This window comes from Rhinoderma darwinii, chromosome 10 (assembly GCF_050947455.1).
Source record: "Rhinoderma darwinii isolate aRhiDar2 chromosome 10, aRhiDar2.hap1, whole genome shotgun sequence".
In the NCBI taxonomy this organism is placed as follows: Eukaryota; Metazoa; Chordata; class Amphibia; order Anura; family Rhinodermatidae; genus Rhinoderma; species Rhinoderma darwinii.
The window spans coordinates 102,260,199-102,332,287 of record NC_134696.1 but is presented as its reverse complement, the minus strand read 5'-3'; the positions used below and the strand labels follow the sequence as shown (position 1 = coordinate 102,332,287).

The 72,089-nt window shown below is 41.0% G+C and overlaps 1 protein-coding gene across 1 annotated transcript; it reads right to left on the bottom strand.

Moving 5' to 3' along the window:
- Nucleotides 1–43,034: 43,034 nt before the first annotated feature.
- On the bottom strand, nucleotides 43,035–70,887 carry LOC142662300 (sodium/potassium-transporting ATPase subunit gamma-like). The gene is made up of 6 exons (XM_075840447.1): nucleotides 70,590–70,887; nucleotides 55,533–55,568; nucleotides 54,509–54,583; nucleotides 46,124–46,157; nucleotides 45,143–45,183; nucleotides 43,035–43,846 (listed from the first exon to the last, which is right to left on the bottom strand). The coding sequence occupies exons 1-6, from the start codon at nucleotides 70,618–70,620 to the stop codon at nucleotides 43,827–43,829; spliced, it is 237 nt and encodes a 78-aa protein (XP_075696562.1). The 5' UTR covers nucleotides 70,621–70,887; the 3' UTR covers nucleotides 43,035–43,826.
- Nucleotides 70,888–72,089: the final 1,202 nt, after the last annotated feature.

The following is a 72,089-nucleotide window of genomic DNA, read 5'->3' as shown; positions in this document are numbered from 1 at the left end:
GCAGTATTATAGTAGTTATATTCTTGTATATAGGAGCTGTATTATAGTAGTTATATTCTTGTATATAGGAGCAGTATTATAGTAGTTATATTCTTGTATATAGGGGGCAGTATTATAGTAGTTATATTCTTGTATATAGGGAGCAGTATTATAGTAGTTATATTCTTGTATATAGGGGGCAGTATTATAGTAGTTATATTCTTATATATAGGAACAGTATTATAGTAGTTATATTCTTGTATATAGGAGCAGTATTATAGTAGTTATATTCTTGTATATAGGGGCAGTATTATAGTAGTTATATTCTTGTATATAGGGGGGCAGTATTATAGTAGTTATATTCTTGTATATAGGGGCAGTATTATAGTAGTTATATTCTTGTATATAGGGTGCAGTATTATAGTAGTTCTATTCTTGTATATAGGGGGCAGTATTATAGTGGTTATATTCTTGTATATAGGGGCAGTATTATAGTAGTTATATTCTTGTATATAGGGGCAGTATTATAGTAGTTATATTCTTGTATATAGGAGCAGTATTATAGTAGTTATATTCTTGTATATAGGAGCAGTATTATAGTAGTTATATTCTTGTATATAGGAGCAGTATTATAGTAGTTATATTCTTGTATATAGGGGCAGTATTATAGTAGTTATATTCTTGTATATAGGGGGGCAGTATTATAGTAGTTATATTCTTGTATATAGGGGCAGTATTATAGTAGTTATATTCTTGTATATAGGGGGCAGTATTATAGTAGTTATATTCTTATATATAGTGGACAGTATTATAGTAGTTATATTCTTGTATATAGGAGCAGTATTATAGTAGTTATATTCTTGTATATAGGGGCAGTATTATAGTCGTTATATTCTTGTATATAGGGGGGCAGTATTATAGTAGTTTTATTCTTGTATATAGGGGCAGTATTATAGTAGTTGTATTCTTGTATATAGGGGCAGTATTATAGTAGTTATATTCTTGTATATAGGGGGCAGTATTATAGTAGTTATATTCTTGTATATAGGGGCAGTATTATAGTAGTTATATTCTTGTATATAGAAGCAGTATAATAGTAGTTATATTCTTGTATATAGGGGGCAGTATTATAGTAGTTATATTCTTGTATATAGGGGCAGTAATATAGTAGTTATATTCTTGTATATAGGAGCAGTATTATAGTAGTTATATTCTTTTATATAGGAGCAGTATTATAGTAGTTATATTCTTGTATATAGGGGCAGTATTACAGTAGTTATATTCTTGTATATAGGGGGGCAGTATTATAGTAGTTATATTCTTGTATATAGGGGCAGTATTATAGTAGTTATATTCTTGTATATAGGGTGCAGTGTTATAGTAGTTATATTCTTGCATATAGGGGGCAGTATTATAGTGGTTATATTCTTGTATATAGGGGCAGTATTATAGTAGTTATATTCTTGTATATAGGGGCAGTATTATAGTAGTTATATTCTTGTATATAGGAGCAGTATTATAGTAGTTATATTCTTGTATATAGGAGCAGTATTATAGTAGTTATATTCTTGTATATAGGAGCAGTATTATAGTAGTTCTATTCTTGTATATAGGGGCAGTATTATAGTAGTTATATTCTTGTATATAGGGGGGCAGTATTATAGTAGTTATATTCTTGTATATAGGGGCAGTATTATAGTAGTTATATTCTTGTATATAGGGGGCAGTATTATAGTAGTTATATTCTTCTATATATGAGCAGTATAATAGTAGTTATATTCTTGTATATAGGGGGCAGTATTATAGTAGTTATATTCTTGTATATAGGGGCAGTATTATAGTAGTTATATTCTTGTATATAGGAGCAGTATTATAGTAGTTATATTCTTGTGTATGGGGAGCAGTATTATAGTAGTTATATTCTTGTATATAGGGAGCAGTATTATAGTAGTTATATTCTTGTATATAGGGGTAGTATTATAGTAGTTATATTCTTGTATATAGGAGGCAGTATTATAGTAGTTATATTCTTGTATATAGGGGCAGTATTATAGTAGTTATATTCTTATATATAGGAGCAGTATTATAGTAGTTATATTCTTGTATATAGGGGGCAGTATTATAGTAGTTATATTCCTGTATATAGGAGCAGTATTATAGTAGTTATATTCTTGTATATAGGGGGCAGTATTATAGTAGTTATATTCTTGTATATAGGGGCAGTATTATAGTAGTTATATTCTTGTATATAGGGCAGTATTATAGTAGTTATAGTCTTGTATATAGGGGCAGTATTATAGTAGTTATATTCTTGTATATAGGGGGCAGTATTATAGTAGTTATATTCCTGTATATAGGAGCAGTATTATAGTAGTTATATTCTTGTATATAGGGGGCAGTATTATAGTAGTTATATTCTTGTATATAGGGGCAGTATTATAGTAGTTATATTCTTGTATATAGGGCAGTATTATAGTAGTTATATTCTTGTATATAGGAGCAGTATTATAGTAGTTATATTCTTGTATATAGGGGCAGTATTATAGTAGTTATAGTCTTGTATATAGGGGCAGTATTATAGTAGTTATATTCTTGTATATAGGAGCAGTATTATAGTAGTTATATTCTTGTATATAGGGGCAGTATTATAGTAGTAATATTCTTGTATATAGGAGCAGTATTATAGTAGTTATATTCTTGTATATAGGGGGCAGTATTATAGTAGTTATATTCTTGTATATCGGGGGCAGTATTATAGTAATTATATTCTTGTATATAGGAGCAGTATTATAGTCGTTATATTCTTGTATATAGCAGCAATATTATAGTAGTTATATACTTGTATATAGGGAGCAGTATTATAGTAGTTATATTCTTGTATATAGGAGCAGTATTATAGTAGTTATAGTCTTGTATATAGGGAGCAGTATTATAGTAGTTATATTCTTGTATATAGGGGGCAGTATTATAGTAATTATATTCTTGTATATAGGGGCAGTATTATAGTAATTATATTCTTGTATATAGGGGTAGTATTATAGTAGTTATATTCTTGTATATAGGGGCAGTATTATAGTAGTTATATTCTTGTATATAGAGGGCAGTATTATAGTAGTTATATTCTTGTATATAGAAGCAGTATTATAGTAGTTATATTCTTGTATATAGGAGCAGTATTATAGTAGTTATAGTCTTGTATATAGGGGCAGTATTATAGTAGTTATATTCTTGTATATAGAGGCAGCATTATAGTAGTTATATTCTTGTATATAGGGGGCAGTATTATAGTAGTTATATTCTTGTATATAGGGGCAGTATTATAGTAGTTATATTCTTGAATATAGGAGCAGTATTATAGTAGTTATAGTCTTGTATATAGGAGCAGTATTATAGTAGTTATATTCTTGTATATAGGGGGCAGTATTATAGTAGTTATATTCTTGTATATAGGGGCAGTATTATAGTAGTTATATTCTTGTATATAGGGGGCAGTATTATAGTAGTTATATTCGTGTATATAGGGGGCAGTATTATAGTAGTTATATTCTTGAATATAGGAGCAGTATTATAGTAGTCATATTCTTGTATATAGGGGCAGTATTATAGTAGTTATATTCTTGTATATAGGGGCAGTATTATAATAGTTATATTCTTGTATATAGGGTGCAGTATTATAGTAGTTATATTCTTGCATATAGGGGGCAGTATTATAGTGGTTATATTCTTGTATATAGGGGCAGTATTATAGTAGTTATATTCTTGTATATAGGGGCAGTATTATAGTAGTTATATTCTTGTATATAGGAGCAGTATTATAGTAGTTATATTCTTGTATATAGGAGCAGTATTATAGTAGTTATATTCTTGTATATAGGAGCAGTATTATAGTAGTTCTATTCTTGTATATAGGGGCAGTATTATAGTAGTTATATTCTTGTATATAGGGGGGCAGTATTATAGTAGTTATATTCTTGTATATAGGGGCAGTATTATAGTAGTTATATTCTTGTATATAGGGGGCAGTATTATAGTAGTTATATTCTTCTATATATGAGCAGTATAATAGTAGTTATATTCTTGTATATAGGGGGCAGTATTATAGTAGTTATATTCTTGTATATAGGGGCAGTATTATAGTAGTTATATTCTTGTATATAGGAGCAGTATTATAGTAGTTATATTCTTGTGTATGGGGAGCAGTATTATAGTAGTTATATTCTTGTATATAGGGAGCAGTATTATAGTAGTTATATTCTTGTATATAGGGGTAGTATTATAGTAGTTATATTCTTGTATATAGGAGGCAGTATTATAGTAGTTATATTCTTGTATATAGGGGCAGTATTATAGTAGTTATATTCTTATATATAGGAGCAGTATTATAGTAGTTATATTCTTGTATATAGGGGGCAGTATTATAGTAGTTATATTCTTGTATATAGGAGCAGTATTGTAGTAGTTATATTCTTATATATAGGAGCAGTATTATAGTAGTTATATTCTTGTATATAGGGGGCAGTATTATAGTAGTTATAGTCTTGTATATAGGAGCAGTATTATAGTAGTTATATTCTTGTATATAGGGGGCAGTATTATAGTAGTTATATTCTTGTATATAGGGGCAGTATTATAGTAGTTATATTCTTGTATATAGGGGGCAGTATTATAGTAGTTATATTCGTGTATATAGGGGGCAGTATTATAGTAGTTATATTCTTGAATATAGGAGCAGTATTATAGTAGTCATATTCTTGTATATAGGGGCAGTATTATAGTAGTTATATTCTTGTATATAGGGGCAGTATTATAATAGTTATATTCTTGTATATAGGGTGCAGTATTATAGTAGTTATATTCTTGCATATAGGGGGCAGTATTATAGTGGTTATATTCTTGTATATAGGGGCAGTATTATAGTAGTTATATTCTTGTATATAGGGGCAGTATTATAGTAGTTATATTCTTGTATATAGGAGCAGTATTATAGTAGTTATATTCTTGTATATAGGAGCAGTATTATAGTAGTTATATTCTTGTATATAGGAGCAGTATTATAGTAGTTCTATTCTTGTATATAGGGGCAGTATTATAGTAGTTATATTCTTGTATATAGGGGGGCAGTATTATAGTAGTTATATTCTTGTATATAGGGGCAGTATTATAGTAGTTATATTCTTGTATATAGGGGGCAGTATTATAGTAGTTATATTCTTCTATATATGAGCAGTATAATAGTAGTTATATTCTTGTATATAGGGGGCAGTATTATAGTAGTTATATTCTTGTATATAGGGGCAGTATTATAGTAGTTATATTCTTGTATATAGGAGCAGTATTATAGTAGTTATATTCTTGTGTATGGGGAGCAGTATTATAGTAGTTATATTCTTGTATATAGGGAGCAGTATTATAGTAGTTATATTCTTGTATATAGGGGTAGTATTATAGTAGTTATATTCTTGTATATAGGAGGCAGTATTATAGTAGTTATATTCTTGTATATAGGGGCAGTATTATAGTAGTTATATTCTTATATATAGGAGCAGTATTATAGTAGTTATATTCTTGTATATAGGGGGCAGTATTATAGTAGTTATATTCTTGTATATAGGAGCAGTATTGTAGTAGTTATATTCTTATATATAGGAGCAGTATTATAGTAGTTATATTCTTGTATATAGGGGGCAGTATTATAGTAGTTATATTCCTGTATATAGGAGCAGTATTATAGTAGTTATATTCTTGTATATAGGGGGCAGTATTATAGTAGTTATATTCTTGTATATAGGGGCAGTATTATAGTAGTTATATTCTTGTATATAGGGCAGTATTATAGTAGTTATAGTCTTGTATATAGGGGCAGTATTATAGTAGTTATATTCTTGTATATAGGGGGCAGTATTATAGTAGTTATATTCCTGTATATAGGAGCAGTATTATAGTAGTTATATTCTTGTATATAGGGGGCAGTATTATAGTAGTTATATTCTTGTATATAGGGGCAGTATTATAGTAGTTATATTCTTGTATATAGGGCAGTATTATAGTAGTTATATTCTTGTATATAGGAGCAGTATTATAGTAGTTATATTCTTGTATATAGGGGCAGTATTATAGTAGTTATAGTCTTGTATATAGGGGCAGTATTATAGTAGTTATATTCTTGTATATAGGAGCAGTATTATAGTAGTTATATTCTTGTATATAGGGGCAGTATTATAGTAGTTATATTCTTGTATATAGGGGGCAGTATTATAGTAGTTATATTCTTGTATATCGGGGGCAGTATTATAGTAATTATATTCTTGTATATAGGAGCAGTATTATAGTCGTTATATTCTTGTATATAGCAGCAATATTATAGTAGTTATATACTTGTATATAGGGAGCAGTATTATAGTAGTTATATTCTTGTATATAGGAGCAGTATTATAGTAGTTATAGTCTTGTATATAGGGAGCAGTATTATAGTAGTTATATTCTTGTATATAGGGGGCAGTATTATAGTAATTATATTCTTGTATATAGGGGCAGTATTATAGTAATTATATTCTTGTATATAGGGGTAGTATTATAGTAGTTATATTCTTGTATATAGGGGCAGTATTATAGTAGTTATATTCTTGTATATAGAGGGCAGTATTATAGTAGTTATATTCTTGTATATAGAAGCAGTATTATAGTAGTTATATTCTTGTATATAGGAGCAGTATTATAGTAGTTATAGTCTTGTATATAGGGGCAGTATTATAGTAGTTATATTCTTGTATATAGAGGCAGCATTATAGTAGTTATATTCTTGTATATAGGGGGCAGTATTATAGTAGTTATATTCTTGTATATAGGGGCAGTATTATAGTAGTTATATTCTTGAATATAGGAGCAGTATTATAGTAGTTATAGTCTTGTATATAGGAGCAGTATTATAGTAGTTATATTCTTGTATATAGGGGGCAGTATTATAGTAGTTATATTCTTGTATATAGGGGCAGTATTATAGTAGTTATATTCTTGTATATAGGGGGCAGTATTATAGTAGTTATATTCGTGTATATAGGGGGCAGTATTATAGTAGTTATATTCTTGAATATAGGAGCAGTATTATAGTAGTCATATTCTTGTATATAGGGGCAGTATTATAGTAGTTATATTCTTGTATATAGGGGCAGTATTATAATAGTTATATTCTTGTATATATTGGGCAGTATTATAGTAGTTATATTCTTGTATATAGGGGGCAGTATTATAATAGTTATATTCTTGTATATAGGGGGCAGTATTATAGTAGTTATATTATTGTATATAGGGGGCAGTATTATAGTAGTTATATTCTTGTATATAGGGGGCAGTATTATAGTAGTTATATACTTGTATATAGGGGGCAGTATTATAGTAGTTATATTCTTGTATATAGGGGGCAGTATTATAGTAGTTATATTATTGTATATAGGGGCAGTATTATAGTAGTTATTTTCTTGTATATAGGGCCAGTATTATAGTAGTTATATTCTTGTATATAGGGGGCAGTATTATAATAGTTATATTCTTGTATATATTGGGCAGTATTATAGTAGTTATATACTTGTATATAGGGGGCAGTATTATAGTAGTTATATTCTTGTATATAGGGGGCAGTATTATAGTAGTTATATTATTGTATATAGGGGCAGTGTTATAGTAGTTATTTTCTTGTATATAGGGCCAGTATTATAGTAGTTATATTCTTGTATATAGGGGGCAGTATTATAATAGTTATATTCTTGTATATATTGGGCAGTATTATAGTAGTTATATTATTGTATATAGGGGGCAGTATTATAGTAGTTATATTCTTGTACATAGGGGGTAGTATTATAGTAGTTATATTCCTGTATATAGGGGCAGTAATATAGTAGTTATATTCTTGTATATAGGGGGCAGTATTATAGTAGTTATATTCCTGTATATAGGAGCAGTATTATAGTAGTTATATTCTTGTATATAGGAGGCAGTATTATAGTAATTATATTCTTGTATATAGGGGGCAGTATTATAGTAGTTATATTCTTGTACATAGGGGGCAGTATTATAGTAGTTATATTCTTGTATATAGGGGCAGTAATATAGTAGTTATATTCTTGTATATAGGAGCAGTATTATAGTAGTTATATTCTTGTATATAGGGGGCAGTATTATAGTAGTTATATTCTTGCACATAGGGGGCAGTATTATAGTAGTTATATTCTTGTATATAGGAGCAGTATTATAGTAGTTATATTCTTGTTTATAGGGGCAGTATTATAGTAGTTATATTCTTGTATATAGGAGGCAGTATTATAGTAGTTATATTCTTGTATATAGAGGCAGTATTATAGTAATTATATTCTTGTATATAGGGGCAGTATTATAGTAGTTATATTCTTGTATATAGGGAGCCGTATTATAGTAGTTATATTCTTGTATATAGGGGGCAGTATTATAGTAATTATATTCTTGTATATAGGGGCAGTATTATAGTAGTTATATTCTTGTATATAGGGGCAGTATTATAGTAGTTATATTCTTGTATATAGGGGCAGTATTATAGTAGTTATATTCTTGTATATAGGGGCAGTATTATAGTAGTTATATTCTTGTATATAGGAGCAGTATTATAGTAGTTATATTCTTGTATATAGGAGCAGTATTATAGTAGTTATATTCCTGTATATAGGAGCAGTATTATAGTAGTTATATTCTTGTATATAGGGGCAGTATTATAGTAGTTATATTCTTGTATATAGGGGCAGTATTATAGTAGTTATATTCTTGTATATAGGGGCAGTATTATAGTAGTTATATTCTTGTATATAGGAGACAGTATTATAGTAGTTATATTCTTGTATATAGGAGCAGTATTATAGTAGTTATATTCTTGTATATAGGAAGCAGTATTATAGTAGTTATATTCTTGTATATAGGGGCAGTATTATAGTAGTTATATTCTTGTATATAGGGAGCCGTATTATAGTAGTTATATTCTTGTATATAGGGGGCAGTATTATAGTAATTATATTCTTGTATATAGGGGGCAGTATTATAGTAGTTATAATCTTGTATATAGGGGCAGTATTATAGTAGTTATATTCTTGTATATAGGGGCAGTATTATAGTAGTTATATTCTTGTATATAGGGGGCAGTATTATAGTAGTTATATTCTTGTATATGGGGGGAGTATTATAGTAGTTATATTCTTGTATATAGGGGCAGTATTATAGTAGTTATATTCTTGTATATAGGGGCAGTATTATAGTAGTTATATTCTTGTATATAGGAGCAGTATTATAGTAGTTATATTCTTGTATATAGGGGCAGTATTATAGTAGTTATATTCTTGTATATAGGGGGCAGTATTATAGTAGTTATATTCTTGTATATAGGAGCAGTATTATAGTAGTTATATTCTTGTATATTGGGGGCAGTATTATAGTAGTTATATTCTTGTATATACGGGGTAGTATTATAGTAGTTATATTCTTGTATATAGGGGCAGTATTATAGTAGTTATATTCTTGTATATAGGGGCAGTATTATAGTAGTTATATTCTTGTATATTGGGGGCAGTATTATAGTAGTTATATTCTTGTATATACGGGGTAGTATTATAGTAGTTATATTCTTGTATATAGGGGCAGTATTATAGTAGTTATAGTCTTGTATATAGGGGGCAATATTATAGTAGTCTACGTGTAATTTTTTTGTGCTGTACAATGCAGTGATAATTTGAGCTTCCTCTCTCTTTGCAAATAAGTAGGTCACTATTTAGCGAGACACACAATTTACTGAAGACGAGACATTAGCAGTTTGATCCTTTTAACTGTGTCATATTAGTGTCCTCATTATAAATGTAAAATATTCCAGTTTCTATGTCATGTTTTAGGTCTTGCTTCTTGTACTGAACACAACTTTCTATATAAATCTTATACGCACGTGAGGGCATTTGGAAAATTCTAAGGTTTCTATTGCTATTAATGGAGAGTGATTCTTCCCATGGGGTCTTTACGTCGTCTATCTTCATTAGTGATATGGATATTACCGAGGGCCAGTGCACCCTAAAACATGTTAGCAGTACACAGTAAAGTGTGACACGGGTGCTGCACCCTATTTTATTGCTTTGTTTGAGGCCATAAGATTTTGCTTTAAAAAAATAACACAAAAAACTTCACGTTTCTGACTGTAATGATTTCTTCCAGCAGCCTGGAAAGTAGCGATGATTGGATATGTATTGCTGGCAGTCTACACATTAACACAATTCTGTAAGTAGTTTTCTATATATTTTTTTTACCAACTATATATATTTAGACTGCTGCATTGTATAAGTGTCAGTATTCACTGAAATCCTGGCATTGTATTCATGAATAGAAAGATTTGGACGAAGCGTTTATCCACGCAGACTAATGGTAAGTGAATGTAAATGATAAAATGAATATACAAATATAAAATAAAACCTGCGATTATCATCAGGAGACAGTCCTTCACCTGGGACCCTATCACAGTGTCCATAGCGGCTGTCACCCACCATTCGAAAATCCTCTGATTGGCATATAACACTACAATGTTATGTAAAAATATACACTGTACCTCCCCGCTCTCTCCTTCTATTGCTCCGGCTGGTTTTAGGGGTTGGCAAACTGGGCAATTGCTCAGGGTCTCCGTTTTCTCGGGGCCATCGATCACATGAACCCTCAGGAGCAACCAGGGAGCAGAGCTGAAAACATTGGCAGTGTTGTATGGGCAATTTGGGGCATTTTTTGGAGAGCACTCTATGGCAGTAGTAATATTTCATTACTATATGGCATTATTTGGGCATGGTATGGCGGTATTATTTTATCTATCGAGATTTTGAGATTGGATCAGTAGGTTTCTGCGTTTACTGATACAAAGTCATGAGTTATCGGTTTCTCTTAATGTTTTGTAGGTTCTGGATGCTGAAGGCCCCGGATGATGTCATCAGAAGTCACCCTGGCAACATGGCTGAGGAGCCAGCAGATAAGGCGGCCCATGCCCCCTCCTCCCCCTTTACCCCATGAAGCTGATGGGACGCAGGAGCTTCCTATGCTACAGATTACTTTCCCATTGTTGGTGTAGGACCGGATAAGTAATGTCACCACTCCAGGTTTAATGACATCACTAGTCCCTGGACGGACCACCTGACTGTTTGTCTCTGTATTCTGTACCTGTACATTCATTTCCCTTTGTTGGGGGGGGGGGGTTTACTTTGTGTTTTATTATAATAAAGGCAATATTTGACCAGAAATGTATTATTATATTGTCATCATTTTACTTTGTTCATTGAAGAATAAAAAAAGTTTGGAACATTTTTGTAAAATAGCGGCGCAGCTTGGCATTGCATCACCAGCGGGGGCTCGATATCCGTGAAGTCGAGTATGAATGTCATTCTTCATAACACAATGACGGGAGAATTTTGGTGAAATGACATTGATAATAAGCCTCTTTGTGTTTCGGTTCCTAACCTTTTTCAAAATCTCTGTTTGATGTCAGTGAATGGAAATATTCATTATTTACATTCGGGAACTGGAAACTCATTATGACCAACAGCTGAGGAGTTTGCTACAATGTATTATTTTAGGAATGCGTGTTACCATTCACTGACTGCAAGCAGAGATCTTGGAGATGCAGAGGAATTGAAAAACAAAGTATAATAGGACGTGATAGACTTTACTTCATAGGGTGATTGGGTCTAATCTTACCCTATTGGATGAGTGAAGGTGCCATAAAATCGTATGTAGATATAGCGATTCATGCGGCAACAATTTGGAATAAAGATTAGCGCCGAAAATGTGCGAATTCATACTGTCCGCTAGATTGGTTTTAAAATTTCCATGGAGCCTTGGCCTTAAAGGAACATGATACAGTGTGCAGGGCCTGAGGGGGCGGAGCGTATTCTTTGGATCTCTATGTCAAGCTCCGCCCCTTAGACCCTGCACTAAGCAATAGACAATGTATCAGTTTTGTCCGCAGTGTTCCTTTAAATTTTTGCTGTGAGTGGTGTTTCTGCCAGTCAGGAAGGGGTTAAGAGCTGGAGATCTCCCACATGACCTGGATCCTCGGCCCAGCTCACCTCTCCATTGTGTGATCCCGGTTTCAGCTGCTGCATCTCTGATCTCCACGTGAGTCACGCATGCGGATCTAGCTGTTAGGCCAGATTCACACGAACGTTGCGTTTTTGCGCGCGCAAACAACGCAGCGTTTTGCGAGCGCAAAAACCATTTGACAGCTGCGTGTGTCATGCGTGTCTGATGCGCGGCTGCGTGATTTTCGCGCAGCCGGCATCATAGAGATGAGGCTTGTCAACGCCCGTCACTGTCCAAGGTGCTGAAAGAGCTAAATCTTTCAGCACCCTCGACAGTGAATGCCGAACACAACAGCGAAAAACCTGTAAAAAAAAAAGATAAAGTTCCTACTTACCGAGAACTTCCCGGCCGTTGCCTTGGTGACGCGTCCTTGGTGACGCGCCTCTCTTGACATCGGGCCCCACCTCCCTGGATGACGCAGCAGTCCAAGTGACCGCTGCAGCCTGTGATTGGCTGCAGCCTGTGCTTGGCCTGTGATTGGCTGGAGCTGTCACTTGAACTGAAGTGTCATCCCGGGAGGTCGGACTGCAGGAAGGAGACAGGAGTAATCGGTAAGTTAGAACTTCGGGTTTTTTTACAGGTTAATGTATTTTGGGATCGCAAGTCACTGTCCATGGTGCTGAAACAGTTTAACTCTTTCAGCACCATGGACAGTGACTATCTCCTGACGTCGCGTACCGATAATTTTTTTGCCGGGATCGGCCAAAACGAGTTTGGCCGAACCCGGTGAAGTTCGGTTCGCTTGTCCGGCTTCGCTCATCGCAAAGACACTCCGTTTGGATGTTCGGAAACAGAAAAGCACGTGGTGCTTTTCGGTTTTCATTCATCCTTTTCACTGCTGTTGCGCGAATCACGCTCGTCCCACGGAAGTGCTTCCGTGTGGTGCGCGTGATTTTCACGCACCCATTGACTTCAATGGGTGCGTGATGCGCGAAATACGCAGAGTTATTGAACCTGTCGCGCTTTTTGCGCAGCAGACAAACGCTGCGCAAAAAGCACGGACTGTCTGTACTGCCCCATAGACTTGTATTGGTCCGCACGGACCGAATACACGCTCGTGTGAATCCCCCCTTATAATGTTTCGCGAGGGGGATGGGCATATGAACGGTTACATTTCCAAAAATAGCGGCCAATATTGGCGGAAATTCACCAAATTGAGAGGTGCGGTTAAATCCGTGTACAACTGTCCCGACCTACTGCGCATGTGTGTCCCTTTAAATAAGGTGCAGTCGCATATGTCGGTTTTATTAAAATGGCGCAACGTGTTTTGCACGCCATCAAGTCTTTCCGACTATTAGGAACTTGCAAATTGAGCCAACATATCCTACTATATCTTCCCTAGCGACGCCAACACATTGTATAAAATCCCTTTAAATAAAATGGCGCATTCTGCCACGCTATAAATTATCGTAGTGACCAAACTGCATGTAAAATGAATAATATATCCGGAGGCAGAGCGAGAATCAGTGACCCAGGCTGAGCATTGTCTATGTGAAGCCTGAAGTCCACCCCGTTTCCCATCAGAGGCTCAATCTGCTGCTCTGTCCCTCCTAGATGCTTTACACTGCAGCTCTGCTTACCAATGCATTAAGACCTGAATTCCAGGGGGAGGGAATCACTGTCCTAGATTATTAGACTTATGAATGTAACTGACAATTTTCTTTATTATGAGATGTGCCGCGTTATGTCACCTATACACCCCTCACGTAGATAAATCCGCAGAGTTAGAGCTTGAAGTTTCTAGGCCCTGATGCCTGCGGATGTCAGAGCATGTTGGGAGTGGTAGTATCATAATAGCCAGAGATTCACAGGATGGTGACTACTGCCCTAGAGCTGCAACACTGAAAACCCCCTCAGAGGCACAATCTGCAGTAACTTGCACTTCTACTTAATAACAGCAGGTGGCGATGTTAGACAATCAGAGTCAGATCCCTGGAAAAAAACACAATTTTATTGTACAATCCAGTAAAAAACAAATAAAAACAGCGATTTACAGTGAATGGTTTTTTTCTTCTTTTTACACAAGAAATGTGGTCGTCTCATCCGGCTGGAGTTATCCTCTCGGTCTACATCTCTGATATATTGTATCTCCTGAAAAATGAAAAAATGTTTTAAAAATGTCAGTAAATATAATGCTTTGTAATAGAAGAACCCGACATCTAAGGGCCTCTTCACATCAGCATTGGCCTTCTGATTGGCTTTCCATCCATCTGTCCCATCAAAGGAAAAGATGAATGGAAAGACAAACTAAAAATATCGCTTCTGCGTGTAATACCATTGATTTCAATGGTATTCTTTGATTGTCTGCCTTCGTTCTGCTAGTTTTTTTTTTTGTTGTTTTTTAACAAAAACAATAGCACAGCCCACTAAGTTATATCCTATATTATACTCCAGAGCTGCACTCACTATTCTGCTGGTGGTGTCACCGTTTACATACATTACTTATCCTGTACTGATCCTGAGATACATCCTGTATTATACTCCAGAGCTGCACTCACTATTCTGCTGGTGGAGTCACTGTGTACATACATTACATTATTTATCCTGTACTGATCCTGAATTACATCCTGTATTATACTCCAGAGCTGCACTCACTATTCTGCTGGTGGAGTCACTGTGTACATACATTACATTACTTATCCTGTACTGATCCTGAATTACATCCTGTATTATACTCCAGAGCTGCACTCACTATTCTGCTGGTGGAGTCACTGTGTACATACATTACATTATTTATCCTGTACTGATCCTGAGTTACATCCTGTATTATACTCCAGAGCTGCACTCACTATTCTGCTGGTGGAGTCACTGTGTACATACATTACATTACTTATCCTGTACTGATCCTGAGTTACATCCTGTATTATACTCCAGAGCTGCACTCACTATTTTGGTGGTGGAGTCACTGTGCACATACATTACATTACTTATCCTGTACTGATCCTGAGTTACATCCTGTATTATACTCCAGAGCTGCACTCACTATTCTGCTGCTGGAGTCACTGTGTACATACATTAAATTACTTATCCTGTACTGATCCTGAGTTACATCCTGTATTATACTCCAGAGCTGCACTCACTGTTCTGCTGGTGGAGTCACTGTGTACATACATTACTTATCCTGTACTGATCCTGAGTTACATCCTGTATTATACTGCAGAGCTGCACTCACTATTCTGCTGGTGGAGTCACTGTGTACATACATTACTTATCCTGCACTGATCCTGAGTTACATCCTGTATTATACTCCAGAGCTGCACTCACTATTCTGCTGGTGGAATCACTGTGTACATACATTACATTACTTATCCTGTACTGATCCTGAGTTATATCCAGTATTGTACTCCAGAGCTGCACTCACTATTCTGCTTGTGGAGTCACTGTGTACATACATTACATTACTTATCCTGTAATGATCCTGAGTTACATCCTGTATTATACTCCAGAGCTGCACTCACTATTCTGCTGGTGGAGTCACTGTGTACATACATTACATTACTTATCCTGTACTGATCCTGAGTTACATCCTGTATTACACTCCAGAGCTGCACTCACTATTCTGCTGGTGGAGTCCCTGTGTACATACATTACATTACATTACTTATCCTGTACTGATCATGTGTTATATCCTGTATTATACTCCAGAGCTGCACTCACTGTTCTGCTGGTGGAGTCACTGTGTACATACATTACATTACTTATCCTGTACTGATCCTGAGTTATATCCTGTATTGTACTCGAGAGCTGCACTCACTATTCTGCTGGTGGAGTCACTGTGTACATACATTACATTACTCATCCTGTACTGATCCTGAGTTATATCCTGCATTATACTCCAGAGCTGCACTCACTATTCTGCTGGTGGAATCACTGTGTACATACATTACATTACTGATCCTGAGTTACATCCTGTATTATATTCCAGAGCTGCACTCACTATTCTGCTGGTGGAGTCACTGTGTACATACATTACATTACTTATCCTGTACTGATCCTGAGTTATATCCTGTATTGTACTCCAGAGCTGCACTCACTATTCTGCTTGTGGAGTCACTGTGTACATACATTACATTACTCATCCTGTACTGATCCTGAGTTATATCCTGTATTATACTCCAGAGCTACACTCACTATTCTGCTGGTGGAGTCACTGTGTACATACATTACATTACTTATCCTGTACTGATTCTGAGTTACATCCTGTATTATACTCCAGAGTTGCACTCACTATTCTGCTGGTGGAGTCACTGTGTACATACATTACATTATTTATCATGTTCTGATCCTGTTACGTCCTGTATTATACTCCAGAGCTGCACTCACTATTCTGCTGCTGGAGTCACTGTGTACATACATTAAATTACTTATCCTGTACTGATCCTGAGTTACATCCTGTATTATACTCCAGAGCTGCACTCACTGTTCTGCTGGTGGAGTCACTGTGTACATACATTACTTATCCTGTACTGATCCTGAGTTACATCCTGTATTATACTGCAGAGCTGCACTCACTATTCTGCTGGTGGAGTCACTGTGTACATACATTACTTATCCTGCACTGATCCTGAGTTACATCCTGTATTATACTCCAGAGCTGCACTCACTATTCTGCTGGTGGAATCACTGTGTACATACATTACATTACTTATCCTGTACTGATCCTGAGTTATATCCAGTATTGTACTCCAGAGCTGCACTCACTATTCTGCTTGTGGAGTCACTGTGTACATACATTACATTACTTATCCTGTAATGATCCTGAGTTACATCCTGTATTATACTCCAGAGCTGCACTCACTATTCTGCTGGTGGAGTCACTGTGTACATACATTACATTACTTATCCTGTACTGATCCTGAGTTACATCCTGTATTACACTCCAGAGCTGCACTCACTATTCTGCTGGTGGAGTCCCTGTGTACATACATTACATTACATTACTTATCCTGTACTGATCATGTGTTATATCCTGTATTATACTCCAGAGCTGCACTCACTGTTCTGCTGGTGGAGTCACTGTGTACATACATTACATTACTTATCCTGTACTGATCCTGAGTTACATCCTGTATTGTACTCCAGAGCTGCACTCACTATTCTGCTGGTGGAGTCACTGTGTACATACATTACATTACTTATCCTGTACTGATTCTGAGTTACATCCTGTATTATACTCCAGAGCTGCGCTCACTATTCTGCTGGTGGTGTCACCGTTTACATACATTACTTATCCTGTACTGATCCTGAGTTATATCCTGTATTGTACTCGAGAGCTGCACTCACTATTCTGCTGGTGGAGTCACTGTGTACATACATTACATTACTCATCCTGTACTGATCCTGAGTTATATCCTGCATTATACTCCAGAGCTGCACTCACTATTCTGCTGGTGGAATCACTGTGTACATACATTACATTACTGATCCTGAGTTACATCCTGTATTATATTCCAGAGCTGCACTCACTATTCTGCTGGTGGAGTCACTGTGTACATACATTACATTACTTATCCTGTACTGATCCTGAGTTATATCCTGTATTGTACTCCAGAGCTGCACTCACTATTCTGCTTGTGGAGTCACTGTGTACATACATTACATTACTCATCCTGTACTGATCCTGAGTTATATCCTGTATTATACTCCAGAGCTACACTCACTATTCTGCTGGTGGAGTCACTGTGTACATACATTACATTACTTATCCTGTACTGATTCTGAGTTACATCCTGTATTATACTCCAGAGTTGCACTCACTATTCTGCTGGTGGAGTCACTGTGTACATACATTACATTATTTATCATGTTCTGATCCTGTTACGTCCTGTATTATACTCCAGAGCAGCACTCACTGTTCTGCTGGTGGAGTCACTGTGTACATACATTACATTACTTATCCTGTACTGATCCTGAGTTACATCCTGTATTGTACTCCAGAGCTGCACTCACTATTCTGCTTGTGGAGTCACTGTGTACATACATTACATTACTTATCCTGTAATGATCCTGAGTTACATCCTGTATTACACTCCAGAGCTGCACTCACTATTCTGCTGGTGCAGTCACTGTGTACATACATTACATTACTTATCCTGTACTGATCCTGAGTTACATCCTGTATTATATTCCAGAGCTGCACTCACTATTCTGCTGGTGGAGTCACTGTGTACATACATTACATTACTCATCCTGTACTGATCCTGAGTTATATCCTGTATTATACTCCAGAGCTACACTCACTATTCTGCTGGTGGAGTCCCTGTGTACATACATTACATTACTTATCCTGTACTGATCCTGTGTTATATCCTGTATTATACTCCAGAGCTGCACTCACTATTCTGCTGGTGGAGTCACTGTGTACATACATTACATTACTTATCCTGTACTGATCCTGAGTTACATCCTGTATTATACTCCAGAGCTGTGCTCACTATTCTGCTGGTGGTGTCACCGTTTACATACATTACTTATCCTGTACTGATCCTGAGTTATATCCTGTATTGTACTCCAGAGCTGCACTCACTATTCTGCTGGTGGAGTCACTGTGTACATACATTACATTACTCATCCTGTACTGATCCTGAGTTATATCCTGCATTATACTCCAGAGCTGCACTCACTATTCTGCTGGTGGAATCACTGTGTACATACATTACATTACTGATCCTGTACTGATCCTGAGTTACATCCTGTATTATACTCCAGAGCTGCACTCACTATTCTGCTGGTGGAGTCACTGTGTACATACATTACATTACTCATCCTGTACTGATCCTGAGTTATATCCTGCATTATACTCCAGAGCTGCACTCACTATTCTGCTGGTGGAATCACTGTGTACATACATTACATTACTTATCCTGTACTGATCCTTAGTTATATCCTGTATTGTACTCCAGAGCTGCACTCACTATTCTGCTTGTGGAGTCACTGTGTACATACATTATATTACTTATCCTGTAATTATCCTGAGTTACATCCTGTATTATACTCCAGAGCTGCACTCACTATTCTGCTGGTGGAGTCACTGTGTACATACATTACATTACTCATCCTGTACTGATCCTGAGTTATATCCTGTATTATACTCCAGAGCTACACTCACTATTCTGCTGGTGGAGTCCCTGTGTACATACATTACATTACTTATCCTGTACTGATCCTGTGTTATATCCTGTATTATACTCCAGAGCTGCACTCACTATTCTGCTGGTGGAGTCACTGTGTACATACATTACATTACTTATCCTGTACTGATTCTGAGTTACATCCTGTATTATACTCCAGAGTTGCACTCACTATTCTGCTGGTGGAGTCACTGTGTACATACATTACATTATTTATCATGTTCTGATCCTGTTACGTCCTGTATTATACTCCAGAGCTGCACTCACTGTTCTGCTGGTGGAGTCACTGTGTACATATATTACATTACTTATCCTGTACTGATCCTGAGTTACATCCTGTATTATACTCCAGAGCTGCGCTCACTATTCTGCTGGTGGTGTCACCGTTTACATACATTACTTATCCTGTACTGATCCTGAGTTATATCCTGTATTGTACTCCAGAGCTGCACTCACTATTCTGCTGGTGGAGTCACTGTGTACATACATTACATTACTCATCCTGTACTGATCCTGAGTTATATCCTGTATTATACTCCAGAGCTGCACTCACTATTCTGCTGGTGGAATCTCTGTGTACATACATTACATTACTGATCCTGTACTGATCCTGAGTTACATCCTGTATTATACTCCAGAGCTGCACTCACTATTCTGCTGGTGGAGTCACTGTGTACATACATTACATTACTTATCCTGTACTGATCCTGAGTTACATCCTGTATTATACTCCAGAGCTGCACTCACTATTCTGCTGGTGGAGTCACTGTGTACATACATTACATTACTTATCCTGTACTGATCCTGAGTTACATCCTGTATTATACTCCAGAGCTGCACTCACTATTCTGCTGGTGGAGTCACTGTATACATACATTACTTATCCTGTACTGATCCTGAGTTACATCCTGTATTATACTCCAGAGCTGCACTCACTATTCTGCTGGTGGAATCACTGTGTACATACATTACATTACTGATCCTGTTTTGATCCTGAGTTACATCCTGTATTATACTCCAGAGCTGCACTCACTATTCTGCTGGTGGAGTCACTGTGTACATACATTACATTACTTATCCTGTACTGTTCCTGAGTTACATCCTGTATTATACTCCAGAACTGCACTCACTATTCTGCTGGTGGAGTCACTGTGTACATACATTACATTACTTATCCTGTACTGATCCTGAGTTACATCCTGTATTATACTCCAGAGCTGCACTCACTATTCTGCTGGTGGAGTCACTGTGTACATACATTACATTACTTATCCTGTACTGATCCTGAGTTACATCCTGTATTATACTCCAGAGCTGCACTCACTATTCTGCTGGTGGAATCACTGTGTACATACATTACTGATCCTGGGTTACCGGCAGTATTAAGTGGCTTCACTTGTGTGGAATAAACCAGCTTTTCTTTCTATAATTGGACTGTGCTGTGGCTTTCTCTATTGTTGTGCAGATATATTACAAGTTGTTCTCTTCCTTCCTCACATAAACGGACACTTACTGTTTTTGTCGTCTTCGACAGGAAAATCCTCGGCATCTTCCCCCTACGAAAACAAAAAGTTTTTCCTTTTGATAAGGGGAACCTCTTGTTCCTCTGATTACACATTATTATAGAGGTTCCGCGCTGTATAATCACAGTCCCTGATGAAGCTGATTTTTGTATTGACCTAAACCGAGCGGTTCAAAGTAAAACTTTTTACACTACTTTGATTATAAAATTCTGTTAACTTTTGCCACCAATTTTTTTTTATTTCTCCGCTGCATCTAAAATAAGACACACAATAACTGCAAATATTCTTGATTGAAAACATTCTTTTGTTTTGGGTCTACAGCTCATATGCAGACCTATGTCTCTCCATAGTTAGGGTATGTTCACACGGCCAAATTTCAGACGTATACGAGGCGTATTATGCCTCGTTTTACGTCTGAAAATACGGCTCCAATACGTCGGCAAACATCTGCCCATTCATTTGAATGGGTTTGCCAACGTACTGTGCAGACGACCTGTTATTTACGCGTCGTCGTTTGACAGCTGTCAAACGACGACGCGTAAATAACAGCCTCGTCAAAAGAAGTGCAGGACACTTATATACATTATATGCAGGACACTTCTTTGGACGTTTTTGGAGCTGTTTTCTCATAGACTCCAATCAAAACAGCTCCAAAAACGGACGTAAAAAACGCAGCGAAAACGGCGCGAAAAACGCCGCGAAAAATGCGAGTTGGTAAAAAAACGTCTGAAAAGCAGGGTCTGTTTTCCCTTGAAAACAGCTCTGGATTTTCAGACGTTTTTGTTGACTACGTGTGCACATACCCTTACACTCTACAAACAAACCCCTTGTAGTCTCCCCCCTCAGACAGATACTCACCCATCAGCACGAGGATCCCAATTATGCTGAGTATCAGCGCACAAATGAGGCCCCATGTTCTCAGGTTATTGTAATCTGCAAAATGGAAACAATGTCAAGAATTTTCTATATAATTTACCTTCCATATCCTAATCCCGACTGAGTGCCACTCGGGACGTTTTTCACGGCATCCGAGTGGCACCCGATTTCTCTGCCTCCAATTAATGTTGCTTCTTTTTCCCGCGAGAAGGTTTTTCCGCTCGTGGGAAAAAAACGCCTCCGCCTCCTATTGAAATCAATGGGAGGCATTTTCGGATTTATTTTTTTTTACACGTTTTCCGACGCGGTTTCCTCATAAAAAAAACGTGGCAAAAAATTCTGTATGAACTGGCCCTTAAATCTATATCAGTAGTAAAAAAAATAATGTATAATGTAAATAAATAATACAAAAAGAATTGGCTAAAATCTAAAAATACATTATTTTCATGTATGATACATTTTTTAACATGTTTACAAAATAATTTTCTAAAAAAAATGTATAGGTTATAATTGTACTTATTTTTATGTAATTCGTTTATTAATTTGTACATAATAATATAACCGTGGTAATAATAAAAATTCATAAGAGCTATAAAAGTAATAATAATATAATATAATAATAATAAAAATATAATAATAATAATAATAAAAATATAATAATAATAATAATAATAAAAATATAATAATAGTAATAATGATTTTAATAATGATGATAATAATAATATTATTATTATTATATTATTATTATTATTATTATTATTGTTGTTGTTGTTATTATTATATTTGTTATTGTTATTGTTATTATTATATTATTATTATTGTTGTTGTTATTATTATTATTATATTTGTTATTGTTATTGTTATTATTATTATTATATTATTATTATTGTTGTTGTTATTATTATTATATTTGTTATTATTATTATATTATTATTATTGTTGTTGTTTTGTTGTTGTTATTATATTTGTTATTGTTATTGTTATTATTATTATTATTATTACTATTATTATATTATTATTATTATTATTATTATTATTATTACTATTATATTTTTTTTATTATTATTATTATTATATTTTTATTATTATTATATTTGTTATTATTTGTTATTATTATTATTATTATTATTATATTTTTATTATTGTTGTTGTTGTTGTTGTTGTTATTATTATTACTATTATATTTTTATTCTTATTATTACTATTATATTATTATTATATTATTATTATTATTATTATTATTATTATTATTATTATTGTTATTATTATATTTTTATTATTATATTATTATTATTTTATTATATTACTATTATATTATTATTGATAGGAGTAATAGTAGTAATAATAATATGTTAAGAATTGTAGTAGTTCTAACAATGTTAGGAGTAGTAGTGATAATAAATAATACCAATGATTGATCTACATAATAACACTTTTATTTCACCCACCGTAGTAGAAATTCTCATCATGTTTGTTTCTTTTGGTCTCATCTGAAATGCAAAGAATATTTCTTGTCTGAGTGATTGATCCTGAAGGGCAATGTCTTCTCCTCTCCCCGCAGTGATTCCGTTATTAATGACATGAGCGATCCATTACCCTGACAGATTACACTACATTCCACTCCACCAACGACTGGAGGCTCCGTCTCTCGTATTCCGCAGGTTCCGCTCTGTAATCCGTGGAGCTGTCAATCTGACGTATGATGGATCATTACCAGGATATTACAGCAGTATTATAAGGCCTGGGTTGTAAGAGATTAGAAAAACATGGCTGCTTTCTTCCAGATATAGCGCCACTCTTGTCCATGGCTGTGTGTGGTATTGCAGCTCCCCTATATGACATCCATAAGCCGTAAATGACTTTAAGAGTAACTAAACATTCGCTAAACTTTTGACATGTCATAGAGACATATTAGAAGTTTTTATCGTTGGCGGTCCGGGTTCTGAGACCCCCGCCATCTCTGAAACAAAGGACCAGAAATGCTCTGCACCTTCCGCTGATATCGGCGCTCCTCGTTAGGCCGATGACGGTCTCACATAGAACATCTATGAATCAAGTTTTCAGCACAACGAGGAGCGCCGATCACAGCTGAAGGTGCAGAGCATTTCTGGTCCTTTGTTTCAGCGACGGTGGAGGTCTCAGCACCCGGACCCCCACTGATCAAAACTTCTGATATGTCTCTATAATATATTAAAATTACATGGGACTCCTGGTATTGGGGGGTCCAGTCTTCCGCCACGTTGATATTACTGATGTCTACATTGCAGTCCGGTTTATAGACGTTACATTTCACGTGTTTGTCATGTGAGGGGGCGCTGTGGGACGCGTCACTTCTCACCTGAGCTCCTGGTAGTGATGGTGGGATCTGCGCTGGTTCTCGCCGGTGACGTGGACATTGTAAAATGTTCTGTATGGAGTAATGAGATCGCTCGTTAAATGTTCCCAGGAACGCTGCAGAATCATGTAATATTTGCGTCCAGTATAACGTTATAACATTCAGGTCGATCTTACAAGATTCCGAAAAACAACTGAGCATTATTAACCCTTTAAAGCCCTTTTTTTTTTTAACTAAAGGGGGTTGTCCCATCAAGACGACCCCTGATCATATGCCCTATTTTTGCATATGGACATCATAGATGGGGGGGGGGGTCCTCTGCTTTGGACCCTCTATATGTGCCTAAAACGAGAGCCACCCTGGCAGACCCGGCGCATCCTTTCATTACATGATGACTATTTATTGTAAAGTCCATCATGTAATGCCATATTTGGCCTGCAGCAGGCACTGATCAGAGCTGATCGTCAGGGTGAGAGAACCTGGACCCACGACGATCAGCTGATCGCCATGCCGGCTGCTTTATGTACAGTCCTAATACTTCTCACAGCTGCTCCTTTGTTACTATTGTATACAGTCTACACAATCCTCTTTGAGGTAACACATCAACAGCACAAATCTCTCTCCTGTACTAAATGTTTGTTACAATGGGTCAGTGCAGGCAAATGTATCAGTCTGGAGTCCGGGCTGTTTAACTCACAGAGGATTGTAAAGATGGACCAAGGATTCTCTGCTGTAAAAAGTATTAGTTCTGTATTAGTTTTCAGCCTCTGATTGTAAATAAGAAAGTTTCTAGTCACTGACAGCAAGCGATTAAAAAATTACGAGAAATTGAAAGCCAAAAGCTCACATTTTATTATGTATTTGCGCCGTTTTTGGCAATTTTACTCCATATTAGGGGGGAATGAATTAAGACTGATATTTCACGCGCCCGTCTAACACAAAAGTTTGTTGAAGTGCGCCAAATTTATTAGAAGCTGCACGCCTCTTACTAAATCTGGCGCATTTTGGTCTGTCTTAGAGTCAGGTGAGAAAATATGTCTGCTATGAGCAGGCGTAGAATTGCGATACAATTTGCGCCGTTTTCTGGTGTAAGAATTAATATATGTTTAGGGGAACGAACACACTAAAGCAGCGCAGCGTATCGGCCCTGAACACCGCAGGGAATGCTGTCTGAAAAATCGCACCACATCGTGGTGCGTTTTTCCGGCGTGAATTTCCGCTGCGTAAAGCAGCGCTGGCAAAAGAAAAAAAAAAAACATTCATACTTACCCCCTCCCTTTCCTCTGCTCGCAGTCCGGCCTCCTGGGATGATGTTGCAGGCCACGTGATTGGCTGCAGCGGTCACATGGGATGAAACGTCACCCCAGGAGGCCGGACTGGAGAAGAAGCAGGGGACTCTGGGTAAGTATAACTTTATTTTTCTTTTCTTACTTGCGATTTTTGCGGCCGAATCGCTGTGATTTCGCAGCACCCACCGCTTTGTTGCGGGTTTAAGCGCCCCATTGAATTCAAAGGGACAAAACCGCAACGGGAGAGTTGCGAATCCGCAGCATTAATTGACATGCTGCGGTTGAGGAAAATGCAAAGTCATTTTATGTGCGTGGTTTTTTTGGCGTCTTTTTGCCGCTGTGCGGGGACGAGATTTGCTGAAATCTCACCCACTCTGCTGCTACTGTAATACGCTGTGGGTTTTCCGCGCTTAATCCGTTGCGGAAAATTTGCGCTGTTTACGCCGCGTGTGTTCGTAGCCTTGGATCGATAGTGGCCCCCGCCTCATGAATTAATTGCGTCCACTTTTCTAAAGTGGCAAGAGACTAGAAAAATTGCATATTTTATCGCAAATATGGCGCACCGAAATTTGCGACTTTTCTACGCCAGAGAACTGACGTACATGGACACAACTGGCGTACTCCGCTATTTAATAGTCCATTAGAGGATGAATGGAGCGGCGGTGCGCACATGTGACCACCGCTCCACTCATACGGGGGCCCGCAGAAGTGAAGGTCTCAGCGGTCAGACCTGCAGCGATCACACAATAATTAGTAATCCTGTAGATCGCCGATAAATGATTTTCACGTGATGACCCCTTTAAGCCTTGTGTCCCCAGGACTTGCTCTTAGTGTCCTATAAGGACTTCACATTTCCAGAACTTCTCACCTGGGCCCGTTGTAGTTTCTGGGGGGTCTGTGGCGTCATCGCTGGCGCTGGGTTGTGATGCTGACAGGTCCGAATTAGCTGCAGACAAGAAGAGATGACATATTATAAGCACTGAGATATAGAGATACTAACATGATACAGAGTAACTCTTGACTATTGTCCTCGGAGCCTTGTTGTAGTCGCTGATATCATCGGCAGATATTGTACATTTTCGAACACTTAAAGGAACACACCAAGTAAAATGTACACACTGTGTTATGTCTAATGCAGGGTCTGAGGGGGCGGAGCATGACACGGGAAGTCTCTCTTTGGTGTGTTTGAAGCCGTGTCATGCTCCGCCCCCTCAGGCCCTGCATTAGACATAACACAATGTATATATTTTGCCTGGAGTGTTCCTTTGAAGAGAATCTGTCACTATCTTATTAATTCCCTATCTCCTATCTGATCTAATAGGCGTTTTGCTGCTGATAACTACAGTGATTTTTTTTTTTACTCTTTGTTCTCACTCTGGGCGGTGTAATGTTTTCTGTATGACGCTGTCCAATCAGAATACAGCTTCTCCCCCAACACAGCATGATCATATAGTATACAGCTTCCATTCCTGACTGTGTATTCAACTGGTGATATCTGTTTTTTTCACAGCTGGATCTGTGTTGTTTAAAAGATTAGAATCTCCTCTTTCATATGCCACCAGAACCGCTGATCTAGGTGGTCCACAGTCGGAGATACGGCTATTTGAAGTGAACCCCCCCCCCTTCCCTCCAGCCTCAGTCTGTCACACTGTGTGAAGCAGCTTCATGCTGATAGGACAGCATCAGAGGCTGGGAGGAGCTTCACCTCAGGATAATCGCTGGTGGTGACGCCCACTTGTCTGGTATAGCCTCATTTGCATATTTAGAAAAAAGCTCATAACTATTAAAATAATAATTGTTTTGGGACACAGTTTTCACCGCCTCTACTCATTATACAATAAAAAGTTCTGCAACTTTCTAATAGACTTTGTATGTCAAGATCTCTGCTTGTTGTCAGTAAGTGACAGCATTTTTGTTAATAACCAAAGGCCTGTCCTAACCTAATACATCTAAAAGTTTGTTACAATTGTATCCAGTCTAGACCGTCCCCTGTGAGCTGAACATTTGCCCTGCAGCAGTTGTTGACTGGCGCTGATATCAGATGATCGCCGGGGTGAGAGAACCTGGACCTGCGACAATCAGCTGATCGCCGGGATGAGAGAAACTGGACCTGCGACGATCAGATGATCGCCGGGGTGAGAGAACCTGGACCCGTGACAATCAGCTGATCGCCGAGGTGAGAGAACCTGGACCTGCGACGATCAGCTGATCGCCGGGGTGAGAGAACCTGGACCTGCGACGATCAGCCAGCTTCTATTTGTACAGCCCTGATCCTTCTCACAGCTGCTCATTTGTTACAATTGCATCTGGTCTAGACAATCCTCTTTGATGTAAACGCATCAGCAGTACAAATCTCTCTCCTGCACTGATAGTTTGTTACAGCGTGTCAGTCTGGAGTCCACAAGTGATTGAGTAGGCCGCATACATTTGTAACAAACCCTCAGCTGTGTATTCGCTCAGGACAGGTTTTTCATCCTTTGGATGTAAACAATAATGTTTGTGATTCAATTCCTCACCATTTTCAAGATCTCTGCTTGCTGCATGGAATGGCAAAGTCTGAGAAAGTTGCAGAACTTTATATTATACAGTCATTTAGCAGCACTGATTATGTAACTTGGTCTTCTACTATTTGTTAGGGATCAGTGTATTAGTATTGATGTAGATTATTACCCGGCGTCGTCCTCCGTGCTGCTGAGGTTTCTGTGCTCTGCCTGGCACCGCCTGGTAATGTTGGCACCGTGGACGCTGCATAAAGTAATGAGATCATTAAAAGGAAATCAATGTATAAAACAAGATCAATTTTCCCATCTAAGATAAAATGAATGGATCCTGACTGACCTGAAGCATTTATCATGGACGTGAATGGGATTTGTTACTCAACCACGTGAGCTGACACTCCACACTATATACAAGTGCGTCCATTGTGATAATACAAGACATGAGCTGTGCTCCCCGGGGACAGAACGGACGCCAACAAGCGCCCACTTGCATCCCCTGCACCCCCTGTCGTTACACCTCTGTAATTGTTCTGATTGTTCTTGTGTCTTCTATTAGTTAGCCACCAGAGGGCACTGTGATTTGCTTAATTGGCAATGCTGAAGTCACAGCCTGAACCGTGATCTCCTGGGCCCCAATGCAAAAGCTTTAGGGGCCCCTACCGAAAACCAAAGACTTCTCATGTCACAGACTGTACAGAATCCGTAGTAAAATGGGAGATGGGTGTCTAGTACGACTACAATGTGGTGCACCTTAAAAAAGTTACACATGTCTTTATATGTGTCTGCAGGGGTGTAGATATAGGGGGTGCAGAGGTAGCAGTGGCACCCGGGCCACGGAGCCTGCCACATAAGAAAACAGTGTTATAAATGGCACATGGTAGGTTGGGGCCCCTTACAGATTTGCATTGGGGGGGCATAAGCTTTAAGTTACTTTGGTGTACCTGGGTGGAATATGGACCCCCAAAATGTGGAGTCCAGTGGGGACCAATATCTATATAACCACTATAGCTGCACCACTGATTCAAACACTTTTTAGTTTGTGAAAATATAAATCTTTATTTTGTTATTTTATTTTTTATGTTCATTTAATTAATTTTACTATTTTATTTTTGAACTGAAATTAATGATCACCCCCAGCAGGACCTTCATGCCCCGTCTTACCTGCTGTGCTGCCCTCTGCTGGTGTGGAGATGCTAACGGAGGCTGCAAGAAAGTTCATGTTCATTTAATTAATTTTAGTATTTTATTTTTTAACTGAAATCAATGATCACCCCCAGCAGGACCTTCATGCCACAGAAACCAATGATCACCCCCAGCAGGACCTTCATGCCACAGAAATCAATGACCACTCCAACAGGACCTTCATGCCATAGAATTAATGATCACCCCCAGCAGGAACTTCATGCCACAGAAATCAATGATCACCCCCAGCAGGAACTTCATGCCACAGAAATCAATGACCACTCCAGCAGGACCTTCATGCCATAGAATTAATGATCACCCCCAGCAGGAACTTCATGCCACAGAAATCAATGATCACCCCCAGCAGGAACTTCATGCCACAGAAATCAATGATCACCCCCAGCAGGACCTTCATGCCAACGAAATCAATGATCACCCCCAGCAGGACCTTCATGCCACGGAAATCAATGATCACCCCCAGCAGGACCTTCATGCCACAGAAATCAATGATCACCCCCAGCAGGACCTTCATGCTACAGAAATCAATGATCACCCCCAGCAGGACCTTCATGCTACAGAAATCAATGATCGCCCCCAGCAGGACCTTCATGCCACAGAAATCAATGATCGCCCCCAGCAGGACCTTCATGCCACAGAAATCAATGATCACCCCCAGCAGGACCTTCATGCCACAGAAATCAATGACCACCCCAACAGGACCTTCATGCCATAGAATCAATCATCACCCCCAGCAGGACCTTCATGCTACAGAAATCAATGATCACCCCAACAGGACCTTAATTCCACAGAAATTAATGATCACCCCCAGCAGGACCTTCATGCCACAGAAATCAATGATCATCCCCAACAGGACCTTCATGCCACAGAAATCAATGATCACCCCAACAGGACCTTCATGCCATAGAATTAATGATCACCCCCAGCAGGAACTTCATGCCACAGAAATCAATGATCATCCCCAACAGGACCTTCATGCCACAGAAATCAATGATCACCCCAACAGGACCTTAATTCCACAGAAATTAATGATCACCCCCAGCAGGTCCTTCATGCCACGGCTTACCTGCTGTGCTGCCCTCTACTGGTGTGGAGACGCTAACGGAGGCTGCAAGAAAGTAATAGTAATGTTTATTAAAACGGCAACAACAATATCTATATACTTTCTGTGTTTCTGCGTGCCGGAATAATGGCGCTGTGTACACCGATGTTTCCTCGTTCCGACTAATAATTCCTTCTTCTGTTTCGGACAAAATCGCAAAAAAATTTATGGAAATGATTGCAGCACAAGTTAAAGGGCCGGTCCGGCGTTATGTCAGTAAAGCCCAATCATTGTATCATGAAAATGTCTTCAACTTTCGAATAGGCTTTGTTTCTTTTTCTCACATTTTAAAGATCTCTGCTTGCTGTCGGTGAATGGAAACATTTATGTTCGCTTCCATAAAACCTGTCCTGCGTTATTATTTCTAACAGCTGAGGCTTTGTTACAGTTGTAGTATGCTCTGAGTCTAGCAGTGAGATATTAATTAGAGCTATAAAGTTTAGTACTAAGGAGGACGACGACTCAAGGATGTGTATTTGTTGGGCGAAAGTTAACATTCCTACACCAGTTTTCTTACGTTGAAATGTCGCAAACGGCTCAAAAAAACTTTCATACTTATCCCCTCCCTCTTCTCGTTGCGTAGTCTGACCTCCTGGGATGACGTTGCAGGCCGTGTGATGCTGCAGCCTGTGATTGGCTGCAGCGGTCACATGGCCAGCAACGTCATCCAGGGAGGCCGGACTGGAGAAGAAGCAGGGAACTCTGGGTAAGTATAACTTTATTTTAATTTTTTTTCTTACTTGCGATTTTTGCGCTAATTCCTCCGCAAATATCGCAACACACACTGCTTTGTTGCGGGTTTAAGCACCCCCATTGAATTCAATGGGTAAACTAAGAGTTGCGTGTCCGTAAAATTAACCCCTTAATGACCAGGCCGTTTTGCGCGTTAATGACCAAGGATTATTTTTCGTTATTTCCCGGTCGCATTCCAAGAGACGTAACTTTTTATTTTTCCGTCGATGTGGCCGTCTGTGGGCTTGATATTAGCGGGACAAGGTGTGCTTTTCGTTGGTAGTATTTTGGGGTACATGGGACTTATTGATTAACTTTAATTTAATTTTTTATGGGGATTGGCAGAAAGAAAAAGGAATCTTGCGGTTGTTTTTTGGACGCCGTTCACCCGGCGGTTTAATGTGTTAACGTTATTGTTTGAGTTGTTCCGATCGCGGCGATACCTTATATGTGTTTGTGTTATTTGATTTGAAACTTTACTAAATAAAGCCACTTTTTTGGGGAAAAAATGTAGTTTTATTTTATTTTTAGCCGAATCTTTTTATTTATTTTTTCATAAACTATTTTCTTTTTTTGGTCCCACTGGGGACTTCACTTTGCGATCTTCTGATCGCTTATATAATGCTTTGGTGTACTTAGTATAGTGTAAAACTGACAGGCAATCTATTAGGAGGTGTCTCTGGCATGGCTGAAGGCAGACCTGGGGGCCATTGTTAGGCCCCCGGCTGCCATGGAAACCCAACAGCTCCCAGCGATTTCCTTGAGGGGGCGCCGATGGGGTGACAGACGGAGCTCCCTTCCTCTGTCAAACACATTAGCTGCCGCGGTCGCAATTGACTTCTAAAGGGTTAAACTGACGGAATTGGAGAGCACTTCAATTCCGTCAGTTGTGGCAGGAGCCAGGCTGTGTATAACCGCCGTGCTCCTGCCGCTGATCACGTGGGTACAATGGCAGTACCCGCGCGATCAGAGGGCAGATATATCCGTCCTTATGCGGGAACTAGCTCAGATATATTCGTCCCTTGTCATAAAGGATTAAATTGTCATGCTGCGGTTCAAGTAACCGCACCGCAGGTCAATTTATGTGCGGTTTTTCCGGCGGATACTTACCGCAGTGTGGGGACGAGATTTGTTGAAATCTCACCTACACTGCGGCTGCTGTAATACGCTGCGGATTTTCCGCAATTAATCTGTTGCGGAAAATCCACAGTGTTTACGCCGCGTGTGTTCCTACCCGAAAAAACTGCTAGAGGCTAGAGTAAGATGCCTCAAATTTTGTTAAGACGGGTGCAGTCATAATAAATCTCATCCATTTATTTAAGGTGTGTGTGTGCGCGTGCGCAGTGGAGTCTCATTATTATGTCCACCAGCTAATACCCAGAGTACCCGACGGGGGCTTCATGGACAGCAGTAGACCGGCGGGGAGTGATCAATAAGGTGCTGGTCGGTGGTCTCCGGTATCTGGAGCCGTGCTGACTGCAGTGCATCTGGAGGGTGCGCGGGGGAGGATCCATAGAGCGATCAAGGCGATCGAGGTCATACAGAGGCTCAGTTGGGTTCCGGGCTGGCGAATTAGGGGGCCAGGGAAGTACTTGGAGGTCTTGATCAGGTTCTTCCTGTCTGACATTTCTAGCCGTGTGACATGTCGCATTGTCTCGCTGGAAGATTCCATCTGCCCCGGGGAAGACAATCAGCATGTATGGGGGGGGGGACGTGATCTGCAGCGATGGATTCATACCCAAATCTCTTCAGAGCCGTCCACATGGATGAGGGGCCCAGAGAATGCCATGAAATAATCCCCCGACCATAACGCTGCTGCCACCGGCTCGTGTTCTTCCAGCAATGACTGCCGGGTGTTTGTCTTCTGATGTTTCTTGCCTGACGCGCCAACGTCCATCCGTTCCATGAAGCAGAAAACGGGACTCATCGGAGAAGACGACTCTTTACCAATCATCGCTGGTCCAATTCCGATCCTGCCGCGCAAACTGAAGCCTTTTTTTTTCCGCTTTCCCTTTGTTAGAGAGGAGCAGTGACCGTCCGTCGGCTTCTGAGCCCCATACGCAGTCGGGTTCGCTGATCTGTTGTATTAGACATGTCTGGTCGCCCCCTGGTTGATTTTCCCGGTGAGCTGCTCCACTGTAGCGTCTCGTTCGCCCCTCGCGCACCTTCGTAGCCGACCTTCACCTCCCACATCAATGTCACAAGGCGCTCTGCAGTTTCCACGTCGGTTATTCCCAATGGCGCCATTTGTCCACTCACGATACACGTTCACCACAGCAGCACGTGTCAGAAATACTCCACCCTGGCCCGAAAACCAATAATCAACCCTTATAGCAGCATTGAAAGTAGGAGGTGGTGATAATAATGGGACGTGTGTGTGTGTGTGTGTGTGTGTGTGTGTGTGTGTGTGTGTGTGTGTGTGTGTGTGTGTACATATATATATATATATATATATATATATATATATGAATATTAAATCTTCCAGTTCTTCCGGCATCTTACCTGGAGTTACAGGGAGGGCGAGAATGAGGAGCAGAAAGCCGGGGATATTCTGCGGAGGAATAAGAGATTTACTGATCACCAATAATCCATCAATGCTCCTTATTGATACCAAAGATGCAAATCCTTGTGATTGGAAACAATGTAACAATTGCCGGAGCCATAGCAGGAATTTTTGGGGTGGGATTGGTTCGCTCGTCACGGTGTAGGGGGGGGGGTACCGCTTTTTACTAACTTTGGCGCCAGGTTCCGTAAACTCCGGCATCTTTGTAATATAATCTTCGTGACTGTTTTTGCTGTTGTTACTACCCGGAAACAATCAGCAATGGGACATGTTGCTGTTGACAGATCTCATTGTGTTTCACGTTTGTTCTTATTATGGATTGTATGAATTCTCCGTAACACGAGGACATTCTTTCTGATTAAAGGGTTTTCTGGTTTCAGCCAATAAAGTCCAATCAATGTATAATGAAAGGAGACTTTGTATCAATTCCTCACTATTTTCTAGATCTCTGTTTGGTGTCAATGAATGTGCACAATTATTGTTTACATACGGAAGATTAGAATCTGTCCTGTGATCACACAGGTGCAGGGCTCGTTACAGTTATCAGCGCTGCGTGTGATCATCACATGACCAGGACAGATCTCTGTCTGGAAGAAAACAATGAAGGTTCGCACTCAATGACTGCAAGCAGAGATCTTGAAAATGGTGAGGAAGAAATACAGAAAGTGGTCATTTTACGATAGTAGCCACACGAGGCAGTGTTCCCTTGCTCTAGTCTATATCGTTTAAAGGAGCCCTCCAATAAATACTCATACAGCGTGTAATGCCCGGTGCAGTGTCTGAGGGGGCGGGGCATGACACAGGGATTAAAAAAACACCCAGGAGAGAATCTGTGTCATGCTCCGCCCCCTCAGGCCCTCCACTTGGGATGACAGGGTATCAGTTATTTTTGGATTGTTCCTGTTTTGGACTTGAAGCATCTGATGCCCTAAAAAAACTAAAGTAGAGGCTGACCATACCACCTAGAAGGTCAGCGCTTTGCAGTGTTCGCCCCCCAAGATGGGTCACTTGGTACAATCCTCTGACACCCTGAAATCTTAGAAAAAACAAGGGCCGAGCTTCTAAAGAGTTGGCGGGGGATTCAGCTTTAATCGTACAGACGCTGATTTAAAGGTAACCGGTCGTGTTCACTTTAAGACTCCACCTTTCCTGGAGGGAAGATGATAAATGTAACAATGTTTCTGTCTCCAGTGTTTCTTACCTTATTGATACACGGATGTCGCCGCTTATAGGAAATCATGGTGAATAAATCCAGATGTGCCCGGCCCGAGTAACCCGAGAGCTGCGGAGTGGTGGGTGACGCCGGCCGGAGGGTGAGAAGAATGAGCTCTGAACACGTGAAACTTCTGCCTCTAACATGAGAGGAAGTCCAACCGCGTGCAATTTCCTCCACTCACCACATCCCGTACTGACTAATCCGAAATACTGCGGGAAGGTAAAACACAATCCCCAGATATTACACAACCTACACCCAACACTACACCCAACACTACACCGAACGCAACGCCAATACTACACCCGTATCCAATCCTATCATGTGTGATACTGTCTGCTGAGCTGTGTATCTAATCCTATCATGTGTGATACTGTCTGCTGAGCCTCTGTATCTCATCCTATCATGTGTGATACTGTCTGCTGAGCTGTGTATCTAGTCCTATCATGTGTGATACTGTCTGCTGAGCCTCTGTATCTAATCCTATCATGTGTGATACTGTCTGCTGAGCCTCTGTATCTAATCCTATCATGTGTGATACTGTCTGCTGAGCTGTGTATCTAATCCTATCATGTGTGATACTGTCTGCTGAGCGTGTATCTAATCCTATCATGTGTGATACTGTCTGGTAAAGGGGTGTATCTAATCCTATCATGTGTGATACTGTCTGCTAAGCCGGTGTATCTTTTCTTATCATGTGTGTTACTGTCTGCTGAACCGGTGTATCTAATCCTATGGTTTGTGACACTGTTTGCTAACCTGTGTATCTAATCCTATCATGTGTGGTACTGTCTGTTGAGCCACGTATCTAACCCTATCACGTGTGATACTGTCTGCTGAACCACTGTATCTAATCCTATCATGTGTGATACTGTCTGCTGAGCCGTGTATCTAATCCTATCATGTGTGATACTGTCTGCTGAGCCGTGTATCTAATCCTATCATGTGTGATACTGTCTGCTGAGCTGTGTATCTAATCCTATCATGTGTGATACTGTCTGCTGAGCGTGTATCTAATCCTATCATGTGTGATACTGTCTGGTAAAGGGGTGTATCTAATCCTATCATGTGTGATACTGTCTGCTAAGCCGGTGTATCTTTTCTTATCATGTGTGTTACTGTCTGCTGAACCGGTGTATCTAATCCTATGGTTTGTGACACTGTTTGCTAACCTGTGTATCTAATCCTATCATGTGTGGTACTGTCTGTTGAGCCACGTATCTAACCCTATCACGTGTGATACTGTCTGCTGAACCACTGTATCTAATCCTATCATGTGTGATACTGTCTGCTGAGCCGTGTATCTAATCCTATCATGTGTGATACTGTCTGCTGAGCCGTGTATCTAATCCTATCATGTGTGATACTGTCTGCTGAGCTGTGTATCTAATCCTATCATGTGTGATACTGTCTGCTGAGCCGTGTATCTAATCCTATCATGTGTGATACTGTCTGCTGAGCTGTGTATCTAATCCTATCATGTGTGATACTGTCTGCTGAGCTGTGTATATAATCCTATCATGTGTAATATGGTCTGCTGAGCTTCTGTATCTCATCCTATCATGTGTGATACCATCTGCTGAGCTGTGTATCTAGTCCTATCATGTGTGATACTGTCTGCTGAGCCTCTGTATCTAATCCTATCATGTGTGCTACTGTCTGCTGAGCTGTGTATCTAATCCTATCATGTGTGATACTGTCTGCTGAGCGTGTATCTAATCCTATCATGTGTGATACTGTCTGGTAAAGCGGTGTATCTAATCCTATCATGTGTGATACTGTCTGCTAAGCCGGTGTATCTAATCTTATCATGTGTGTTACTGTCTGCTGAACCGGTGTATCTAATCCTATGGTTTGTGACACTGTTTGCTAACCTGTGTATCTAATCCTATCATGTGTGATACTGTCTGCTGAGCTGTGTATCTAATCCTATCACGTGTGATACTGTCTGCTGAAACACTGTATCTAATCCTATCATGTGTGATACTGTCTGCTGAGCCATGTATCTAATCCTATCATGTGTGATACTGTCTGCTGAGCCGTGTATCTAGTCCTATCATGTGTGATACTGTCTGCTGAGCCTCTGTATCTAATCCTATCATGTGTGATACTGTCTGCTGAGCTGTGTATCTAATCCTATCATGTGTGATACTGTCTGCTGAGCGTGTATCTAATCCTATCATGTGTGATACTGTCTGGTAAAGGGGTGTATCTAATCCTATCATGTGTGATACTGTCTGCTAAGCCGGTGTATCTTTTCTTATCATGTGTGTTACTGTCTGCTGAACCGGTGTATCTAATCCTATGGTTTGTGACACTGTTTGCTAACCTGTGTATCTAATCCTATCATGTGTGGTACTGTCTGTTGAGCCACGTATCTAACCCTATCACGTGTGATACTGTCTGCTGAACCACTGTATCTAATCCTATCATGTGTGATACTGTCTGCTGAGCCGTGTATCTAATCCTATCATGTGTGATACTGTCTGCTGAGCCGTGTATCTAATCCTATCATGTGTGATACTGTCTGCTGAGCTGTGTATCTAATCCTATCATGTGTGATACTGTCTGCTGAGCCGTGTATCTAATCCTATCATGTGTGATACTGTCTGCTGAGCTGTGTATCTAATCCTATCATGTGTGATACTGTCTGCTGAGCTGTGTATCGAATCCTATCAGGTGTGATACTGTCTGCTGAGCCGCTGTATCTAATCCTATCATGTGTAATATGGTCTGCTGAGCTTCTGTATCTCATCCTATCATGTGTGATACCATCTGCTGAGCTGTGTATCTAGTCCTATCATGTGTGATACTGTCTGCTGAGCCTCTGTATCTAATCCTATCATGTGTGCTACTGTCTGCTGAGCTGTGTATCTAATCCTATCATGTGTGATACTGTCTGCTGAGCGTGTATCTAATCCTATCATGTGTGATACTGTCTGGTAAAGCGGTGTATCTAATCCTATCATGTGTGATACTGTCTGCTAAGCCGGTGTATCTTTTCTTATCATGTGTGTTACTGTCTGCTGAACCGGTGTATCTAATCCTATGGTTTGTGACACTGTTTGCTAACCTGTGTATCTAATCCTATCATGTGTGATACTGTCTGCTGAGCTGTGTATCTAATCCTATCACGTGTGATACTGTCTGCTGAACCACTGTATCTAATCCTATCATGTGTGATACTGTCTGCTGAGCCATGTATCTAATCCTATCATGTGTGATACTGTCTGCTGAGCCGTGTATCTAATCCTATCATGTGTGATACTGTCTGCTGAGCTGTGTATCTAATCCTATCATGTGTGATACTGTCGGCTGAGCCGTGTATCTAATCCTATCATGTGTGATACTGTCTGCTGAGCTGTGTATCTAATCCTATCATGTGTGATACTGTCTGTTGAGCTGTGTATATAATCCTATCATGTGTGATACTGTCTGCTGAGCCTCTGTATCTCATGCTATCATGTGTGATACTGTCTGCTGAGCTGTGTATCTAGTCCTATCATGTGTGATACTGTCTGCTGAGCCTCTGTATCTCATCCTATCATGTGTGATACCGTCTGCTGAACTGTGTATCTAATCCTATCATGTGTGATACTGTCTGCTGAGCTGTGTATCTAATCCTACCATGTGTGATACTGTCTGCTGAGCTGTGTATCTAATCCTATCACGTGTGATACTGTCTGCTGAGCGTGTATCTAATCCTATCATGTGTGATACTGTCTGGTAAAGCGGTGTATCTAATCCTATCATGTGTGATACTGTCTGCAAAGCCGGTGTATCTAATCTTATCATGTGTGTTACTGTCTGCTGAACCGGTGTATCTAATCCTATAGTTTGTGACACTGTTTGCTAACCTGTGTATCTAATCCTATCATGTGTGGTACTGTCTGTTGAGCCACGTATCTAACCCTATCACGTGTGATACTGTCTGCTGAACCACTGTATCTAATCCTATCATGTGTGATACTGTCTACTGAGCTGTGTATCTAATCCTATCATGTGTGATACTGTCTGCTGAGCCGTGTATCTAATCCTATCATGTGTGATACTGTCTGCTGAGCTGTGTATCTAATCCTATCATGTGTGATACTGTCTGCTGAGCTGTGTATCTAATCCTATCATGTGTGATACTGTCTGCTGAGCCGTGTATCTAATCCTATCATGTGTGATACTGTCTGCTGAGCTGTGTATCTAATCCTATCATGTGTGATACTGTCTGCTGAGCCGTGTATCTAATCCTATCATGTGTGATACTGTCTGCTGAGCTGTGTATCTAATCCTATCATGTGTGATACTGTCTGTTGAGCTGTGTATATAATCCTATCATGTGTAATATGGTCTGCTGAGCTTCTGTATCTCATCCTATCATGTGTGATACCATCTGCTGAGCTGTGTATCTAATCCTATCATGTGTGATACTGTCTGCTGAGCTGTGTATCTAATCCTATCATGTGTGATACTTTCTGCTGAGCTGTTGTATCTAATCCTATCATGTGTGATACTGTCTGCTGAGCTGTGTATCTAATCCTATTATGTGTGATACTGTCTGCTGAGCTGTGTATCTAATCCTATCATGTGTGATACTTTCTGCTGAGCTGTTGTATCTAATCCTATCATGTGTGATACTTTCTGCTGAGCTGTTGTATCTAATCCTATCATGTGTGATACTTTCTGCTGAGCTGTTGTATCTAATCCTATCATGTGTGATACTGTCTGCTGAGCTGTTGTATCTAATCCTATCATGTGTGATACTGTCTGCTGAGCTGTTGTATCTAATCCTATCATGTGTGATACTTTCTGCTGAGCTGTTGTATCTATTGGTGGTTTTACATCGACAGATGTTCCGACCAAGTAGTGATCGCCGATCGACAATAACAGCAGGTTGATCGGCGAACGTTTGCTCCATTTACACAGAGCAATGATGGTTAGTCCGGGGATTTACAGTCACTACGATCGTCCGTCCTCACACGTTTACATATTGTTTATACAGAAGCGCTGCCCACAAATGATCCTTTTTTAGTCGGCATAAGATGCGATCAGCCGACAATCGAGTGTTTGCTTGTTCATCGGCTGATCGGCTGATCGCTGCCATGTTCACACGGGTCAGTGCTCGGGAGCGACCGTTCGTACGTTCTGTCATTTTTACTATTAGATCTTTTCACTTTTCTTCTTTTTTTTTAAAGTCATTTCTGATCTGAAGAAGATGAAGAAAAAAAGTTGATGAACAAGCGCAGTGTTGTTAAAAAGGTTCAGCTATTGAAGGGTTAATAGTGCAGTGTTTTCCAGTGCGGCGGAGGGGACAGTGATGCATGGCCTAGCAGGCAGGATCCCGGTGGTTGTGGGGTTAATACTGCAGTACGTTGCATTGTTTTTTCTGCACATAGATCCTGCATGTTGTTGGGTCTGGCCAGCATAGAGTTAATAGCGGGGGGGGGGGGGGGGGTTCCTGTGTGGGGGCTGTGGGGCTTCTGCTGGCAGGTAGCAGAGAGAACAGTGAAATTCCTGCTCAATTATTTATCAGCCTCTTAATAATTCACCTTCCTCTGCAGTTCGGGGTCTATAGAATAGGGAGGCCGCGTGTGGGGCAGATGTGTGGGTCTCAGTGAGCTCCCTGTGATGTCATCAGTGACATCATCATTCCTCCTAACATCTCCCCATAACAAGTCCTCCCTAATTCCTCTGCCAAATTGTTAAAAATGTATTTTATATTCCTGTTTCTGGGAAAGATGGGTGACAACCAATACTTCTAATTTGACGCTGGGGGGGGGGGGGGGGGCATCAGATTCACTATATTTAAAACTGAAGTTGGAAAAAGCCGAAAATCAATAGGACTAATGGGGTCGTGAGGAATGAAAAAAAGGTCTATTTGGCCCCAGCTGGTTTTGTTGTAGCCCCTTCTTCTTTAAGTTGGAACCCTTGATGATACTCAACAGATCAGGGAACCATTAGAGTAAATCAGCAACCAGGGTGGCTCTTAATTGGGCCCCGGGTGGCTCTGTTATCTGGGCCCCGGGCGGCTCTGTCGTCTGAGCCCCGGGCGGCTTTGTTTCATTCCTTTGGCTGCTGTCTTCAGGGAACGTGACTTTGTGTATTAAAGAAAGAGAAGAAGAGAGAAGAGAGGGGCTTCAAGTAATGAGCACACATCCCCCAAAAATGTAAGAAATCCAGTTGTTCTTGCAGACAGGGGCGTGACTAGGAAACACTGGGCCCCATAGCAAACTCTTGAACGGGCCCCACCCCCCCACCCCGGGTGCCACAAGCAGCCCCACTTATAAATAGTGCCCCCTGTAGAATGTGCCATACAGCCCCTCTGTAGACAGTGCTATATAGCCCCGCTATAGAACCAACCTCAGTGCATAAATACATCCCTAGCACCAAGCTCAGTACATATATACACAGAACCAAAACCAATCTCATACGTATATACAGCATCAGAACCAAGCTCAGTACATATATACAACACCAGGACAAATACAGCTCAATTTAGTGCAACCCCTGCCATATAGGTTTGTACGGCGTAAAACTACAGCTCCCAGCATGTCCCGAACAATGGTAAGGATATGCGGGGAGTTGCTGTTTCACAAAAAATAAATCATATCATAATCATCTCGCTGCAGATCATACAGTGACTACAGTGCTGATTAGAGGCAGAATAAACATTTACATTGAGTGACTCACCGGTGACGTCTCAGATTCTAGTTATTTTCTTCTCCCTCCGGTACAGACATCTATGAAGGATTTCTACCGGCCATGACCCATTTCTGCAGTTTTCCGTTCAGATGTCTTCAGCTTCTCACTTTGAAAACATTTCTGCACCTATAAACAAAGTTAAAATTCTCAACACATCTAACTATAATAGCGCCATACACTGTCCCTTATTATAGTAGTACCATACACTGTCACACACACACACACACACACCGTGCCCCCTGTAGATAGTGCCTCCAAAGCCACTGTGCTGCCCTACATATAGCTTCCCCTATAGGTAGTGCTCCATGTATAGCCCACCTCTGTAGACAGTGCCCTACATATAGCCACTCTGTTGCTGGTACCCCACAGGTAACCCACCCCTGTATATAGTGTCCCACATATAGCCCACCCCTATAGAAAGTGCCCTAAAAAATAGCTCCCCTATAGTGATCTACATATAGCCCACCGCTGTATAGTGTCTCACATATAGCTCCCCCTGTATATAGTGCCCCACATATAGACCCCCCTGTAGATAGTGGCCCACATATAGACCCCCCTGTATTTCGTGGCCCACATATAGACCCCCCCTGTAGATAGTGGCCCACATATAGAACCCCCTGTATATAGCAGCCCACATATAGACCCCCCCTGTAGATTATGCCCCACATCCCCACATATAGACCTCCCCTGTAGATTATGCCCCACATCCCCACATATAGACCCCCCCTGTAGATTATGCCCCACATCCCCACATATAGACCCCCCCTGTAGATTGTGCCCCACATCCCCATATATAGACCCCCCTGTATCTAGTGGCCCACATATAGACGACCCCCCCCCCTGTAGATAGACCCCCCCCACTATAAATAATGGCATTAACAGTTTTATGAGAAAAAAAAAACTTGACATACTCACATGATCCCGTTCCCACGCTGTTCGCTGGCGATGCAGATCTGCTCTCTTCTGAGCGGGTCTGCTGGAGCTGAACGGGCGTCGTCCAATGGCGCTGATTGACAGGGCAGAATGACTTGCCCCGTCAATCCGCACCTTTTAAGCGTGGAAGTGGCGCGATGATGTCATCGCGCCGCTAGCCAATCAGTGTCATTGTAAGGCGCTGGATGGTCAGGCACAGAACATGTATAGTGCATGTATTTGGCTGTCGCTAGCACCGGGGCCCCCTCCCATACTTGTTGGAGGCTCCGCGGCGCGGAGGCGCCACCAGGCATATGGGGGCGCGTGTCGGCTGGCGGCACGGGCCCCCTCAAGCCCCGCAGCAGCTGCTACGGCTGCTACCGCGGTGGTTACGCCACTGCTTGCAGACTTTTACTCTTTCTTTAGTCCGGTCTATATAGTTAGGGGGTTTCATACTTTGGTGGGATGTCATATCATGGACTATCACATGGTTGTTTCATCTGTATACGGTTTTATTTAAACTTTCAAATGTATTTTTTTTTAATAATAAAGTTAATGTGCGTTTTATTACGTTTCTCACTGTAAATGGAGCAAACGATCGCCGATCGACCTGCTGTTGTTGTCGATCGCAACTCGCTACCTAGTCCGAAAATCTGTCTGTGTAAAACCACCGTTGGATACACTGGTTCAGCAGACAGTATCACACATGATAGGATTAGATACAGCGGCTCGGTAGACAGAACGTATCTGACTGATATTAGCCTCTCCTCTTATAACACTGCTGCTCTATTATAAACTAACCCCCTTAGGGTTACTGGCCCTTTAAATATTTTCTTATATTCAAATCACTCATAAAACACACTCAGCCAAGAAAATATAGAAATAACTTGTTTTATTGGCGCGTCCGGGGAAGAAGAGCAAAAAAGAAAGACTAATTTGCATATATTATCCATGCGCATATATTATATATAGATCTATCCTCTTACAGCCATTTATTAATATAGATATATATTTCTGTCACATGCTATATACAAATAATTTAAAGGGGGTCACTTTTTTCCATTGTCCACCTAATCAACCCATTCAACCCTGGAAGAGAGACCAGCAGGAGAGCAGCGGCGATAGACTCTGGCGGTCAGTGGCCAAGCAGACCCGTTAGAGCACTGGCCTTATAGATTAATATTATTACCCATAATCGCCTTTTATTGAGAAAAAAATTAAGAATCTGTCCAATTCTCTACATTCTAGACGACGAGGAGGGGGAGGGGGAGGAGGTAGCCTGCAGCTTTGTGCTAAGACTTCTAAATATGGGAGAATATACCCCCTAGATGTTGTGAGTGAGTCAGTGAGTGGATATAAAGTGTCTGTTATAGCGCCCCCTGTCTGAATCTCTTTGTGCCTCTTGCTCTGTGTATTGGGAGGTGGGTTGGAGGTGTCTTGGAGTCAGTCTTCTAGCAGGGGGGATGGAAGCTCTGTGTGTTTTTGGTCGTGGGAACGGGGTTGTCAGGCAGGGGAGAGTCAGACATGCATTGAACACGCTATCTGGGACATTGACGTTGATGGGAGGGGGGCAAATTCCTTTCTATCCTTCCTCCATCGTTACATCTTGAGGGTGGAGTCCAGAGACTGAATCCAGCAGCAGAAATGAAGGGATGGAGGACTGATGACTATACGCTTCCAGCAGGAGCTGAGAAAGAAACGGATACAACAAGGAGAAATTGGTAACATTAAACAATGGATATTCAATAAATCTGGTACAACTCCCTTTAAAAAAAAAACTGGCAACACCCCCTTTAAAAAATCTGGCACCACCCCCTTTAAGAAATCTGGCACCACCCCCTTTAAGAAATCTGGCACCACCCCCTTTAAGAAATCTGGCACCACCCCCTTTAAGAAATCTGGCACCACCCCCTTTAAGAAATCTGGTACCACCCCTTTAAGAAATCTGGCACCACCTCCTTTAAGAAATCTGGCACCACCCCCTTTAAGAAATCTTTCACAACCCCTTCAAGAAATCTGGCACCATCCCCCTTCAAGAAATCTGGCACCACCCCCTTCAAGAAATCTGGCACCACCCCCTTCAAGAAATCTGGCACCATCCCTCTTCAAGAAATCTGGCACCACCCCTTCAAGAGATCTGGCACAACCCCCTTTAAGAAATCTGGCACCATCCCCTTTAAGAAATCTGGCACCACCCCCTTCAAGAAATCTGGCACCATCCCCCTTCAGGAAATCTGGCACCATCCCCCTTCAAGAAATCTGGCACCACCCCTTCAAGAGATCTGGCACCACCCCCTTCAAGAAATCTGGCACCACCCCCTTCAAGAAATCTGGCACCATCCCTCTTCAAGAAATCTGGCACCACCCCCTTCAAGAAATCTGGCACTAACCCCCTTCAAGAAATCTGGCACCACCCCCTTCAAGAAATCTGGCACTATCCCCCTTCAAGAAATCTGGCACATCACCATTTAGGAAATCTGGCACCATCCCCCTTAAAGAATCTGGCACCACCCCTTTCAAGAAACCTGGCACTACCCCTTATTCTCTTAAAAAAATCTTGGTACCATCCCCCTTCAGTAAATCTGGCACCATCCCCTACGTCTGTAGAGATCGGGTGGTTAGAACATTGCAAAGATATAATTATAAAATAGGGGTTGGAATAAATGTCATTCTCCTATGTGCCGCCCTATAAACCGTGGTGTGGCAAATTCATAGAGGGGGGGGGGGTCCCTTTTTCTATATCATCCGTCTATTACCAGCTACAAAGAGCGTCTACCTCTGGAGGATGCGGCGCATCCCGTACATTACACTAACAGCCTATTGATTTTAATAGGAACTGTGTAATACCTCATTTTCCCTGTGGTGGTGCTGCTGGTGAATGAAACAGGAAACCTTGTGAACAGTCAATCAGTGGTGGCCCTTTTTAACAAAAAGGGATTGACAAAGTGGAAAACCCTTTTAAGGATTTCCGGTCATCACTTACTTTGAGTTTGTAGAGGCTGCCGTCCGTCAGACTGGGATCCACTAAGACAAAAACAATTTTTTTTTTTTTATATTAAACATTCAAAATAAAAATCAGCGCGTCGGCCATGCACAGTTCTGCCTGTCGTGTGTGTGATCAGCGCCACCCTATATAGATGGAGACCTGCAGGAACCATACAGGAAACTATATCTAGGGCCCAGGATACGATTCTAGAAACATTAGTGCAGACGCCAATACTGTAAACCGCAAAGCTGCTGAAGGTGTCAAACATTGCCCCCTGGTGGCCGCTGTACAGAATGACCAAATAATTTACAGCATTTCATATTTGCCTTGCTGTAATGTGGCACGGCTGATGAACTGCTACAATATTACGCCCCCTGGTGGCAGACTTAGTGATTCTATTAAATTACAAAATGTATATTGATACTATTATTATTGCAGAGGGATTCCGGGGGTCTAGAAAATTGAAGCTTTTTATACCCGTGACACGTAGAGGGACCATTAAATCCACGTATTTAACGCCATTGTTGCTGCTTTTAATGATTTAGGTCCATTTAAAATGTAATGAGGATAAATAACAGACAAAGCGGGAGACAGTCCTCTATAGGAATAACAATTCTGTCTGAGCCTCCGCTGCAGCGTGCGTCGGCTGGCATGAAAGGACTGGGCAATTCATTATAGAAAGTGGCACAGCAGGTGTGATGCCTCTGATAGCAGCGGGTTATCTTAGAGCCGACCGCTCGCTGAGGGCAGATTGACAACAATTACTTGTCTGTAAAAGCCGCTATTGTTGGGAATGGTATCACACTGGCGCTGTTATACTGTATTCTTCCTGCCCAGCAGGAAGGGCATCAAGGAGCGGGCAAGAAAATGTTCTGTCTGGAAGAATTGTTTTTCAAAGAGTTTTAATCGGAAGTAAAGATAGAAAACAGCCGGGATATTTAAGCAGGGGTGGGGCAAGGGGCGGGGCTTATCACTTACTTTGCATTCCTTTGTTTGCATTTGAATTTGTTACCTGTGGAATAACAGAAAAGAAATAGTAACAGATAATTCTATAAACGATCTCAGAACATGGACACGGAATAAGGGCCTGTTCACATCAGCGTTCGCTTTCCGTTCCGGGGTTCCGTTGGAGGTTTCCGTCGGGTGAACCCCGCAACGGAAAGTCAAACTGAAACCACAGCTTCCGTTTCCATCACCATTGATATCAATGGTGACGGAAACATTGCTAATGGTTTCCGTTAGTCACCATTCCGGCAGGTTTCCGTTTTTCCGACGGAATCAATAGCGCAATTAGAGAATTAGACATTATACATTCAATTCCAAATCAAAACAATAACAACATTTATCCAGTTTGTGTTAGGGCGGATTTACAGGAATGTGTAATACGTCCGTGCAACGCGCGTGCTTTTCACTCGCCTCGCACGGATCTATGTTAGTCTATGGGGCCGTGCGGACTGTCAGTGATTTTCACGCAGCGTGTGTCCGTGTGTCCGCTGCGTAAAACTCACGACATGTCCTATATTTCTGCGTTTTTCGCGCATCACGCACCCATTGAGGTCAATGGGTGCGTGAAAATCACGCGCACCACACGGAGGCACTTCCGTGTGACGCACGTGATTCGCGCAACAGCAGGCAAACTCTGAAGCACCACGATCCCTTGTATGTGATAAATAGGCCCAACACCATGAGAAACCTCCCCATATCATGATTTTTGCAGCACCTTGCTTTACCGTTTTCACCGTAATGTGGCTCGAATTCAGTCCTCGGGGGTCGTCTGACAAACTGTCTGTGGCCTCCAGACGCAAAAAGAACATTTTTGCTTTCATCAGTCCACAAAATGTTGCGCCATTTCTCTTTGGGCAGTCAACGTGTTCCGGGGCAAAGTTTAACCTATTCAGGACACGTCTTTTTTGCGGGGAGTTCTTGCTGGTGACTCGGCTTCACTTGATCGTCATGTGATTGCTGCAGATCACTGGTAACTTCAGATCTTCTTTGATCTTTCTGGAGGCGATCATCGGCTGAGCCTTTGCCGTTTCGGCTATTCTTCGATTCATTAGAACGGTAGTTTCCCGCTTCCTTCTGCGTCTTTCAGGTCTTGGTCGCCACTTCGAGGCATTTGAGGTAATTTTGTAAAGGATCTGCCAGGCACAACTTCTGTGTATACGCCCATAGGTAACCAGTCTGCACCTGAGTCTATGTCTCTGAGACTGACTCCATCTTCCACCACTCAGGATGACAGGCTTAGGAGTGGGAGAGCCTATCACAGCCTGGCCAGACGGAGCTAGCTCCCGCCCTCTGTCTATTTATACCTGCCTTTCCTGTTCCTCCTTTGCTTGTGATTCTTCTCGTGTGGTTTCCTGGCCCAGCTACAGCTTCTGACTATTTGACCTTGCTTCATACTGACCACGGCTTTCTGACTACTCTCCTGCTCTGCGTTTGGTACCTCGTTCACTTCTGGTTTGACTCGGCTCGTTCACCACTCTGTTGCTCACGGTGTTGCCGTGGGCAACTGCCCCATTTCCCTTAGCTTTGTGTACCCTTGTCTGTTTGTCTCGTGCACTTACTGAGCGTAGGGACCGCCGCCCAGTTGTACCCCGTCGCCTAGGGCGGGTCGTTGCAAGTAGGCAGGGACAGAGTGGCGGGTAGATTAGGGCTCACTTGTCCGTTTCCCTACCCCCATCATTACATAATCACAAGCCCTATACCTAGTCTACCCTTGTCCCTGACAATACTATGGACCCCCTTGAGACCCTGGCCCAGCAAATGCAGGGTCTCTCCCTACAGGTCCAGGCCCTGGCTCAGAGGGTCAACCAGCCTGACGCTACCATGGTAGTGCCCCTCACCTCACCTCTTGAACCCCACCTCAAGTTGCCTGACCGGTTCTCAGGGGACCGGAGGACCTTTCTCTCCTTTCGGGAGAGTTGTAGGCTCTACTTTCGCTTAAAGCCTCACTCCTCAGGTTCTGAGTGCCAGCGGGTGGGTATAATTATGTCCCGGCTCCAGGAAGGGCCCCAAGAGTGGGCCTTCTCCTTGGCTCCTGACGCCCCTGAACTTTCCTCCGTTGATCATTTCTTTTCTGCTCTCGGACTCATATATGACGAGACTGACAGGACTGCCTTTGCCGAGAGTCAGCTGGTGACCTTACGTCAGGGTAAGAGACCTGTTGAGGAGTATTGTGCTGACTTTAGGAAGTGGTGCGTAGCTTCTCGGTGGAATGACCCTGCCTTAAAGAGGCTCTGTCACCAGATTTTGCACCCCTATCTGCTATTGCAGCAGATCGGCGCTGCAATGTAGATTACAGTAACGTTTTTATTTTTAAAAAACGAGCATTTTTGGCCAAGTTATGACCATTTTCGTATTTATGCAAATGAGGCTTGCAAAAGTACAACTGGGCGTTTTGAAAAGTAAAAGTACAACTGGGCGTGTATTATGTGCGTACATCGGGGCGTGTTTACTACTATTACTAGCTGGGCGTTGTGTATAGAAGTGTCATCCACTTCTCTTCACAACGCCCAGCTTCTGGCAGTGCAGCACTGTGACGTCACTCACAGGTCCTGCATCGTGTCGGCACCAGAGGCTACAGATGATTCTGCAGCAGCATCGGCGTTTGCAGGTAAGTCGATGTAGCTACTTACCTGCAAATGCTGATGCTGCTGCAGAATCATCTGTAGCCTCTGGTGCCGACACGATGCAGGACCTGTGAGTGACGTCACAGATCTGCACTGCCAGAAGCTGGGCGTTGTGAAGAGAAGTGGATGACACTTCTATACACAACGCCCAGCTAGTAAAAGAAGTAAACACGCCCCGATGTACGCACATAATACACGCCCAGTTGTACTTTTACTTTTCAACACGCCCAGTTGTACTTTTGCAAGCCTCATTTGCATAAATACGAAAATGGTCATAACTTGGCCAAAAATGCTCGTTTTTAAAAAATAAAAACGTTACTGTAATGTAGATTGCAGCGCCGATCACAGGCAATAGCAGATAGGGGTGCAAAATCTGGTGACAGAGCCTCTTTAAGGTGCCAGTTTAGGTTGGGCCTGTCGAACGCCCTGAAAGACCTGCTAGTTAGCTATCCCTCTTCTGACTCCTTTGACCAGGTTATGGCTTTAGCGGTACGACTTGACCGACGTCTCAGGGAACGACAACTTGAACGTTTTTGTGTTTTCCCCTCTGACTCCCCCATGATGCCTCCCGAGGTCCCGTTGCTTCGCTCTTCCACGGAAGACTCGGAGGTACCTATGCAACTCGGGGCCCCCGTGTCCCCCCGACAACGTAGAGAGTTCCGCAGGAAGAATGGTCTCTGCTTCTATTGTGGGGATGACAAGCATCAAGTGAACACCTGTCCTAGGCGTAAGAATAAGCAGCCGGAAAACTTCCGCGCCTAAGTGATCATCGGGGAGGTCACTTTGGCGCACAGGTATTTCCCGTAAATATGAAACATAATAAAATCTTGCTTCCCTTTCAGGTCTCTTTTGGTGGTAGGTCTGCTACCGGCAGTGCCTTCGTGGATTCAGGGTCGTCTGCTAATATCATGTCTGTGGAATTTGCTATGTCTCTTGCTATGCCTTTGATTGATTTGCCTAAACCTCTCCCGGTAGTGGGTATCGACTCCACTCCTCTTGCTAATGGTTATTTTACTCAGCATACCCCTGTTTTTGAACTCCTTGTTGGCTCCATGCATTTGGAGCTGTGTTCTGTACTGTTGATGCAGGGATTATCGTACGATTTGGTTCTAGGCCTTCCCTGGTTGCAGTTGCATAATCCCACTTTTGACTGGAATACTGGGGATCTTACCAGATGGGGTAATGAATGTTGTACGTCATGTTTTTCTGTTAATTCTATTTCTCCCCCTGAGGAGGTGAACACGCTACCTGAGTTTGTTCAGGACTTCGCTGATGTTTTCTCTAAGGAGGCCTCCGAAGTGTTACCTCCTCATAGAGAATACGATTGCGCTATCGAATTGGTACCAGGAGCTAAGCTCCCTAAGGGTAGGATATTTAATCTTTCTTGTCCCGAACGTGAAGCCATGAGAGAGTATATCCAGGAATGCCTGGCCAAGGGTTACATTCGCCCCTCTACTTCTCCAGTAGGTGCTGGCTTCTTCTTCGTAGGGAAGAAGGATGGTGGTCTTAGGCCATGCATTGACTACCGTAACTTGAATAAGGTCACTGTAAGGAACCAGTATCCCCTTCCTTTGATTCCTGATCTCTTTAATCAGGTTCAGGGGGCCCAATGGTTCTCTAAGTTTGATCTACGGGGGGCGTATAACCTTATCCGCATCAAAGAGGGGGATGAGTGGAAGACTGCGTTTAACACGCCCGAAGGTCATTTCGAATACCTCGTCATGCCCTTTGGGTTGTGTAATGCTCCTGCGTTCTTCCAGAATTTCATAAATGAGATTTTAAGAGATTACCTGGGGGTATTTCTTGTAGTGTACCTTGATGACATTCTTGTGTTTTCCAAGGACTTGTCCTCCCACATTGAGCATGTCAGGAAGGTGCTCCAGGTCCTTCGGGAAAACAAACTGTTTGCGAAAACTGAAAAATGTGTGTTTGGGGTACAGGAGATACCATTTTTGGGTCAAATCCTCACTCCTCATGAATTCCGCATGGACCCCGCCAAGGTCCAGGCTGTGGCGGAAAGGGTCCAACCTGCCTCCCTGAAGGCGTTACAGTGCTTCCTGGGATTCGCTAATTATTACAGGAGGTTTATTGCTAACTTCTCGGTCATCACTAAGCCTCTTACGGACCTCACTCGCAAAGGTGCTGATCTCCTCCACTGGCCTCCTGAGGCTGTCCAGGCTTTTGAGGTCCTTAAGAAGTGCTTTATCTCGGCCCCGGTGCTGGTTCAGCCCAACCAAATGGAGCCATTTATCGTAGAAGTTGACGCATCCGAGGTGGGAGTGGGGGCTGTCTTGTCCCAGGGTACCAGGTCCCTCACCCATCTCCGTCCCTGTGCCTACTTCTCCAGGAAATTTTCGCCCACTGAGAGTAACTATGATATTGGCAACCGCGAACTCTTAGCCATTAAATGGGCATTTGAAGAGTGGCGCCACTTCCTGGAGGGGGATAGGCACCAGGTAACGGTCCTTACCGACCACAAGAATCTGGTTTTCCTAGAATCTGCCTGGAGGCTAAACCCGAGACAAGCTCGATGGGCGCTATTTTTTACCAGATTCAACTTTTTGGTTACCTATAGGGCTGGGTCTAAAAATATTAAGGCCGATGCTCTGTCGCGTAGCTTCATGGCCAGCCCTCCTTCGGAGGAAGATCCTACTTGTATTTTGCCTCCTGGTATAATCATTTCTTCTATTGATTCTGATTTAGTCTCTGAAATTGCGGCCGATCAAGGTTCAGCTCCCGGAAACCTTCCTGAGGACAAGCTGTTTGTTAACCTGCAATTCCGGCTAAGGGTACTTAGGGAGAATCATGACTCCGCACTATCTGGTCATCCAGGCGTCCTGGGTACCAAACACCTCATTGCCAGAAACTATTGGTGGCCTGGGTTGCCTAAAGACGTTAAAGCTTACGTCGCCGCTTGTGAGGTTTGTGCTAGGTCCAAGACTCCCAGGTCCCGACCAGCGGGCTTACTATGTTCTTTGCCCATTCCCCAGAGACCCTGGACCCATATCTCCATGGTTTTATCATTGATTTGCCTCCATCTCAAGGCAAGTCGGTGGTGTGGGTTGTAGTAGACCGCTTCAGTAAGATGTGCCACTTTGTGCCCCTCAAGAATCTACCCAATGCTAAGACGTTAGCTACCTTGTTTGTCAAACACATCCTGCGTCTCCATGGGGCCCCTGTCAATATTGTTTCTGACAGAGGGGTACAATTTGTTTCTTTGTTTTGGAGAGCCTTCTGTAAAAAGTTGGAGATTGATCTGTCCTTCTCCTCTGCCTTCCATCCTGAAACTAATGGCCAAACTGAGAGGACTAATCAATCTCTAGAACAATATTTAAGGTGTTTTGTCTCTGACTGTCAATATGATTGGGTCTCATTCATTCCCCTCGCCGAATTTTCCCTTAATAACCGGGTCAGTAACTTGTCAGGGGTCTCCCCATTTTTCTGTAATTTTGGGTTTGATCCACGGTTCTCCTCCGTTTCACCTGGTAGTTCCAACAATCCCGAGGTAGAGGTCGTTCATCGTGAACTGTGCACAGTCTGGGCCCAGGTTCAGAAGAACCTAGAGGCGTCCCAGAGCGTACAAAAAACTCAGGCTGATAGAAGACGTTCTGCTAACCCTTTGTTTATAGTCGGGGATCTGGTGTGGTTATCGTCTAGGAACTTGCGCCTTAAGGTCCCGTCCAAGAAGTTTGCTCCCCGGTTTATTGGGCCGTATAAGGTCATTGAAGTCCTCAATCCTGTCTCCTTCCGACTGGAGTTGCCCCCATCTTTTCGAATACACGACGTGTTTCATGCCTCCCTCCTTAAACGCTGCTCCCCGTCCTTGGCTCCCTCGAGGAAACCTCCTGTTCCCGTTCTCACCCCTGAGGGGGTGGAATTCGTGGGCAACTGCCCCATTTCCCTTAGCTTTGTGTACCCTTGTCTGTTTGTCTCGTGCACTTACTGAGCGTAGGGACCGTCGCCCAGTTGTACCCCGTCGCCTAGGGCGGGTCGTTGCAAGTAGGCAGGGACTGAGTGGCGGGTAGATTAGGGCTCACTTGTCTGTTTCCCTACCCCCATCATTACAAATTTTAGCTGAGTTCACATGGGGCGGATACGCTGCATAGAAGCACGCAGCGTATCCGTTCTGTGTGCCGCAGGGAATTCCGTGCGGAAAACTGCAGCACTTAGACATTTCATCCCAGGAGATGGCTGCAGCCTGTGATTGGCTGCAGTCTCGATCACTTGGGATGAAGCGCCATCCCAGGAGGCCGGCCCTCTGACGTCATGCAGGCCGGCCTCCTGGGATGATGTTTCATCCCATGTGACCGCCGCTACAGCCTGTAAGACTGCGCTGGAGGGAGGAACACGGACTTCTGGGTAAGTATAAGATTTTTTTTTATCTGAGTGGCGTTTTTTTGCGGTGGAATCTCTGCAACCCGAATCAAAAAAAGCAACATCTGCTATTTGTTGTGGGTTTTACTTCCCCAATCTCTGAGCGTTTTTTTCCGCTCAGTATTTACGCAGCGTCCGGATGAGATCCACTTTACTGCTCCTGGATTTGCTGCGGATTTTCCACAACTAATTCCGTTGTGCAAAGTCCGCAGTATTTACGCAACATGTGAACTGACCCTCAGGGTATGTTCACACGCTTAGACCTCATGCACACTTCCATTACCGATTTCACGGCCGTTTCTCACCGATCCGTGGGTCCGTTATGGTTTCCGTGTGTACTCAGTGTCCGTTCCTTGTTTCCGTTTCAAACGGACGTTGTGCTTCCGATTGGCTTCCGTGTTTCCGTTAAAAAAACGGAAGGTATTGAACTTTATTTGAACTGGTCACATGTCCCAGTCTGTGAACTTTGGCACGCCCTGCCCTTGCTAGGGAAACGGATCCGTAAAAAACGAACGGCAGACGGAAACCTTCCGTGTGCCGTCCGTTTTATTTCATGAACACATTGACTTCTATGGTCACGGAATCACTGACCAGAGTGGGACATGCTCTACATTTGACGGAACGGAACAACGGATCCGCCAAAATAACGGAAGTGTGCATGGGCCCATTGAAATGAATGGTGCTATCAGTGAAAAAAACGGAGAGCACCCTGAAGGAAAAAACTGAAGTGGGCATGGTGCTATCCGTTTTAGTCACTGATAGCACCATTCGTTTCAATGGCCCCGTGCACACTTCCGTTATTTTGGCGGATCCGTTGTTCCGTTCCGTCAAAAGTAGAGCATGTCCTACTTGGGCAGCACACATGCCTCTCCTGTTGTAACATGTACTGCTCACACAGCTGAAGTGCTTATCAGACCAGAGATCTGCTACACTGTAACGAGCCATACACCTGCGTGAGCTGTGCATTTTTAAGACCGATTCTCAGCCTCTGGGTGTAAATGAGAATGTTTCCATTCACTAACATTAAGCTGAGATATTGAAAATACTCCGAATAGAAACACAAAGGTCCGGATGTACTAAGAATTGTGTTTCATACTCCAGTCTTCGTCAGAAAACCGTAGAAGTAAAATGCAAAAAATTGAAGAGGAACGCGCCAGAAACGGACACCTAAATTTGTGACTTTTTCCACCACTAAAGTGACGCAAATTGGGTAAATGACGGCTAAAATCTATAAAGGGGTTACAGAACTTTTCATTATGCAATGATTAAGCTTCATTTATATAAAACTGGAGGAGCCCTTTAAATTTGGCCGTGTCCATGACCCTTTAACCCATTATGGATAAGCAGTGAAGATACTTACTAATAGCGGTGATGATCCCCAGTAGAAACATGACAATTGCGAGAACGAGACCGGTCATTCTTACGGTATCATAATCTAAAGGAAATCAGAGAAAGTTAGTGATGTGGAGAAAAGCGGGGAAGGCAGGACGTGCAGGCGGAGTGCGACAACAAGCAGCTACTTATCTTCCCGCCAAAAACACTTCTAATAAAGGAAGGGGGTTGAAGTATTTGGATGCATATCGTTGACCTTGGGACAAGATTTCTGTGTCTCTAGGAGCCCCTTCTCATTACAGAACACTGTAATGTACCCCATATATGTACCCCGTATAATGTACACTGCCCCGAGTTCTAATGATGGAGATCAATGCACTGAGGCAGAGTTTTTTATAGGTTCTATTATAGTATAATTGTGGCAATGTATGGCAGTATTATTCACAATACTGTGTCTTACTGTTAGCTGGTATTAATTGATCATGATATGGTGATATGATGTGGGCACTAGATGAAAGTATTATTTGGGCATTGTATTGCAGTATTATTTGGGTAGGACGTGAAAGGAACTGTGAAATTGGGTGTCAAAAAAAATTGAAATTTTTTCACAATTTAATGCATCCAGTCACAAGTCACACTTCAATAGAAACCAATGGTAAACATTGGGTGAACCTAGCGCTCTACTTTGGGACACTTGAGATGAAACCCAGGCTCAGATTGGGCACCTTATGGCAGATTTTTCTTTAACCTGGTCCTGTTATCTTCCATATTCATCTCCTACTAATCTGGGGAACCCCTAGTTTTAAAGTGATTAGTAGAAATATATTCCCCAATACAAATTTTGCCAATTCTTGAATCCTTTTGTCTGTGATGAGGATAAATTGGGTGAATTGACACGTCTGTGGTTGGCGCGTTTGGCAACATTTTTAAATCTATTCACTGTTTTTAGTCTATGAACTGGGAGATTTGGGCAAATCTGTTGGATTATTTTGCTCAAGAAACATTTTATCTAATAGACATTACCACCAATGGTCTAGAAGGCATCTACTTACCATAGACAAAGGGGTCTTCATTTCCATATATGTTAACTGCAAGGAAGACAGAAAAGACAGTAATATAATAATATAATGATCACATGATCTATTCATTATTATTCCCACATAGCCCCTCCCCCACACACATTACAAATTTACATAAAAATTTATCAATTAGTAATGGCCTCCATGAAAATACTAGAATGCAATGGGGCACTGGTCCCAAAATGTGCAGCACTGATGCTTTTTGGCAAATGACCCTGTGCTTCTGATTGGTCAAGCAGACTTCTTTGTTGGATGGTTTGATGGGAGTCATTTAGAAGGTTTCTTTCAATATCGATTTATTAGGGTACTTCGCTAGTGTCTCCTCAAGATACCCTGACTGTAAAGAGTTTGTCTAGTGGTAAATACTCAGGCGATCATCAATAAATCTACTCATAGATGCCAAGGGTTAGTGAGATATCTGCCCATCTTGGCTACCCTCAATTCTCCGGTGGCACCACTGAAGCAACTGAGGCACCAAAAACTAGTAGGTCTACGAAGCCGTTGCATCTGATTGGTTAAGAGGACGCTTTCTAGGATTAGACGATTGTTTAGTGGATCTAGATTTATAGATGCCATTGGTTGCTCAGCCATCTGCCAGTTCTTCCCTTCTTTGGTGACACCAATGACAGTAGGGTGGGTCAATTGGCTGGAATGAGGCATTTACAAGGGTGGACTGAGAGTGGCCTGAGCCCCTAACCAATAATGGTTAAAGACCCCTGTAACCAACCAGCAGAGTTATAAAAAACTTGAAACGGGTTAAGACCTTGCATCTGACCCAGCGGTTGTGGCCCCTTTGGTAATGGGTCCTAGGGCACTTATTGATGCCCAAATGGTCAATCTTCCTATGGTGAGTTATTTCTTAACATGCCACCCCATGGACTGTCTAAGACCATTGTAATGGAGCCTCCACACTGTACATAGTCTTCTTGGTCACTCTACGGCTCCAGCAATGATATAAGGGATTAAAGTGTATACTGGTATGAAGCTAAATTTGCCTCAAGTCTTGATGTCCTTAAAGAGCGACAACTGATCCTTAAGGGTGAAGTTCACATTTACCCTGGTATTTAAATATATTAATATGTAAATGGCTCCTGGAGATAAGTGTCCTCCTAACTCACAGAGGTTCTTGCTCTTAGAACCTAAAGGAGAACTCTGTCTTCTGGTCATAGGATTCCCCAGGCTCCTTTCATTACCGTTGTTCATGACCTTAGCTTATGAATATGAAGAAGCTGTGAATATCAGTGATAAAGGACGCTATTGCGCTCTACAATATTTCTGTTGACCATTCAAGACCATCCAATCAAAGATCTCCAAATTCTATTCTGTACCAAAGAGGCAGCTGCTATAGGGCACCTGGAGAGATGGGGCTCAGCCCATGTTGGGCTCATCCTTATGCCAATGGGTTGTGAGGACCTGTTCAGGGATCCCCTATCTACAGGTCTTACAACATTTGCTAAGGGTGTTGGGGGGTGGAGGCACCCTCTTTGCTATGGGCACCCCTTTTCTCTATGTATAACCCTACATATAAGGTACATACACAATATACGTGGTGCAGTTAGAAGTTTCAGTATATGCCATAACATTGGCTCCACCCTAAAGGCTGATGGACTACTTCTTTTTCTACCCATCATGGAGAGAGATTGTTAAAAAAAAATTAATTGACATTGAGAATTAATTTTCCACTTGTATATTGGGAATTATCGGATATATCCGATAAAAATCCATTCGAGTCATGGTTTCTGGAGTCCCATGGAAGACGATAATTTGCCAATTCATTCACTCATGATCAGATTGGGCAGATCGATTGGCTCATTCTTCATAGTGACGTCAGTCCGGATTGCACAGTGTGAATATGAAAATAGGGTGACATTTCCACTGCTTTGAATCAATACATTTAGGGTTAAGTAAAGAGTCTAGGCAGTGCACAAGGCAAAGAAAAGTCTAGGACTACTACGGCAAGAGTGCAAAGGGATTTAAGGATTCCTAAGAGCGTTTTTTTCCGAGGACCGGAGAAAAAGTCTAGAATTTATTGAATTGCTAAGTGGCTGAGTCTACTTTTAGCCCAGTGCCAGGAATCTAATGGCTGCACTTTTTCCTGTACGGTTTTACGACCCAGATCAGAGTCTTTGAAGTGTAATATTATGATTGCTATTCCACCGCTCACCACTGGGGGCAGAAGAGAGCAAGAGCTGGAAGATGTTTACTGAAATCCAAATTATGCAGCAAAACAAAGTTAATTAGTATCAGACCTTCTAGTCGAAGATTGAATTAAGCGGCGGGAACGTGCATATCATTTCATGCTGCTATTCTGAAATCAGACCGAAAATAAAAACCGGCTTGTTGCAATTGTCAGCTTTTAGTTAATCAGGACGAATAGCAGTGGAACCGGCTCTAAATTTAAGACCCCAAATGTAAAATCTAAGACTTGTGCTAGACAATATGAATAATATAAACCTTCTACAAGTGCTAAAATAGCCCATTCACCAATGACGTACCATGCCGCCATGCTGTATGGAAGTATTTAATGGAAACTGGTTGTAGAGCTGTCCCATTTACTGCATTGATCATGTAGTTTTAGGGGTCCCCCATGGCACGCTGGTTGGAAATTACTGCTGCATGGGATGTACATACATTGGTAACCTCTACAATATCTCAGGGCCCCCACAAACCCCTTTAGGGGGGTAAGGTGGTAAGAACCTCAGGCTGGATTTGGGTCTTAAAGGGGTTTTCCACCTTCTGACAACTAATGACCTATTCACCGGATAGGTCATCAGTACATGGTCTGTTGGGGTCCGACACCTGGACCCCGCACAGATAAGCTGGTCCGGTGCCTCCGTGCACCGGACGTACGTGCTGGAAGCGGCCAAGCCATAACATCCGGTGGCCTGCGGCCACCGGAGCGGCTGATATACTGGTAACCTATCCGGTGGATAAGACATCAATTTTCAGAAGGTGGAAAACCTATTTAATTATTGGCTAACATGTTAGTCCCCATGGAGAGGAGGAGCCCGGCACTGACTTACTATGTCCATGGGTAAGGGCCATGGGTTCCACCTGGAGCCCCCATTTCCCATATGACCCATGACAACTGCACAGTCAACGTCGATGGTATATATTCTTGTTCATCCTTTCTGCTATGGGGCCTATGAACTCAGATTGGCCCTATCACCGTCTCCCAAAAGAAGAAATGGTCTAAGGGTCCTGCTACCCTTGTTCCTATGAGGGATCAATATTGGTGTGGGTTCTCTAACCCCAGTAAAGAAGAGGTTGGGGCATCTTTATTTTTGCTACGAGACCTGCCCTTCTTTTTTTTTATACCTTGTGAGTGGGGCTTTTAATAAAAATATGGCATTTTTCAGGCATGAAACAATAGATTTTGTAATGAATGCTCCATAACTTCACTAAAAGCTCAAAAATAAATGAAGCTGAATGGAGACTGGGGGAGGGGATGGAGATGGATAGACAGCACTTTGGGGACTTCAGAGGTCAGCAGGGAATCCTCGGCGCATCTCGTGAAGCTTCTCACATTCACCGCCTTGTAGGAAGACATTGAGTCAGCACATTCACACCCCACTGCTCCCGACAAGAGCCGCAGGAAAGCCGTCCATTAACCACAACATTATAGGCAGCGGCGGGGACGCACTCTACCTATCAGGTCCATTTTGGGAGATATCTGATTTCTGAGCCTAAATGTGCGGTGAACGGAAAGGGAAGCTCAGAATATTGTATAATCTCCCGGACCAAATGTTGCGTAATATTATTATTATTATTTATTTTTTCTATTTTTTGGGGGATTTTTTTAATTATTATTTTTACTACTACTACTACTATGATTCTAGTAATTATCTGTTAATTTTTATGGATTCTTCTATCACTAGAACATTCATTTCCTTCAACATCCCAGCAGACAAGTAAATTATATCTGAACCTGAAGCAGCATTAATGAAATATTGAGCAGAAAGCATCTAAACGCGGCGTGTCATTGGCAGGAAAGGAAAGGTCATTGGAGAGATTTGGAGGTACACTTTACTGAAGCAGCAATTTTAGAAAATTACTTCTTCAATGACATAATGTAAATAGCAGAAGCTCTTAAAGGGGCTGTCCGTATAGTTTATTTTAGTGACCCTTTCCAGTCGAATTTATAATATCATTGCTAGGTAAATATACTATAATACTGCCCCCTATAAACAACAAAATAATTACTATAATACTGCCCTATATACAAGAATATAACTACTATAATACTGCTCCCTATATACAATAATATAACTACTATAATACTGCCCTATATATAAGAATATAACTACTATATTACTGCCCCCTATATACAAGAATATAACTACTATAATACTGCCCCCTATATACAAGAATATAACTACTATAATACTGCCTCCTATATACAAGACTATAACTACTATAATACTGTTCCCTATATACAAGAATATAACTACTATAATACTGCCCCCTATATACAAGAATATAACTACTATATTACTGCCCCCTATATACAAGAATATAACTACTATAATACTGCTCCCTATATACAATAATATAACTACTATAATACTGCCCTATATACAAGAATATAACTACTATAATACTGCTCCCTATATACAATAATATAACTACTATAATACTGCCCTATATACAAGAATATAACTACTATAATACTGCTCCCTATATACAAGAATATAACTACTATTATACTGCCCCTATATACAAGAATATAACTACTATAATACTGCTCCTATATACAAGAATATAACTACTATAATACTGGCCTCTATATACAAGAATATAACTACTATAATACTGCCCTCTATATACAAGAATATAACTACTATATTACTGCCCCCTATATACAAGAATATAACTACTATAATACTGCCCCTATATACAAGAATATAACTACTATTATACTGCCCCTATATACAAGAATATAACTACTATAATACTGCCCCTATATACAAGAATATAACTACTATAATACTGCCCTATATACAAGAATATAACTACTATAATACTGCTCCCTATATACAAGAATATAACTACTATAATACTGCCCTATATACAAGAATATAACTACTATAATACTGCCCCTATATACAAGAATATAACTACTATAATACTGCTCCTACATACAAGAATATAACTACTATAATACTGGCCTCTATATACAAGAATATAACTACTATAATACTGCCCTCTATATACAAGAATATAACTACTATATTACTGCCCTCTATATACAAGAATATAACTACTATATTACTGCCCCCTATATACAAGAATATAACTACTATAATACTGCCCCTATATACAAGAATATAACTACTATTATACTGCCCCTATATACAAGAATATAACTACTATAATACTGCCCCAATATACAAGAATATAACTACTATAATACTGCCCTATATACAAGAATATAACTACTATAATACTGCTCCCTATATACAAGAATATAACTACTATAATACTGCCCCCTATATACAAGAATATAACTACTATAATACTGCCCCTATATACAAGAATATAACTACTATAATACTGCCCCCTATATACAAGAATATAACTACTATAATACTGCCAACTATATACAAGAATATAACTACTATAATACTGCCCCTATATACAAGAATATATCTACTATAATACTGCTCCTATATACAAGAATATAACTACTATAATACTGCTCCTATATACAAGAATATAACTACTATAATACTGCTGCCTATATACAAGAATATAACTACTATAATACTGCCCCTATATACAAGAATATAACTACTATAATACTGCCACCTATATGCAAGAATATAACTACTATAATACTGCTCCTATATACAAGAATATAACTACTATAATACTGCTCCCTATATACAAGAATATAACTGCTATAATACTGCTCCTATATACAAGAATATAACTACTATAATACTGCCCCTATATACAAGAATATAACTACTATAATACTGCCCCCTATATACAAGATTATAACTACTATAATACTGCCCCTATATACAAGAATATAACTACTATAATACTGCCACCTATATGCAAGAATATAACTACTATAATACTGCTCCTATATACAAGAATATAACTACTATAATACTGCTCCCTATATACAAGAATATAACTGCTATAATACTGCTCCTATATACAAGAATATAACTACTATAATACTGCCCCTATATACAAGAATATAACTACTATAATACTGCCCCTATATACAAGAATATAACTACTATAATACTGCCCACTATATACAAGGATATAACGACTATAATACTGCTCCTATATACTAGAATATAACTACTATAACACTGCCCCTATATACAAGACTATAACTCCTATAATACTGCCCCTATATACAAGAATATAACTACTATAATACTGCTCCTATATACAAGAATATAACGACTATAATACTGCCCCCTATATACAAGAATATAACTACTATAATACTGCTCCCTATATACAAGAATATAACTACTATAATACTGCCCACTATATACAAGGATATAACGACTATAATACTGCTCCTATATACTAGAATATAACTACTATTATACTGCCCCTATATACAAGAATATAACTACTATAATACTGCCCCTATATACAAGAATATAACTACTATAATACTGCTCCTATATACAAGAATATAACTACTATAATACTGCCTCCTATATACAAGAATATAACTACTATAATACTGCTCCTATATACAAGAATATAACTACTATAATACTGCTCCTATATACAAGAATATAACTACTATAATACTGCCCCTATATACAAGAATATAACTACAATAATACTGCCCCTATATACAAGAATATAACTACTATAATACTGCCCCTATATACAAGAATATAACTACTATAATACTGCCCCTATATACAAGAATATAACTACTATAATACTGCCCCTATATACAAGAATATAACTACTATAATACTGACCCCTATATACAAGAATATAACTACTATAATACTGCCCCCTGTATACAAGAATATAACTACTATAATACTGCCCCTATATACAAGAATATAACTACTATAATACTGCTCCTATATACAAGAATATAACTACTATAATACTGCCCCCTATATACAAGAATATAACTACTATAATACTGCCCCCTATATACAAGAATATAACTACTATAATACTGCCCATATATACAAGAATATGACTACTATAATACTGCCCCTATATACAAGAATATAACTACTATAATACTGCTCCTATATACAAGAATATAACTACTATAATACTGCTCCTATATACATGAATATTACTACTATGATACTGCCCCTATATACAAGAATATAACTACTATAATACTGCCCCTATATACAAGAATACAACTACTATAATACTGCTCCTATATACAAGAATATACCTACTATAATACTGCTCCCTATATACAAGAATATAACTACTATAATACTGCTCCCTATATACAAGAATATAACTACTATAATACTGCTCCTATATACAAGAATATAACTACTATAATACTGCTCCTATATACAAGAATATAACTACTATAATACTGCCCCTATATACAAGAATATAACTACTATAATACTGCCCCTATATACAAGAATACAACTACTATAATACTGCTCCTATATACAAAAATATACCTACTATAATACTGCTCCCTATATACAAGAATATAACTACTATAATACTGCTCCCTATATACAAGAATATAACTACTATAATACTGCTCCCTATATACAAGAATATAACTACTATAATACTGCTCCTATATACAAGAATATAACTACTATAATACTGCTCCCTATGTCTATCTAATTTTTTAAACTGGAGTTTATATTTTCTTATTTGTAGAGGGAGAATAGTAATAGTAATTTTATGTAATATATTTAATAAAAAAACACATTTCTCCATTAAACTCTATCTATCTATCTATCTATCTATCTATCTATCTATCTATCTATCTCATATCTAGCTGAAGACATCTGAGCGGCAAACTGCAGAAATGGGCTGTGACCGAGAAAAGTCATATAGGTCTCGACCGGATGGAGAAAAAGAACTAGAATCTGAGACGTCACCGGTGAGTCATTTAATGTAAATGTTTATTCTGCCTCTAATCAGTACTGTAGTCACTGTATAATCTGCAGCGAGATGATGGGTGCTATGATTATGATATGATTTTTTTTTTGTGCAAACCTATATGGCAGGGGTTGCACTAAATTGAGCTGTATTTGTGCTGGTGTTGTATATATGTAATGAGCTGGGTTAAGGTACTATATATATGTACTGAGCTTAGTTCTGGTGCTGTATATATGTAATGAGCTTGGTTCTGGTGCTGTATATATGTACAAAGCTTGGTACTGGAGATGTATATATGTAATGTGCTTGGTTCTGGGGATGTATATATGTATTGAGCTTGGTTCTGGGGATGTATATATGTATTGAGCTTGGTTCTGATGCTATATTTATGTACTGAGCTTGGTTCTGGTGCTGTATATATGTAATGAGCTTGGTTCTGGGGATGTATATATGTATTGAGCTTGGTTCTGCTGATGTATATATGTATTGAGCTTGGTTCTGGGGATGTATATATGTATTGAGCTTGGTTCTGGGGATGTATATATGTATTGAGCTTGGTTCTGGGGATGTATATATGTATTGAGCTTGGTTCTGATGCTGTATTTATGTACTGAGCTTGGTTCTGGTGCTGTATATATGTAATGAGCTTGGTTCTGGTGTTGTGTATAGAACTATATTGCTTGTAAAATGTACAAATGGCTTTATGCTCGAGTTACATAGAAAAAAATGTGGAAAAGAAATGACACGTCATTGATTGGTAGAGAAAACAAACATCGCAAGGGGGAAGGAGATGTCCGGAACGAGGTAGGGGTGAGGGGTGCCAAACTGAATCTTTGCCCCGGGTGCTGGAGAACCTAGCTATGCCTCTGTGCATTCGTATGAATGCTCCTTCCTGATCATTGTTCTGTCTAAGCAGTGATCAACTGACAAATTCTTATTCGTTGACTGATTTAGTCTTTTATGCTTCTCTGAAAATCATCATTGTCGGCAATAGATATCCAAGCGTAAACCGGGATATGGTGCTGACATTATGTAAACTGTATGGGGCCCGAACTATCGTTTTTATTGACTGTTCATTTGCATACAGTTTACATTGGCCCATGTAAAGATCCTTTAAAGGAACAGTGTCACGAAAAAAATTTTTTTACATCAGTTTGCTTTTAGTGCTTTATTAAAAACTTTTATATTTATTTGTGTGTTTGTGTTTTACTTTTTTTTATTTTTTTACTTTTTCTTCCCTATGGGGGCTGACATTTTTTTTCTCAATTTTTGTATGTGTCGATTAACGTCAATCCCCTCGTTTCTCCCGGCACTAGCCAGGATAAAGGAGGGGGGGATTCTGAGAGCTCACTAGAGCGAGTGAGTTTTCCCAAATTTTGCAGCATAAAGCAATGTGGTTGCTTTACCACATGCAATGCTGCAATTTTGGGAATTGCTCCATCTAGTGACCAGCACTGGGAAATATAAATTAGAATCTAATTTATAATATTTCCTGACTCGTGAAAAAAAAAAAAAAATAGAACAATGTTTAATCACCTACACACTAATTGTTTAACTAAAAAAAAACAACATTTTTTTCTAGCAACACATTCCCTTTAATGATTGCCGATCGTTCTGTCATTGTTTGTGATCGGCGCTCGTTATTGACAATCCCAGTATTACTCTGTTCAGTAGATCTATTAGACTCCCGTCACTTTGTCTGCAGTTGTTATATTTTTGGAATTTTGGAATTTTTTTACTTCTTGCTGTCTTGAGTGCCTATAGTTTTTTTTTATATTTCATCTTTAGTTCCTTCATCTCCTCCTGAAACATCTTGATCAAGTACTATAGATTATTGTTAGTTTATTTCCACAACTTTTTGAGATTATCAGATAATTTATAATGTCTTCTGCACTAGGACCAGGTCATGGGGTTCCCTCAATACACGAGGCTACATTGGGTTGAGTTCAACCTTAATATTGATTTATTCCAAAATGTTGCACTCTCCATAATAACTGAAGCTAAAAGGAATATGGATCAGTCCAGTCTGCCAGTCAGATTAATAGTCATGTCATTAATGTGTTACTGGATGGGATATTGATTACATAGCAGATATTTGCAATTGGCTTGAGAAGAGGAAATTGGGAGTATTGGTTTGGACAACCTTCAATTATGTCGGGATTGTTGACCACTACATGGTTAATTTCTCTAGCTGTGCACTCAAAAATAAAAATGTTATGGATCTGTGAATGTCATCAAGTATAAAACCAAATTTCAGATTCCCAAGTTGGATAAAATATGAAAATATGAAAGCCATCAACATCACAGAATTCAACTAAGCTCCCTTGTGACCAAGGGTGAAATCATAAAGTACTAAATTATGTTGACAGTATTTAAAGCGGTTGTCCAGGCACGGACAACTGACGACCATTTCACAGGATAGGTCATCAGTATATGAACTTGGGGGTCCGACACCCGGACCCTGCACCGATCAGCTGCTCCGGTTGCTTCCGGGCTCCGGATGTCCATGCCGGAAGCAGATGGCTCCGGTCACGGAATAGGAGTAGAGTTGCTGTTCTGCAGCACGGCCACTATGCAGTAGTCAGAGCCATCTGCTTACTCTTCATAATATCTGGAGCAGCTAATCAGTTCGGGTTTCGGACCCCCACCAATCATATACTGATGACCTACCCTGTAGATAGGTCATCAGTTGTCCGTGACTGGACAACCGGTTTAAGGTCATGTACATACAAATACTCAATTAAACTAGCAATACTCCACAAATATCAATAACAACTGTACTCTAGGTAATTTATATAACTCAACTAAGCTCCCCTATGACCACAGAGCTGTAAAATATAAAGCAATTAATGATGGGAACTGTATTTCTAGGCCATGTACATAAAAATACGCACTTAAACTCACAGTACTCAATGAATAGTAATAACTTCCATCTAGGTTATCTACAAAACTCAACTTAGCTCTCCTATGACCACAGGTGATACGGCAAAGATCTAAAATATGAAGAACTCACCAACTGCAGGGGGAAGGAAGCATTACACCGATCCCTTGAAAATTAATGGACTGTCTTTGTACTGTACAAACATGTCAGGTCCTCCAGAAAATGTGACGCTTATTATAGACATTCTCCTCTCTGGTTTATAGATAAGGATCCTGAATGGAGTACCCTACCCCCCTTTGATCCCAGAATCCCCTAATAGGTTTATTTAAAAAAGGATTTTCAAAACCAGACCCCCTATAAAGAAGACCTGTGTCCTGAGCGCAATATATCTTAGAGGTGTTTCCAGGATTGAAAAAAGCATGACTGCTGTCCTCCAAAAACAGCGCCACATCTGCCCACAGCCTGTGTTTGGTATTGCAGCTCAGCCCGATTCAATGGACCAGAGCTGCAGTACCAGACGAAACCCATGGAAACCTACCCTGGAAACCCATTTTAAACAAGCTTATTCCCTTCCCAGTAGATGACCACTATGGTGGAGCTCCTATTAGATCTACTGGCGTCCAGGCTTTGCTGTGTGCCTTTGCCTGGAAGCCTTTGCCTACTTAGTAGAGATCTGGACAGCATACTGCTCTTACCCAGGACAATGGGTTTCCATATACGAAGCAAGGGTTTTCCTAAGTTTCCTGTTACGATGTCAAGAAACAATATAGACCTCCCAATTGACGTTGCCACCTTTGGCCTCACCTCATGTTGGCCGGACAGTGCCCTATATCTACAGTTGCATCAGGACCCCTCACACAGGTCCGTTGAGGTCATCCTTCATTCTCCTCCATCTGCGTCTTTTGCCATTTTTGCAATTCATCCTATATCCTGACAAGTGGGGTTGGCATAAGCAGAATAAGATACCAACATGGAAGAAGAGGCCACACATGCTTCAAGGTAGATGCCTTCACTAATATATGATCTCGAGCAGTTGCTAGGTGACTGACCAAACGAGGGAAGGAGAAGTCGGAGCCAATTAGTTAGGTGATGTGGCTAGTTTGGGATGAATGTAAAGCTATGTCTTTTTATAGGTCAGCGGTTTGGTTTAGCGCCTTCATTACTGCTGAATACATTAAAGCATCTGCAGCGCCTGGTGCCACCGAACGGCACTGGGAGGGGCAGCGGGCATCCGTTATTCTTCGGATCAGTTGAACTCAGAAGATCCTATTTCAGGAGTCCCTGTGTGGAGCCTTGGGGGAAACCTAAGCAGCTGGCAGCCCCATTATTCATTCCAGGCCAAGCCGTATATCTTCCTAATAGAGTCCTGAAAGCTCATTCCAGGACACAACGATGGGAAATGACTCAAAGATCGCCAGTTTTATTGTACTAATCTTTATTATTATTAGATTATCACCCTATTGGGGTATGTTATGTTAAAAGAGGGGGTGCAGTAGCCTAGAAGAGGTCCTCCTCAATTTTCTAAAGCCACAAGCCATGCCAAGAATGCCTCTGGAGGACCACTAGCCGCCATTCAAATCAATGGACCTTTGTAATTCTTAGTTATTCCTCCGGAGGCGCTATAGGAAATATTAGCAACCGTACCATAGGTCCCTCTGGCAGCTGATCTTGGGGGCTCCCAGTAGCAGGATCCCCCATGATCAACTAGTCTTGGGGATGAAGGGCACTCAAGAGATGAGGTTTTCCATCTATAGCCACAGCCCATTTGCATTAATAATTCATGAACCTAAAACATTTTCTTGCCGGTCTGATTCCCCCTGATCTGAATGTAATTCTCCAGTGATGATTATAAAGAATGGTAACTCTCTTCTAGATTGGGGTGGTGTCATCTCTTATGTCTGGTGCTTTAGTTGGGTCATCACCACAGACAAGATTTTTGGGGTCACCTGATGATTTACTGTGACCAAAGGGGGGGGGGGGACAAATTACAATGTGCCCTAAAACATTTACAGAAATGATCACACTCATCATCATTATCATCACAACTATTATCACCCTCAACATCATCACCACTACTATCACCACCCTCAAAATCATCAGTATCATCACCACCATCATCATCATCACCCTCTACATAATTATTATTATCACCACCATCATCATCATTATCATCATCACCATCATCATCATCATCACAACTATTATCACCCTCAACATCATCATCATCACCACCATCATCATCATCACCATCATCATCATCACAACTATTATCACCCTCAACATCATCATCACCACCATCATCATCATCATCACCACTACTATCATCACCCTCAACATCATCAGTATCCTCACCACCACCATCATCATCACCACTACTATCCTCACTCTCTACATAATTATCATCATCACAAATATCACCATCACCACTACTATCATCACTATCATCATCACAACTATTATCACCCTCAACATCATCCGTATCATCATCACCACCATCATCATCATCATCACTACTATCATCATCCTCAACATCATCATCATCACCACCACTACTATCATCACACTCAACATCATCCTTATCATCACCACCATCATCACCACTATTATCATCAACCTCAACATCATCGTTATCATCACCACTATTATCATCACCCTCAACATCATCATTATCATCACCACCATCATCATCATCACTATCATCATCACAACTATTATCACCCTCAACATCATCAGTATCATCATCATCACCACCATCATCATCACCACTACTATCATTACACTCAACATCATCGTTATCATCACCACCATCATCATCACCACTACTATCATCCTCAACATCATCCTTCTCATCACCATCATCATCATCATCACCATCATCATCACCACTATTATCATCACCCTCAACATCATCGTTATCATCACCACCATCATCACCACTATTATCATCACCCTCAACATCATCGTTATCATCACCACCATCATCATCACCACTACTATCATCCTCAACATCATCCTTATCATCACCACCATCATCATCACCTCTACTATCATCACCCTCAACATCATCCTTCTCATCACCCCCATCATCACCACTACTATCATCCTCAACATCATCCTTATCATCACCACCATCATCATCACCTCTACTATCATCACCCTCAACATCATCGTTATCATCGCCACCATCATCATCACCACTATTATCATCACCCTCAACATCATCGTTATCATCACCACTATTATCATCACCCTCAACATCATCCTTATCATGACCACCATCATCATCACCACTACTATCATCATCCTCAACATCATCCTTCTCATCACCATCACCATCATCATCAAAATCCATAACATATTCTGCAGCGTTCTACAGAATAATCCTTCTAGTAACCCCTTCCTCTCCTTCTCACCATTCATCCTCTTCTTCACTTTCTCAAGTGCCCCTCCAGCAGATCCTTCTTATATCTTTCTGCATTGAATCTAGGACACATTGTGCGCCCCCTGATTCATAGACACCCCGTCCCTGTGGAACCCTTAAAGTGTGACCCTAATATCTGCAAAGGACTTTACAAGAACCGAGAAGGCGGCGAATAGGATAATACGGATAAAGAATAGACCCCTAATGACCCCAAACCCTGCGCGTTGCCCCTCCATACATTCTGCATGGTCAATAGCCCCCTGTATTCTGGCCTGCCCCCTGCTATTCCGCTATTAACCCCACGTGCTCCTGCTTGCAGCAATGCATAGGAAGCGCTGCTCAGCTGGGACACTGCAATGCACCTGCAGTAATGATGGAGGAGGAACGTGCTGCAGAGAAGACGTCTACCCCGCAGAGTGCGGCCAACACAAGACCCAAAAGAAAAGCCCTAGAGACCCCACCGGACCCATTACAAAGAAAATTAACCCTTCCTGTACCCTATAAAAGGGTATCGCATGGACCAAGGTGTAACAACCCCAGGTTCTAGAGCCCAAATTTTAATAATTCTTGGGCACCCGAGGGCCACAGACAGCCACGTGGGCACCCTAGGGCCACGCACACTCTGTCTTACCTGTTCCGCTTCTTTCGGTTGGGGTAGCCATGCTGTAGCGCAGGAGAGAGCGACACTAGTTCCCCTGTACTGAGGTGAATAGCGCGCGGTGCCAATCTATAGGATTTTTGTCGATGTCCTATAGGGTGTGTGCATGGGTGGACACGATGCCAAGAGTCAATGCATGTAGCAGAGCCCAGCGGGTGCAGCGGTGTACGGTCTATGTCAATAATGTATATGGTGTAGTATCTGCCGCTCTTCTGTACTGCAGACCTGAAGTCACACAGCTGGTTAAGGTGGGGAGGGAGCGGAGGAGGAGGGGGGGTCCTTACATTTTATTCTTTTTCGCTCTCTCTCTCCCAAGGGGCTCTCTCTCCCTGCCAATCACAGACAGCCTGAGACACTGTCAGCGCTGTCATTGGTCCTTTGCTTTTAGAGATGGTTTGGCTGGATGCAGCTGAGAGTGCGGAGGAGATGCAGGGAAATTTTGATGTCCTTTTCCATATATACCGACCCCATCCCTAGAAACGGTGCCCCCCACCCCGCCGAACCAGCCGGTATTAATACGCATTTATACACATAGATATTATAATGGTTCGTTAGGTTTACCTGCAAAACCACAGATTCATATAATAATGAGTATAAATGACATACTCGGCTCTGCTACATTGACAAAAGCCAGATCCGACCCCACTGCTCAGCTGTTCCTGTACTGACTGGCTCAGCTACACCTCATACATATGGCTCGGTTAAAACTCATCCCAGCTACATAGACAGGTGATGGTGCATTTGACAAATTCAGCTCTGCTGCATCTGACACGCTCATCATTGATACATTCTGGTCTGGTGTACATTATACTGCTCTGCTGTATCTGACATGCTTTGCTCAACCACACCTGACACACCCAGCACTGGTTTGGCTCTGCTACATTAATAATATCATCTCTGCTACATCAATAATCTCATCACTGCTACATCGGCATATTCAGCTCTGCTGCATTACCAAGTTCTGTTTTGTTGTACCTGGCAAGCTTGGAACACCTACATAAAAAAAAATCATGCTCTGCTGCACTTGATTCTGCTGCACCTGACATGCATGGCACCCGTTGCAACTAACACACCACGCTCTGCTGCACCGTACACACTGGGCCCTGCTGCCTTGACATGTTCATCTCTGCTACATGGACATATTCAGCTCTATTACATCTGAAGGGCTCAGCTCTACCATATTCCACATTGGTGGTTTTGCTGCATTGACAAACTCAGCTCTGCTTCATCTGAGCCCTCGCCACTTGTCCTCATATAACCCATTGGCATCCATTGTAACGCTCCTCGTTCCAGTACAGGACCGTACACCTGCAGCTGTGCGCTGGAGACGGCCCTAAAGCATCTTTCAGCCAATCTTTCTGCCGCTCCCCTCCCCCACTACGCTGCTCTGTGATGAACCTGTCCACCGCTCGCTCGCTGTTGGTTCGTCTCAATTACATTTTTTTTTTCTTTTCTCCCTAATTTATATTTATA

Bases quoted from the DNA above. Each gene is read 5' to 3' on its own strand.
- LOC142662300 (XM_075840447.1), bottom strand. From the start codon at position 70,620: ATGGCTACCCCAACCGAAAGAAGCGGAACAG. The intron at 45,184-46,123 runs GTAAGTGATAAG...TTTTTGTCTTAG, and splicing joins TGCAAACAAAGGAATGCAAA to TGGATCCCAGTCTGACGGAC. The intron at 43,847-45,142 runs GTAAGTGATGAC...TTTCTTTCTCAG, and splicing joins GCAGCCTCTACAAACTCAAA to CTCCTGCTGGAAGCGTATAG.